Here is a 72089-nt window from a genome sequence, read left to right on the forward strand (position 1 = left end):
CTTCTGGAAAATCTACAACAGTGTAGTAAATAATGGGCAATCAACAATTCCCCCACTACCCAACAATCACGAGGTTGCTTGCTCAGCAACCGAAAAGGCTAACATGCTTGCCAGTCGGTTTGCCTCAAACTCCACACTGGTCCCTTCCAACCACCCCCTACCTCAGTTTCCTATGCGGACAGACGCCACGCTAGACGATCTGAAAATCACCCCTGCTCTGGTGCATGCTATCATAAAAAACCTTGACACTTCAAAAGCATGTGGACCCGATCTTATCCCAGCTGTGCTATTAAAAAATGCTCAGCCGAAGTAGCTTCAGTTATCTCCAAACTCTACAACAAATGCCGTAATGAATCTTGCTTTCCGGGCTGTTGGAAAACTGCTTCTGTGGTACCAGTATTCAAGAATTCTGGCGAAAGAACTGACCCATTAAATTATCGCCCTATTAGCCTCCTTCCACTTTTTGCCAAAATATTTGAGACCTTAATTAACCAAGCTCTAGTCCAGCAGCTTACAGATGCTAAACTTCTGACCGACCGACAATATGGATTTAGACAAGCCTGTTCCACAGCAGACATCCTCACTGTAATCTCTGAACGTATATATCATTCACTGGACAAAGCGGTAGAGGGCAGAGCGGTAGCTCTCGATATATCTAAGGCTTTTGACAGGGTATGGCATGAGGGTCTCCTCAGGAAAATTAAATAATACGGTATCACCTACCCTATAGCTTATGTCCCTGATAGTAGCCCCCTACACCAAAGAGGTAATGTGCCTTGTTTGGGGTGAAAATGTAATTAAAAAAAGAGTACTTTCCGAACAACGCATGTGTTACGCGTTATTTAGCTTTTGGCAAGACTGTTTGCAAGCGACTTTACCTGTGTAATTCGGTTACAGATTACCTGAAAACCTATAAATGTCAAAAAATTAATGTGAATGTTGAAGGCGATGAGAAACAACCAACTTAATTTTTTTTTAAATCTTGAACATTACCTTTATTAATGCTATATAGAGAACTAGCAGGGCCCATTAACCGGCGTTGCCCAGTGAAAGTATGCACCTCTCCTTTCATAGAAAAAATTAAAGTAGGTTGTTATTGTTGTTGTTGTTGGCCAAGACCCAACTTTTTCATGTTGAGAACGGCTTTTGGAATAGACACCCTATTTTGGTAGTGGGTGTGACTGTCAAACAATTTACCACAAATTTAACCTTGATACTCGCTGTCAAGATCCTCAGGCACAAATACTATAAACCAACAAAGAAGTTTGGGTTGGCAGCGATTTGTTCCTTGCCCGTGCATACATAACTAGCAGCCAGTCATTTAAAGTGCATAATACAGACTGTATATCGCGAAAACTACTTGTATATACTAAATATATATGCGATTTTCTTAATCAGCCAGGCGGAAAAAACGCAAAACCTATAAATGTCGTCATTTTAAAGGAAAGTGTATAGGTTTATCTAACGTAAAGATTTATTATTTAAAAAAAGAAAAACAATTGGTCTATAATCATCATGGTCAGAACGACTTTGAACTGCTTTTGGAACAGCCCCCTCCAACCTCTTCTGGTCATCCGCAACATCCCCACAATAAGAACTGCTCTTGGAATAGATACGCCATCTTGTGAGTGGAAAGAGATTCGTTCAATTATTCATCATAATTTAGGACGCGCAATAAAAGAAAGCTGGCCTCGTTTAGAAATTCGTTCATTGTTTCATCGCATAATTTATGACGCTCAAAATAATCATTAAAAAAAGAAAGCTGGTCTTGTTTACTCATCGATTCTTTCATTTTTATCTCATAATTTAACACGCTTAAACTAAAAATTACAAGAAGAAAACTAGCCGCGTTTACTTCATTTCTTCCTCATAGTTTAGGACGCTCCAACAAACTTTAAAAAAGAAATAAAAATTAAAAGTAAATTTTAAGTTTTTAAAACTATAATCTTTAACATCTGGAAAAAAACTCAGTGCGCGGCGATAATGTGTGTGTAGCTAAATGTAAGGATATAACTAAGTAATTTATGATTATGTGTTTGTTAGAATTTTTGATCGGTTTTATATGCATAAAATATTGATTCTTGTAGAGTGAGCGGCCATATTGTTTAAGGTTTAACGTCTTCGTATTTTAGTAAGAAGGTTTGTAATCCTGAATAATAGAATTTTATGCTCTTAGCCAATGAGAATAGCCGAAATGTTAATGGGGATAAATTATTATTTTTAAGAGGGAAGTGTAAATGTAGTTTTAAGTGTATGAGTGTTTGATTAAGTAAATAAGGGTGTCAGCGCAATATAGTTATAATATTTATATATTTACCCGGTCTCGACTGGGAGCGGTGGGAGGACTTTTGATTGAGAGGAAAATACGAACTACTTCGTCTGTAGATGTTAGCGATCGTGCTGATGGCGCTCGTAGGAAGTAATGTATGATTTTTATATAACGAAAAAATGTGTCTGTAACGGCGTTCAAAAGTTACGTAAGATGGTGGGTAATAGTTTAGACATATTAACTTTGTATGTGGCATCTGTTATTGAAAACCTACGGTAATTTAGTCCAGGCGGGAATTTCTGCAATCAAAATATTATATATAGGATATGGCTATATTTAAGATGTTAAATCTGGACTAAATTGAAGATGTTCTCTTAAATATTTGCTTTTTTATTATTATGCCGAAAAACATATGGAAGTTTCTCAAACGAAATAAAACGAACTTACTTTTTGCCAACAATTTTATTTCCGCAAGATATTTTTTTCATAAAATTCCGTATTTTTTCGTAATGAAAACGCAATTATTTAGAAACTAAACTCTTTAATGTATAAATATATATGAAATGCGTTGATTTAAAACATCACTAATCTACACAAGCACACAAAAACAACAATAATGACGTGTAAAATACATAAATGTTTATATATTTACGCACACACCTTTTGTTTTTCAATTTGGCCTTTTTGTTTGTGAAAATCTGGCTATGGTTATCAATTTGGCTTTATTGTTTTTTATGAAAGATTTGGCTTCAAATATTTAGAAGAGTATAGCAATCCAGTTAGAGTCAGCTACTGGACACGTTTTTAGAACCTCTAAAATAGACATAACTTTTGCAAAATAATTAAAACAGAAACTGGTGGACCTGAACAATGCTGCCCTACCATTTACCTTTTTTATTTTTCACTTGTTCGTAAAATTTTCAGGCGATTATCTACACTTACAGTCTTCAATTTTGAATTATAACTTTCTTCTAAAGTGAACACCCACTTTTTGGCTACTCCCGTTGTTAATACTGCCACTAGTATTTAGATTTTTCCTTTTCAGTTTTTCTTAAATTTCTATGATGCTTATAGATTATGTTCTTAGCTTTCACATTACTAACATACATTGGAAAAATTGTATACATCTTACTAACAGAAAAAGAAAACATTTAACGGCTAGTGGCAGCATTAAAAACTGATATGTGGGCAGAACTAACTGCTATGTAATGGACCACCCCACCCTACTTTTATTTGACACGTTAGGTGAAAGTACCGAATTATCACAGCACAATCAAATCCTCATGTTGAGAATGGGTTTATAGATACTAACATTGTTACTTCCGCACGGTACATTTATTTTGGCAACGGGCAAAATGGGCCGGCATACGTTCCCACTAACAGACGTTGTTTAATTTTTTTACAGGTGGGGTGAAATACTTCAACTGAGCAACGCCGGTACACCGGTCCTGCTATTATATGATAAAGGAATTAAAATTAGATTTATGATTGTTACACCGTAAAATAAATTTTGATTATATAATATAAGATATAACATTTAAATATATCTTAATGATTTTTATATTGAAAAAGATTTTCTTATGACATTTTATGAGACAAAAAATTAAGACATAGATTAATGATTGTCATAATGACAATTGAATTCTAATGACATTCTATATGATACAGCATTTTAAAATAGATCAATGATTGTTATATTGAAAAAGAAATCCCTTTTACATATATAAGACAAAGAAATTGAATATAGAATTATGATAGATATATTAAAAAAGTAGTTTTTGATTCATAATAAAAAATCAAAGAATTTGAATATAGATTAATGATTGAAAGAAGAAAAATAACATGAAGATATAAGGCAAGATATAAAGCAACAAATTCGAATAGAAAGGAATAATTGTTATATTTAAATAGAAATCCTTTTTACGTATACAAGACAATTAAATATACATTAATGCTTGTTATATTAAAAACTAGTTTTCATTTCATAATAAAAACAAGGAATTAAAATATAGATTAATGACCGTTATACTGAAAAAGGAAACTAATGACACAGTATGAGACAAAGAATTTAAAGTAGACAAGCAAGGCCACCCGGTGTTGCTCGGGACCGTATAAGACAATGAGAAAAATTTTGAACAAGCTTGTCATTCTTAAGATAGAGGAATATTTTATGTCTATGTATCATTTGCCATCTTGAGCAAAGGAATATTTTACCTACCCTAGGACGGGTATTACACAACATATGTATGGAATAATTGTACCTTCATTGGACAGGAAATTTACAGCACGTATGTGGAAAATCCTTAACTAGGGCGGGTTATGTACAACACATATTTAAAATTATTTAAATAAGTTTATGCTGTGCTAAATTTTCGGTATGTCACAGGTAAGAGTGTGTGTGTTTTTACATCAGAGTGCTATAGTGAAGAAGCACCGGACTTTTATATAAATGTTATACTAATCGAATATATTACATGATTTTCGATTTTGATAACTTATGTACGTCACAGAAAAGAATTTCTTTGTTTTTCATATGGGCACTTCACTGTATAAGTACCTTATTTCCTGGGTAGGATACTGTAGAAGTACCATTATTTCTAATTTAAAAATGAAAGATCTCGATACTTTTATGTAATTTGCTGTTGTGCTAACTTTTCTGTGCGTCTAGAGTAGGAATTTGTTATTCATCTATTGCTATAGTGAAGAAGCACCTTATTTCTCATTTAAAAGTCATGCTATTCGATTACATAACGTGATTTTCGGTTTTAATGACTTTTATGCACTTCACAGGTAAGATTTGATTTTTTTTATATGAGTACTATACTACACAAGTACCTTATTTCTTGGATAGGATAATGTACAAATACCTTATTTTAATATATAGATGAAACTACTCGATCATTTTACATAATTTTCTGTTGTGCGAGTTTGGTGAGAGTTTGTTTTTATAATAGAGTGCTATATTAAAGACGCACCTTATTTCTTATATAAATGTCATACTACTGGAATATATTATATAATTTTCAGTTTGGATTACTTTTATGTATGTCACGGGTAAGATTTCTTTTGTTTTTCATATGGGTACTATACTGTACAAGTACCTTATTTCTCATGTAGGATACTGTACAAGTACCTTTTTTCTAATGTAAAAATGAAAAAACTCGATACGTTCATGTAATTTTCTGTTGTGTTACATTTTATGTACGCCAGAATTTGTTTGCTTTGTTATCTGGGTGCTATAGTGAAGAAACACCTTATTTCTCATATGTATGTTATATTACTCGAATATTAAACATGATTTTCGGTTTTAATAACTTACATGTATGTATGTCACAGGTGAGCTTTCCTTTGTTTTATCATGAGTATTATACTATAAAAGTACCTTATTACTTTGATAGAATTTCTTGTACACATAAATACATTACAAACTAATCATTGTATGCGATTTTTGGAATATGACTATACAAATATACAAACATAATACATTAAATTTATAATGATCAGGTAATTAGTATAGGAGTGAATCCAATACATACAAATATATAAGTATATACGTATGCTAATCATTCATAATGATCGGTTGATTAGATTAGGAGCGAATCCAATACATAGAAATACATAAACATATACACATATTTAAAATTCATAATGATCGGTTAATTAGTTTAGGAGTGAATCCAATACATAGAAATATATAAGCATATAAACATAATTAAAATGCATAATGATCGGTTATTTAGTTTAGGAGTGAATCCAATACATACAAATATATAAACATATAAACATAATTAAAATTCATAATGATCGGTTATTTAGTTTAGGAGTCAATCCAATACATACAAATATATAAACATATACACATATTTTAAATTCATAATGATCGGTTAATTAGTTTAGGAGTGAATCCAATACATAGAAATATATAAGCATATAAACATAATTAAAATGCATAATGATCGGTTGATTAGTTTAGGAGTAGATCTAATAAAAATGACATTGCTTGATCTATTTACGTGATTTTTGGAATGCAATTAATAAGCTGATATTTCATATATATTTTGAATATGACATTTTCGTTACGTAAATCAAAAACATTCTTCTGTATTTTTTTAATAAAATTTCTTGTGTATTTATTACATAACACTTAAAAATCAAGAATATCGGAATGAAAAAAAAAATAAAAAAAGGAACTGATGGAGATCGAAACTGCGACACTTGTGGTAGTAATCAGTCACGTTACCCAACGCACCAAAGGGACAAATATCTTAATGCATATATTTCTCTTTTACTCCATGTACGCATACACAGAATGACGCCATTGTGCTACGCTCGTCAAGGTGTTATTGCTTTCAAGTTTTAACCCTTTTTTTGAAGCCATTATCGCTTAAATGCCCCTAATAAAATTCTGTACCAAAAATGCAGTCTTTTGAGCTATTGCACGTTTTCTAACGATCACCGTCTAGGAAGAGAGACAATTTGAAAAACGGAGACAGACACACACAGAGACATAGTGCGTTTTATGTATTAGATTAATGATTGTTATATAGAAAATATAATTTTTATATCATAAAATATTACAAATAGTTAAATATAGATTAATGATTGTTAGATTGAGAATTGAATTATTATGTTATACTATATGACACAGCATTTAAATATAAATTAATGATTTTTATATTGAAAAAGTAATCTCATGATGTAATATAAGAAACATGATATAAACCGATTTCTAATTGTTATATTAGAAAATAAGAATCTTATGAGATTATATTAGATAAAAAAAATGAAATATAGATTAATGTTTGTTATATTTAAGAGGAAATCCTCATGGCATAACAAACATAATTTAAATATAGATTAATGATTATTATATTGAACAAAGAAATTTTTATTAGATAACTAACAGTACCCGCTAACCGGCATTGCTCAGTGAAAGCGTGCCTCATTCCCTCGAAAAATGTTAAAGCACGATTGTTGTTGTTGTTGTTGTTGCCCAATCCCTAACATGTTACGAACGGCTTTCGGAATAGACACCCCGGAGTCCTCCTGATAAAAACGGCTATTGGAATATCAAGAGCGGGTGGAGAAATTATTGATTAACCGCCAGCTGTAAAAAAATAGCAGCGAGGGGAAAAAGAAAAAATATTGACGCAGTAGGCATGCTGGTGGAGAAAGAGTAAAAAAAAAAAAACATCCATTTAGTCGTTGAAGCTGTGGTAATGTTGACTGGTTGATTACCGGCTTCCGCGCTTTAAAATAGTTCGTCTCAAAGTTTTATTAAGAAGTTTATTTAAGAACGAAAACATATAATGCTATCCTAATTACTGCAATAAATAATTTCACTTATCACCGTATCCCCCCCCCCGAAATAAAACCAAAATAAAAAATAAAAATACACCCAAAAAACAAAGAAAAAGAAAACACCCCCAAACCAAATGAATTGAATTTCGTTTCATTTGGATAAAAAAGAAAAAAAGATAAACAAACAAAAAGCAAAAAAAAAAAAAAAAAAAAAAAACCCTCAAAAACCAAAAAGACAAAACAAACAAGAAAACAAATATAATTGTTTTAGTCAGATAATAAAATATGATGGGAAAACGCGAAATGTTCCACATAATGAAAATAAGGAAACCTGATTAAACCTTTTTCAATCTTAAAACTTCCGAAAACAAAAGGCTACGTTACATCGACCCGTCCCCTCTATCCACTGGTCCACAGTGACAGAATCTAATTAACGTCGTGTTTTTTTTTTCATTATTTAAACCAAATAAAGAAAGAACGCCAGACGCGCATGCGTAGTTAGCGAAGAAACGATTTTTGCGATCCTTCTGGAATTCTCTGTGTGGAAAACGAAAAAAGAAAAATACGCGTTATCGTACAGTTATAAATATTGAACATCACCTCCCCCCCTTCCCCCAAAAAGAAACGAAAAATGCAACATATATGGATTATATATTTTGTCTTAAGTATTTTTGAAAATTTTCTAGTTGATTAAAATGTAATTGAGGTAAATATAGGATGGTAAAACCAGATATGATGTAAAGAAAGCTGTGACGTAATTGTTTAAATCTAACAATTTATAAAATCCCCCAAAAGAAAAAACATAAAAAATAAATAAAGGTCTTTAGTTTCTATTTGATAAAAAACAAATAAAAAAACAAAAAAAATGTAACTGTATTAATCAGAAAGCAAAAGTTTTATAAACGAAAAGACAAACACGTTAGCGTAAGTAATGAACCTCACCTTCTCCCTCCCTCCAAGATCAAACAAAAAGTATATCAGGAAACGAAAAATACAAGGAAAATGTGGAGTATATTTTATGTATTGTCAATTACTTTTTTAATGTTTTTTAGTTTGTTAAAATGTAATTGAGGTAAATATAGGACGCTAAAACCTGATATGATGTATAGAGAGCTCCGAGGTAATTGTTTTAAATGCATAAAAATGAATAAAATTAAATGCATTAAATATGCAAATAACGGCAATGTAAGTAATGGGAAATGACATGTGTGACTTTAAATGGAATAAATGATGTATAGCAATGTGTGGCGATTGAACTGCTCTGCGCCGGCTGCGGTGTTCGTTTTTTGTATATTTGTGTATAATCCAGAATAATAGAATGGCATCGTTTCAGTCAATGACAATAGGCAGACTGTTATGGGGGAAATCAGTAATTCGAATGGCGAATTGTACTGGACTTGTGCAATCCAGTTAATAACGGTCTCAGGTCAATATAGTTATAATCGTTATAGAAGTATTCGATCCGGTTTGGGAGAGTGAGAGAACTTTTTAGTAAGAAAGGGAAATATGAACTACTGCACCATTAGGTCTTGGCAGTCGTGTTGATGTCGCTCGTATGAAATAAAATAATATTTTAATATATCTAATAAATCTGTCTGACACGGCGTTCATAAGTTACATAAGATGGTGGGTGTAAGTTTAGAAAAAATAAATTCGTATGTGGCATCTGTTATTGCAAACCTATCGTAAGAGATACATTTCTGCAATCAAATTATTGTATAGTAGATATAAAATAAATAATTTAAATATAAACTTATTATTGGTATATTAAAAAGAATCTTTTTACATATATAAGAGAAAAAAATTAAATATAGAATAATGATAGTTATTTTGAAAATAATTTTTTATTTCATAATTAAATGAAAAAGTATTTAAATATATATATAAATGATTGTTATATTGAAAAAAAGCAAACTAATGACATAATATAAGACAAAGAAATTAAATATAGATTAATGATAGTTATATTAAAAATGTAGTTTTATTTCATAATCAAAAGACTTTAAACATAGATTAATGATTGTTATATTACAAAAGTGAAAGTAATGATACAATAAAAGACACAAACATTAAATATAGGTTAATGATTGTTATATTTAAAAATCTTTTCTTACATATATAAGACAAAAATGAAATATAGATTAATTATAATTATATTAAAAATAGTTTTTTTTAATAATAAAAAACTAAGAATTTATATATAGATTAATAATTATACTATTGAAAGAGAATTTTTTTACATTTATAAGACAAAGACATTTAATATAGATAAAAATAGTTTTAATTTCATAATAAAAACAAAGAATTTAGATATTGTAAAATTGAAAAAGAAAACTAATGACACAATATAAAAAGAATTTAAATATAGATTAATGATTGCTATATTGAAAACAGAAAACTAATGACAAAATAAAAAGACAAAAATTAAATAAAGATTAATGATTGTTATATTGAAAATATAATTTTTATGACACAGATAGAGCATTTAAATATTGATTAATAATTTTAATATTCAAAATGTAATCTTATAACGTAATATAAGACAAATAATGTAAATAAAGAGTTACGATTGTTATATTGAAAACATTATCTTCTGCCATGATATAAGATAAAAAATAAAATATAAAATTATATTTCTTATATTGAAAATGAATTATTTTAACATAATATAAAAAAGAAATTAAATATAGATTGTTATATTAAAGAGGGAATCCTTATGGCATAAAGTACAGAATTTAAATATGGATAAATTATTGTTATATCAAGAAGGAAATTATTATCATATAATATAAAACAAAGAATTTAAATATTGATTATTGATCGCTATATACAAAAAGTAATTGTATGACGTAATATAAGAAAAATAATGTGACAAACAATTGAAATGTAGATTAATAATTTTCCCATATAAATTCAAATTGATGCAAAATCCTAAAAATGTAATTTGTTCTTATGCATACAGAGGTACTTAAACTAAAATTATTATGACTATATTGAAAAGAGGAAACTTAAATTTCACATAATTTCACACTAAAATTCGTATAATATTAAATTCGAAAAATTGACAATAGCAATTACTGAATTTTTTACGTAATTTTCCGAAGTTTTTGTAATCTATACTCTAATATTAATTTTCAATATTGAATTATGTAACGATTTAAACAATTGTTTAAGGTTTATCTTTCTCTTTTCAAATAAATTTTAGCTATAAATTATAATTTTTAATTAGTAAAGCATTTTCTATTTTTTTCTGCGATTTCTGTCATTTTTTCTAAACTCCCTACATAGTATCCCTGCAATTTATGCCTCGGTAAGTAAGATAGTAGCCCGTTACGTCAAAGTTGCACTGTGCCTTGTGTAGGGTGAAAACATAATAAAAAATAATCGAAATAAGTGAAAAACGGTAGTAACGTTATGCGATGATACTATACTTTGCTCAGCATTAGTCTCGCCGCTTATATTTCAGAAACCAGCAAAAAAAGGAAAAGTTCCGGCAATTAAAACTCGTTTTCTCGTTCCTTTTTGCGATATAGAAAAAACGAGGCCGTTCCGTTTCGCTTAATCTCTTTATTACTCGCTTAACTTGTAAGAAGACGTTGGATTGACAAGAGTCACGCGTTCAGGATAGAAAGCGTGACACATGAAAAAGAGAATATACAACAGCCCATCACATAATTAAGAGCATTCATACACTTGAGATAATAAACAGTATCCGGATCTTTTGATCATCGTCCTCATTAGTAGCTAAAATTATAAAAGATAATGATCACTTATTAGAAAAAACATTAATAATATTGCACGACTACGAATAATAATAATAATAATAATAATAATAATAAGGATAGACGAAGAGAACTACTTTGTATAGAAGATTGTTTGAATGACACGAAACAAGAATTAGGAAAATACATTATGCAGAACACAGAAAGAATAACTACCGCAGCTAGATACACTGAAAAAAGAAAAAAAAAAAAAAAAAAAAAAACAGAAACAGAAAGGTAAGATAAAGACGAGAAAGAAAAAATGGGAAGAGAAATTGTTACATCGGGCGATTCATAAGGATGACAAAATATGAGACTAAAGAACACTTAAACATGATTACAAAAAACTGCATCTCTAATCACAGCCGCACAAGATAACGCGATTAGGATTAACCACAGAAAAACAAGGATCGACAAGACATAAGAAAACGTCATAAGCTAATGCAGTAAATTAGCTCAAAAGAATATATGAATAGACATGCTTTAGTGAGAAAGGCGGTACGCTAGGAATTATGCAAGCAACTGTATCTTGAAGACTCAGACAAATGGTAGAAGCACAAACGGACAGCAGTACTTGAAAACGAACATCATAAAACTATATGAGCATAGACGTACAAACAGATTCAATTCCAAACCCTTAAAGCAAGAAGATCAATACTAACTACAGGCTACAGTAGTAGATCTTAAATAAACACCACATAGAATTAAAAAAACAACAACTGAAACTGTAAATCCACCCACATAAGAAAGCAGTTGACCGTATCAATCCAAATAAACGAGGACGGTCAAAGAGGATGGGGTGACTGAGGACAGAGAGCACTAGCCATACCTCCACTGGATGAGTGCGAAGAGGACTGGCACCCTGCGTGGCTTATTTATATGGGCAGGCAAATTCTAGTGAAGGCCAACGAAAAATCAATGGTAGACAAATGTTGCCTTAACGAAAATGAATTTGCAAAATTTATCGAAAAAGTTGAAGAATACTGGAAGTCGAGAGAGTCTTGTTGTTACTCAGACATTAGGGAACATCACCAGATGTTTTCAGAAAAAAAGTCTTTGATGATGGTTTGTTTGAAAATTCCTAGGAAGTGATAATAATAATCTGACATCATCCACACAAAAAAAGCGTTAATCATGGAAGAGCAGGGAGAGCACTAAAGTACTCATAAATCCTGCCGTTAATAACTAATTTAGTTTTGTAATTGTTTGTTAAATGGCAGAAACCGTTGTTAAAAAGAACAGGTATCCTCCCACACTCGATCGTTCACAGCGTTTGTACATGTTGTGGTCGTTCTTCAGTTATCTTGTATATGATGCCGTTGTTCGATGGCAGTGCTGGCGCTTTGCATGCAGGTTACATGCATTACAACCCCTAGCTTATTATTTATAAATGAGGGCAAAATATGAATCTAGGATTTCCACTTGATAGTTGATTGGGTGTTTGCAGGCTGTGGTGCGTGTCCGATTGTAGAATGTATATATATATATATATATATATATATATATATATATATATATATATATATATATATATAGAATGTGTAGAATGTATATATATATATATATATATATATATATATATATATATATATATATTTACTAGCAAAAGTATCCGTCGTTGACTGGGTTCAAAAACAGCCTACAGAAAATGGACTCTGATTTATGAAAGGATGATACGTTATGAAAAAGAAGGGTTGTAAAGAGATAGCTTCGAATTTGGGGATATAAACACAAAAGCAAAATATGATGAAAGTAAAAATAAAATAGATAAACCCCATAATTTATTATACCATACATGTTCACACTGAAACAGTTATCACAATATACTGTGGATCTATATTAAAAAACCTTGTTAAACTTTGTGACATATTTCCATTCTATGGAGGTCAGGCGCAAATGAACACCCCATAATTTTATTATACCATATTTCTTCAAACTGAAACATAATTATCAAAGTATACTTACGCAGAAAGATATGACAAGTCTTTATTAAAGTTTGTGTCTATTTCCATTCCATAGAGGCCAGATGCAGACCCCACAATTTTATTATACCATCCCTATTTAAGTTAAAACATACTTATCAAAGTATTATTATGTACATCTATATCAAAAACACCTGTAAACGTTTTTGTTAATTTTTAAATTGTTTATTTCCATACTTTGTGGACCAGGAGCGTACGCAGACCCCACAATTTTAATGAATCATCATTATGCCAGATCAAACATACCCATTCCTGTGTCTCGATAATCTTCTATCATTATATGTGATCAGTTTTCTATAATAGTCAACCACATAGGAGCCTATTCGTGACCAGACACACACAGACGTTCAGCCTTATATATATATATATATATATATATATATATATATATATATATATATATATATATATATATATATATATTAATGGGATTAGAACAAGATTCTTAAGAGCAGAGTTTATTTTAATATATTAGTAAATGCATTAATAGAATTAAAAGAAAACAGTGGTCGATGTAATGCAGATATATAATAAAAAACGTATATATATTTTTATTAGAAATATTAAAGATACAACCTCTTAACCTTACTGTTTAACCCGATTTTATTTTATTTTATTTTACTTTGTTTATCAACATAAAGATAAGTAATAGCTTTTCTTTATATTTTAAATATTTTCCAGATATATCTGCCTTACTTAAAAATAAATGTTAGTTTTAGTTTTGGTATCTTTAAACCCCACACACTCTTTTTGCTGATGAGGAGACTTTGTTTCATAAAATCAAATATAACATTATTGTCCAAGACGTATTGTCTGTCTCAATAAAAACATCGTTTCCGAAACGATTGTACAATTTACTAATTTTGTTTGTTCTTCCTTGTGAAACCGATTTTTAATTTTTAATTTTAATTATAAATTATCAATCATTTTACTCATTATACATTATACATATATATATCTAACTGATGAGCCCAAATGAGGGCGAAACTCGAGTCTTGGACTTCCGGTTCGTTGACTGTCATGGCTCTTGTGAGTTGCGACGGTGTTTGGCCGTGGAATTTATTATACAATCTCTCACATTCTGAAAATCCTATTATATGTTGCTCGTTGGGTTAAAGCACTGCTGGATGGCGTCGTCCCTTCGAGTTAAAACTCCTACTTGTGAGACATCGGCAAGGGTTATTGATTGGTTGGACGGCCGCGTCCCTTGTCGAAACGAAATATATATATATATATATATATATATATATATATACATTGTCGCGAAGATTTACTCTCCACCTCTCTGACTCTAGCTCCATATCAAAACATTTGAAGGGACATGGCTGCCAACATTCGGAATTTCGAAGAATTATGGTAGAAAATACAAGAGTATTGCAGAGTGAAAGAATTGTAAATAGGCTAAGAATACTCGAAGCATTGTACATTAAAACAAAGAAGCCTCAAATAAATAATATTAATTATGAGTGCGGCCGGAACATTTTGAAATGTTTGAGATAAATGTTTAATAATGTATATATGTGTTTGTATATATAAATCTGTTTAATATATGTAAAAAAAAAGGAAAAAAAAAGTCCGCTCACTGAACTTGTAACAAATTACCACGTGACTAGAAAATATATATATATAAGTAAATTAAAAAAACAATCCCTACATTTATTTCTACAATATGCCTGAGGATGATAGAAGTACTTCTGTCGAAAGCGCTCGCGATTATGGATCCATTGACTTGAAAAAAGAAAGAAAAATCAATCAATGAATAAATAAAACTAAAAGTAAACAAATAAATGAACAAATAAAAATAAACCAATAAAATAATTGTTTTTTTTTTGACGGGGGATTTGTCTTTATGCTCATTGGTCAAAAAGAATTATTAATATATTGGTATAATGTGTGCATAAAGAAACCATTTTTTTGTAAATCACATTGATTTTTTTCTTATATATAAAAAATAAACCCTTTTTACATATATATATATATAATATATATATATATATAAACATACAAATAGAATCCAATTCAAATACATATAAACATATATGCACAAAAATTCACAAATATACAGTTTTTTTTAACAATAACTGGAAACATTATGTTAGGTATTAGTTGGTTAATTTGGTTAGTAAGATAGAAATGGTCGCAGTTTAACGTCGTGCCCGGGACAATTTACATTGGGGGGTGATTTCAACTGTTCAAGCTTCTCTTTTGGGGTTTCTGAAAAGAGATTTATTCATAATTAGATCCCAAAAAGTTCGGTTATAAAACGCTTTAATTTGATTTGCACGATTAAGGTCCTTAATTGTCAGTCTCGATAGGTTTTGAGATAGCTTTGTTACAGTGTAACATATGTCAGGCCTTGTTGCGGTCATCAAATCGATGAAACTTCCAACCATTTCTCTGTATAATCGATTATCAATGGATTTTGTTTCGGTTTCTATATTTTTATTTATGTCCATTTCGACGGGAGTTGTACACGGTTTGCAATCTTGCATTCTTAACTTGAGCAGAATTTTTTCAATGTATTGTGATTGGTTCATAGTTATAGTTTCATTTTCACAGGTAAAATTTATACCGAGGAACCATAACAGGCGTCCAAGATCGGCCATTTAAAATTTTTAATTTAATTTATTTTTAACATCTTTTAAAGTGCTGCTACAGTTTGAGGCGAGTAATATATCGTCACCCCCCCCCAAAAAAAAATCAACAATTTATTACTTACATTTTTGGCATACATGCACGCGTCTACGGGACATTGCTTGAATTCCTGTTCTATGAAATAATTATGGAGTGTTAAATTCCAATTGTTTACACACACAATTTCTATTTTTCATTTTAAATCCCTCCGAAGGGTAAATATAGATTTCACAGTCAATCGGAACATTTAAATAAGCATTTTTTTACATCAATTTGAGGTATTTTTAAATTGTATTGAGCGGCAAGTTGTAATAAAATTCTAATTGTCGTTAAATTTGTCGTTGGTGAAAACGTTGCAAAATATTCCATTCCAGAAATTTGTGAGAAACCTTTTGCAACAAATCTTGCTTTTAAAGTTCCTGGTTAATATTTTTCCTCAGTAGTTCTACTGTAATTGTCGTCGTAATTAAAATTTTCATTATGATCGATTTAGAGGCTAGGTAATATTTCTTCACGTTTTTCATCCAATGGATCGCCATTTTAAAAATTTAATTTATCATTGAATTTTACACATCTAACCTTTTTAATGGCATTTTGGACTGGAAAGTAGATTAAATATGCTGGACTGTTTTTTATCGTAACCCACGAAAATACCTTTTTCGCTTTTAGTATTTAGTTTACAGGTATTTTCTATGAATGCAAAACAATCTGAACCAAATATATGCATTCCCTTCGTTTTAGGTTTTACACCACAAAACGCTTCATACGGTGTTTTGCCTTATCTTCTATTGAGCGATCTATTTCTGATATATGCTGCTGCCATTAAAGCGTACGTCCATAAACTATGCGCTAATTTCGATTCGATAAGTAGACATCTTGTCATCTCAAAAAGGGTTCGCCATGCCCTTTCAATTTTGGAAGGCGGAGTACGGCGCAGATTTCTCGTGTTTAATACGGTGGTTAATTATAATAAAATAGAAGTCCAAAGTCTACTAGTAAATTCAGTCCCATTGTCTGAGCGAATACATTTTACCGAGCCGTACGGGGCAATATCAGCTAAATATTTCTTAGTGGCGAGGATAGTGTCGGATTTGTTTTTTTTAGAAAATAAACTATAATTAAACCGGAAAAAAATCATCAATAAAGTTCAAAACGTACCTTAGATTGTTTCTCGCCATCGGGCTGATCGGACCTGCTAAGTCACAATGGACACGTGAGAGAATTTTCGTAGCTTTTTGTCTGGCGTTCGGCTTATATCTTTTGTCATTTTCCCCTGTGCACACACATCACAGTTTGGGAGATCGTCTGAAGGTATTATTTTCATGCCTTCGACTACATTTGGTAATTTTTTTAATATCAGCTGTATTACAGTGCCCGAGACTTTTTTTGCCGGTTTTCCAAGTTATGACAGGCAGTTTTTGAGGGAACCATACTTTTTAAATAATATAGTCGACCATTTTCTTTAATGTCAAATACAATTCCATTGGGGTATATCAATTTTGACTTGTTTTGGCCAAACTTTATATTCGTGCCTTGTTTAATTGCAGCCTGCACGGAAAATATGTCTTGCTTAAATGTAGGTATGAACAGAGCGATTTTTAGAATACAGTTACAAATTTCGCCATTATTATTTTTAGGGATATTTTAGCATCGCCTCTTTTCAAGACTATGTCATTTATTTGACTACCGTCGAAAAGTTCGACAAAATGACTTTGAGGATTAAAGTTTGAATCAAAATTAATAAAATCAGACTCCTTGGTGATAACGTGTGATCTAGCACCACAGTCTACAAGGAGATTTTTACCGTTTGTGTGTGTGTGTTTTTTTTTTACACAGTGATCACCACTTATCAAGGCCCGGAAGCCACTCAGGGATAAGGGTTATTGCATGTACATTACGTTAGTGTGGAGATTTGATGAAGTGTTTACTTAAGGGGGCGGTTCATTAGGAATTTGTTAACGTTGGACTTGAAGACATCCAAGTTGTTGTCCGGTGGGAAGCAGGAAGACGGAACAGAGTTCCATAGGCGTGCAGTTCTAAGAAAGAAGCTTTGTTCATGGGATCCGCATTTTGATTTAGGCACAGATATAGTGGGGGAAATTTTTCACATTGGATTCAGCTAGACGGGTGTTTTTCGTGAAAGATTGGCGAGGGAGGCTAGAGATTGGAGTTCAGACGAGCACCTGACATAGAAATAACGATAAAACAAGGATAGGCTCGCAACGTCTCTTCTGTGGGAAAGAGGTTTCAGGGTAGAGAAAAGGGCATCTCCCACTAAGCCACGAAGTCTATTTTGTACTCTGTCAAGACAGGATATGCTGTTTTTAGCAGCTCCTGCCCAGATATGGCAATAGTATTCCATCCTTGGACGTACTTGGCTTTTATATAGATAGAGAATTGCATCAGTAGTGAGATATCTTCTGGAGCGGTAGAAGGATCCCACCATCTTTCCAGCGACCTTGGCAACAGACTTGATGTACGTGTTCCATTTCAGATCAGGAGTAAAGGTCAAACCCAGAAGCTTGTCAAAACACGGGGCCTCACCCAGACGAGAGGCATCCATCACAATTGATGCCAGATGGAGATCAAAGCGTTGATGATGTAAGGATAGGAGTTTGGTTTTGGATGCATTAAAAATAACCAGCCACATTTTCCTCCACTGAACCACGCGCTCGAGATCAGAGGAGAGAGAATCAGAGAGAACTTTGTCATTTACAGCCTTTGATGTGTTGCTGTAGATGGTCGTGTCATCAGCATAGATGTTAACTAATGATTTAAATATGTGTTTATGGAGATCATTGATGTAGATCAGGAAGAGAGTTGGGCTCAGGATTGACCCCTGAGGGACTCCAGCATTTATATTGCAGGCCTCCGATTTTTGTCCATCTACCACTACTCTTATAAGCCTATCGGAGAGAAATGATTTAATGATTGAGAAAACATTTCCAGTTATACCGTAGCTGGAAATCTTGTGAAGTACACCTTTATGCCATACCTTGTCGAAGGCCTTTGATATGTCAAGAGCAATTGCCCTAGAAAGGAAGCCTTTGTCAAGAGATTCACTAATCCTGTGGGATATAACCGTTAGCACATCTGCGGTAGATCTTGCAGAGCGGAAACCACATTGTGTGTAACTAAGAAGGTTATTCCTGCTTAGGTGGTTGCCTAGTTCTCTATTTAATATTGATTCCAGCAACTTACTCATAACACACAGGAGACTTATTGGTCTGTACTGAGAGGGAGATGAGTTATCACCTGAATTCTTAAATACAGGGCAAACTGATGAGGTCTTCCAGGGTGTTGTAAAGCACTTCTCCTTAAGGCAGCGCTTAAATAGTTTCGTAAGTATGGGAGCAAGTTCTGGTTGAAGCTTTTTTAACACTATAATTGGGATGCCATCAGGGCCAGTTGCTTTACTGGAATCTAGGTTCTTGATTAGCTCGGCGACCTCATGCACGGATATTTGTATGTTACCTAGCTTGTTCTGTGTTATAGGAGGAAATATGGGGAGTTGATGGCCTTCGTCGCATAGGGTAGAATTAGCTGCAAAGATCTTTGCAAATAGATTGGCCTTGTCTGACGCTGACGAGATAACCTCTGGTCCATTGATAATGGTTGGGATAGAACACACACTTCTGTTCAGGATCCTATTTGTTATTTGCCAAAACTGGTGAGAACCAAGCCGCTGATCAGCTATATTGGATTTAACAGACTGGGCATATAGCTCTCTTGCATTTTTTATTACTCTTTTACAGTGGTTGCTGGCAGTCCTGAAAGCAGCTTTAGTCTCAGTGCATCTATTACGTTGGTAGCTATGGAAAAAGTGATTTCTGTGCGCGATAGCAGCAGCACATTCTGGGGAGAACCATGGCTGGCTGTTAGGTTTTTGTTGGAATTTTTTAGATGGTATGAATTGGTCTATACCTACAATTAACCATTCGGTCAGATCTGATACTATAGAGGACACTTCCTATTTAAACAAGGTAAATCAGATATGAATTGTGGTATTGTCAAAGTTACATGTGAATAGAACTGTATGTTTTTCCCGAAAGTTCTCAACGTTTTTTACAGAATCCATTTTAGAGCGTTTATATCGACATTGGAAACTTTTGTGGTTCGGTCGTCCACAATTATAGCAGATCATTTTATTCTTTTTTTTGTGAAAATTACTTTTAGGGAACACGTTGCTGTGAGGTGCGTAATTTGGTGGTGTCTGTTTTCGAGAAGCATTTTTGAACTTCATAGTATTACTGGAGTTATTATTGTCCACGAGCATACGATTAGTCTCTTCGTAACTGCGCAATGCCACTTTAAATTCACTGAAATTTATGGGTTTATCTTTTTGCGTTATAACAGTTGTAAATGGTTTAAAATCGGTTGGAAGTCCCTTGAGGGTCATTGATATCAATAAGCTATCGCTTATTATTTCACCTAAGATTTGTAAGACATTGGCGGTTGTTTCTGCCCTTATAATGTAATCGGTGATCGTTTCATCCTCGTTACGTTTCAGAGACTTTAGTTCTGTATATAGTGATATAATTTTCAGTTTCCCTTTTGATAAATAATGTTCTCTTATTATGTGCAATGTTTTCCGTCCGTCATCCAAGGCGTCTCTTATAATCAGAGACAGACTTCTATCGTCTAAACATTGAATCAGTTCTACAAAAACATTCGTGTTCTTTTCAAGAAATTCGGGGTCGTTAGGATTCTCTGTTGGAGATTGTATCACTTTGTGTAGTTTTCAAATCCTTAGATACCCTAGAAATTTTACCTGCCACAATTCGAATTTAGATTCCGATCCAATCAAAGAAAAGACGATGGCTGGGCGTATAACCTGTTAAGTGTTGAGACATTCTGTTGAACAAAGATGGCGGTGGAGAAGCAGTGCAGTCCCGATACTGAATGTAAAGTAATTGCTAGTAACAAAGATGGCCACCAAGAATCAAATGCGGTCCGTGACGTAGTTAACTGCGAACTGATTGACTCCTAAATTCGACAATTTTTATAGTAACTTTGGAAGATTTTCATTGGTGGGTTAGCACAGCCGGTGGTTATTAAAACGATCGTCGAAATCATTAGTTTCATACCACAACACTCCTTTCTGATGTTGAGTGCGCGTTTCGGCCTCTTAGCGAAGATCAAAATCTAGTGTCTGTACTCACAGTGCGAAACTCTGATTTTGAACCATCTGTCCATGTGACGAGCTTTTGTTCTTGACCCCGCAAGGACCAGCCCGTTCTTTGGGGGTTGGACCGGAACGGACCATTGCTTTTTGTTATTTTTGTATATTGTTTTCGTTATATCCCATCCTGGGAAAATTAACTGTTTGTTTTTGTTATTTTACAGATAATTCGGGGTCTGGCTAAGGCTTAAGCAGCCGGCGGGATCAACGGATACTCACGTGCCTTTTTAGGCGACGGTACCCTTGGTTTCCGAATCGGCGGGCCTTGGTTGGGCTCTGGGCCACCAAAACAGATGGAGCAGGCCTCTGCTCCTGCCACCTCGGGGGACGCCCAGGGTGCAGTTGTCGATAACCTGTTCGGTGCAGGGGGTGCCGCCCTGGAGGGCACCCCTATTCCTGTCGTCGGTTCGGTCGGTTTAAGTCTGGTCCCAGGAGTTACCACCCCGAAAGGCACATCTATCGGTCCACCGTCTGGTATCGTGAGTTCGGGGGTTGCCTTCCAGAAAGGCACCCTAAGTCCGGTCAGTCCTGTGTCCGGGGTTGCCACCCAGCAGATGATCTTATTGAAGACACCAGCAGCTGTGGTGGTGACCAACAGGGCTGAGCAGGAGAAGGCCCTGGAAAAGTTCGTAGAGCAGACAGAGATTGACGAAGACTATTGGAGGACGGCGAAGCTGACGCTTGTAAAGCCATAGTGGATGCTAGGAGAGGAGACGCCAACCCAGTCACAGACAGCCAGAAGCAGCCCGAAGAAGAAGAATAAACGATAGACGTAATAGTGGTGGATGGGTGCTCCCCGGGGATAGGGGGACCAGTCAGTGTAGTGCCGGCAGAGATAGAGGAGTGGCCAGCCCTCGCAGTCACGGATTCTCCGATTCCGGAAGCACAGAGACCAGTAGCGAAAGAAAAGGCCCCAGAGGAACCGCAAAAGACGACAGAAACTTGGGACCAAAGGAAAAAGAAAAGAGGACTCCCGAATACTACAGGGAGCTGTTTCAAGAAAAGTATATGAACTACGTGGAAGGGAACACTATCAAGGTGGTGCAAGGAACTCTGGAGAAGATAAAAGAGCGGTCGGTGTCCCTGGTTTCCTCCGAGGCCAAAGGAAGAGGCCTGACGGGGTCCTGATTGAGATATTAGGAGAGCTGAAGATCCCTGAGCAATACAGAGTGCGAAGGAGCTACGCCATGTGGGAGCTCCTCTTGCCGACGAAGGAGGATGCAGAAAAGTTGGCATGAGGGAATCTCACATGGAAGAACATCCGGCTGCAACCGGAATATTTATCCAACCGGAAAACAGTGAGTGGCATGCTTTATAATAGAAGACCAGTTGGACGCAATCATGTTCCAGTACGGGGATGTCGAAGAAATAGAAGCAGCAAGGGGCCTCCTCAACATAATGGTCGGAGACTACAAGATCCGAATGCGAGTGGATCGCGTAGCTAAACTGCGAGGGCTGGTCGATGGCTGTGATCGTAGAGGGCAGAAGGCCACATTGTTGGCTTTGCCAGAAATCTGGCCACGTGGCAAGATTCTGCCCTCTAAAGAAACCAGTGGAAGAGAAAAAGAGCGAAGAAGGAGAAAGAAAGAAAGAATACAGAAGAAGTCGAGACCAGGAGGGAGGAAGAGAAGGAGACCACTGCTTGGGGAAAAAAGGAAAGAAGCAGGCGGTGGCTCCACAAGAAGCACACAGAGGGGTGGCAACAGCCACAAAGAGTAAGGCAAGGGGAAACTCCTCTGAGTCAGAAGGCGAAGAGAACGAGGAGCAGACCAAGCAGAAGGAGAAAAAGGACAGGAAAGACGATAAGGACAAAGACTCTGAACTTCCGGAAACCTAGAAGACCCTACCCAAAGAGGAAGTTCAGCTAACCTCTCCCCTATTCAACACCCCTATGATTTAGATGGAGCAAACAGGAGTTCCAGTAGTAGCAGTAGCAACAGCAACAGCAGTAGGAACAGAAGAAGGCGGCCCCGAGGGAAGAAAACAACCAGGAAATACCATTTCTGGCCCGGGGAGCGCATTTGTGAAGCCGATCTAAACCAGGCGGTCAGTGACCTCAATGGGAGGCAAAGGAAGCACCTAAAAGATCTGGAGGCCCTCTCAAAGGTAGATGAGAAAGAGGTCACTGATCCACGGAATTTCCGTGACGCTTCAGTGGTCATAACCTTTGTCAGGGTGAATAGACGACGTAGAGCGAAAGCCCTGTGGCGAATGATTGAGGCCAGGAAAACGGCATTTCCAGGAATCAAGCTGTTTGACGGGGAGCACCCATCTCTTGGAACGATAGCCAATAAGTGCGAAGGGAGGCTCCCCGCCTATGTTCACCCCTCCTTCTATAGGGAACTTCGACGTCCTGACCCCCTATGACTACAGACCCATCGCAGACGAATATTACTAGTTAGGGAAACATGGCTACGAGCTTGAACGTAGCTAGTTTGAACAGGAGGGGCATGAAATCTCGAAGCCTGGCTGCTCTCGTGCTGAGAGATCTCGTGGCCTTGAAGTAGATGTAGCTACTTTGCAGGAGACCCACTTTGTTGGGGCCGGGGATTGCGATGTGCTGGTGGACAACTTTGACGCCGATTTCCGGATCGTGGCAGTTTATGCGTCTAATGTCCGCAGCGAGAGGGTTTCGTTTTTTCGGCAGGTAAAGGTGTTTCTCTCTTCGGGTCCGGAGCGGGTAGTGTTAATGGGGGACTGAAATGCCGTCCTGGACCCCAATATAGATAAGGTCGGGGAGTTAGCGGGTCGGAGTGGTGTGATAACAGCCTGTCTGACCTGATGGCCTCGTGCGATCTGGTCGACAGGTTCCGTCTGGACCACCCGGAGGGAGATGTGGACGTGGCTGGGTAATTCGGCCGTCTGTCCAAGCACATACTTGGGTAGAATGTTAATTAGAGGAGGCGATTTCTTATCATGTCCCAAGTTCCACTGGCTAGATCATTCGGCCCACAAACGTCCAGTACAGCCAAAGCCTCACGCTAATTAGAGCTCGGACCAAAAGTCACCTAGATGATAGGAGATCCCCTAGAACTAGCGTTAGTTAAGGATGACCTGAATCGCTTGGCTAGCGAGCGATACGAGGGTCAAGTAGTTAGAGCTAGGTTAAAAAGAGTCTCTAAAGAAGCCGTGAACCTTGACGTTGTTGTTACGGCAGCCTTAAGACGCGGCTCGGATGGGTACATTCGGGAGGTGAAAAACCTGGAAGGACACACTCTCGCATCGGCTCGAGAGATTTGCAACGGGTTTCGGCAACATTTGGAGGGGCGCTTCACCCAACTACCCAGACTCCGCGATCAGGAGTTTGGCAGCTATTTAGCTGGCTCGCCCTGCCTTACTGCGGCCCTAGCGGCTGGTTGCGAAGGGATGGTTACGGAGCGTGAGATCATTACTGCATTGAAGCAGTTGGCTATAACAAATGTCCGGGGCTCGATGGTCTGCCCTACGAACTCTACTTGAGGCTGTCGCCCATGTTTGTGCCTCTTCTGAAGGGTTTGTTTAACCACTTTTTTGCCCATGGATCCCTGGGCAGATTACCAAAGGAGTGCTCACACTACTAAAGAAGGGAGAACTTAGATGACTATAGGCCCATCACTCTGGTAAAAATACTTCTGTTTGTAAATAGAATTTTTTGTTTTGTTTTTATATATATCTCTTTTCAGAATCGAAAGTCGCCTGCGATCCTGTAAGCTGGTGAGTTCGTTTTTTAAGTAGACCCATGGTAAGAATGAGGCGTTAGTATGATAGATATCCTAGTGTAGGGAAAAACTTAATAAAGTTCTTGTTTTCCGAGCAAGACCAAACAAATTAGAGTAGAAAGACCCCCGCACACCCCACTTCCCCCTTACTGGCCTTGGTGCCTAAGCTTCTTCGGACCCCAAATGAGATCTTGGTAGTAGATAATGCCAAGGCCGGGGCCAAAGGGCTAAATAAACATACCCCCCATCAGGAGTTAAAAACATTTCACACACTCCGTACTATTGAACAATGTCTGCCTAAATAAAAATATGCTGCCTAAATACACAATATATATTTTTCAGAATGTGTGAGAGAATATGTAATTCTTTCCACTGCCAGACAACATTGCAGCCAGCAAGAGCCACGAAAGCAAACAAACCAGAAATCCAAGACTAGAGTTTCGCCCTCATCTGAACACAGGATTCGAAAGCCGAGCCTCTTGCATGCGAGGCAAGCACTCTACCAACTGAGCAAACGCTCCACACACAAGAAAGTCTTATTAACAATCATAGATCAAGCAAACCGCAAGGAAATCCGACAGTGGAATAATTATATATTGTCGCACATATTCTGAAAAATACTTATTGCTCGTTAGGATAGGCTTGTCGTGACGACATCCCTAGCGAGTATAAATTCCTACTAGTGAGACATCGACTTTGGTTAAAGCTTGTTCGAGACGAAAGTAAGTTACTTCCACTGTCGGATTTCCTTGCGGTTTGCTTTCGTGGCTCTTGCTGGCTGCAATGTTGTCTGGCAGTGGAAATAATCATATATATATATATATATATATATATATATATATATATATATATATATATATATATATATATATATATACTATCATGGGTGCCCGGCGTTGCCCGGGTGTTTGGAGGTGTATGCTGTGCAAAAAAAACAAAAACAAAAACAAAAAAAACAGTCAATTTTTAAAAACTTTTCCTCCTATTATGATCCTTAACTTTTATTGTTTTGGGCTCAAATCAAATTATTAAGTTAGATCCATGTCCAAGGAACCTATATCTAAAATTTCAAGTGTTTAAACCCAAAATTGTCGGAGGAGTTTGGTAGAGTTCTCAAAGGTCGAATCGTTGAACTTTGACCCCTTAACAGCCAAATTTTTGGCCGAGAACCGATCACACAGATTTAACCAAATCTCAGTAACATGTATATCAAATTTCGAGTCTGTAGACTAAAAATTGACAGAGTTATTGCGTAGGGAAATGTACACAGACAGACACACAGATATGTTTACTTCTATATATATATTCAATGCTCTATTTATTACTGTGTTTTAATTCATACGCATTTAAGGCAATAATACATCCATTTATAGCATCTAGTCAGATTACCCCGAGTTTTAATAATCTATATACATACAAGAATTTACTTCGTATGCGCTTTAGTCGTTTATTAGCACCTTCTTAAAGAAAAAAAGTTTAGTTTCACCAAATTTCAGATTTTATCCCTTAAACCGTCTACGGTTACAGTGTGGGAATGGACCTGAATAACAGCCCGCGGCGATAATTCTTAATCGTATTATAAGTAATACGATAATTCTTAATCGTATTATAAGTAATACGATATAAAAGAAATCCGACGGGTAGGTTAACTTTTCAAATTACAGTCTCTTAGTTCGTATCAGTCACGAAGCTACAGTTCCAGATAAAAAATGATGCATAAAAATGGTGGAGTACAAATCTTAGTTTTTATTATGCTTAAAATTTGTAATGACCCGCGTTAAGGGTTGCAATGGAAGGGTGCCTAACATTCATTGAAATATTAGTCTGTAAGGAAAACAAATGAGGTTAATTGACTTTTAATGATGTTTAAATTTTTTTACAACCTCGAAAAATCTATTGTATACTTACTTTTTCGTATTTCATATTATAGAATATTATGCCAATATTAAAAGTCTTGGAAAGCAAGAGCTCTTCCTTAACTATCCCTATGTTCGGGTGACAATTTTAAAAGTAAATAAAAATTAAATAAATGGTGGGAAATATGCGCGGAGTGTGGACTTCTATTTCCTCTATATCCCACCTCGATGGAATAAAGAGACAGCGACTTTCAATTTCCCGCCCAGGCTCGTAGATCGTGAGAAGCAAAAAACATCGCTTCTTGACTACACTACCTGACTTGTGTAAGGAATGTCTATAGTCGCTTATGAACACTGGTCACCTTGTTATATTGTAGAAAAATGTAGTAGGCAAAAATCAGGAACAAAGATAGGAAATAGTCAGTTTCGCCCTGCACCGCCCACCTCTAGAAGAGAGGGATTTCTTGGCTTTAATGACCGTAGAGAAGAAGAAGGAGACAGAAAAAGAAGAGAAGGAGACAGAAAAAAAGAAAAATACAGAAGAAAACTCGCTTCTCGATTCGTTGTTCGTCACAAAGAACAATCCAACCGCCAGAACCTGCACAATCTGCAAAACACTCGCTGACTGCTTTATAGCGGCCGGGAATTATATATTTGCATAATCGTGCGAAAGCACACGCGATTCTGCGAGAATTGCATGGGCTCATCGCCAATAAAAACCGATGGACGCCATCTTGGAACTCTCTTCCACTAGGCCCGCGACACAACGACACGTATCCGAGGAAAGCTCTTTATTTCCCCCCATTTCGGTTATTGCCAATTCCTCTACATATATTAATAGATATCATCTTTAATTTATGACCCCAAGCTGAAAAGCCGTTGCTCAAACCAACTAGATAGTTTATAAAGGCTGACTGGGATTGACCATGTACTGTTTTGTTCATTTCGGACGCGTATACTACATAGAGCATGACAAAATTAAGGACACGTTTTTCTAGTGATTTTCGTTCGGCTGTTAAAAAATTCCGAACTTTTAGATGCATATGTTTATAAAGTAGCAGTTTATAAAGTAGTTGCTTTGTGTTATGAGTCTATTAATCTTTCCTAATTCTGATTTCATTTTCTGGTTTCAACACCATCTTACATTATTAGGTTCGTTAGAGTTGAGTAATAATCGGCTTTAACGAAACTAAACGGTACTAACTAAGAATGATCGCCGCGTTTATAAAATTGGTTTGACATTCTAAAAAACAAGAGGCTACAATTGACTTAAACAATTTACAATTCATTTTTGAAACATAACTTTTCTTCCGTTCCAAACTTCGCCTCATTTTTTTCCAATATCATTTTATTGGAGAAGACGGAACATTTTTGAGGTCTGCAAACAGTCATCGTTTGGTTAAATATAAAGAACTGAGTGACTGCAAAATCAATTCGAAGTGCACAGTGTTTCTAAAACACTTTATTCCTTCTTTATTTGTTCTAATTCTTTATTTCCCTTCTTATTTGTGATAATTATTGAAATAATTTCCTGTAAACGCATCGATAATGCTATTATATATTTGCTACTGATGGTTTCCCCTTCGTGAACTAATTGAACAAAATATGTTAGACATCCAAAAATATGGTTGGGTGATTTTTGCGTCTTGAGTCGTTTTCAGTGGTTTTCATATGTTACTGTCAGTTTGACTTTTTCAGTGGTTTTCACATGTTACTCTCAGTTTGATTTTTCAGTGGTTTTCACATGTTACTGTCCACTCAGATGACTAGCAGTTTGACTTCGGAATGAAGTTAAAAATGTTTCACTGATCGTCATATTTTGATGCAAACTCCTTTTTGCTATGTTGAAATAATCGCAAACAACGTTGATGCGTTGTTGTTTTAATCGACTGAGATAAATCGCGAGAACTTTAACGTTAGTTTTTCATTGTTCATGCAAAATAGTAAATGCATTGCTTTTTAATGTCTTTAACCCCTCTCTTATTTCAAGCAACTTCAATTCATGATTAATCACACAAGTTTATTGGTAGTTTTTATGTTTTTCGAAACAACTGCCGAATTTGCATGACCTGAGCGTTCAACATCATGTGTATCTGCGTAATGACTTCCTAACCGTTGTATTTGACGAAGGAAACAAACTAAACAATGCTTGCTTTACTTGAATAGTATTTTCTCAACAAATAAAATTCAGAGTTTTCAATTGTTTGGAAAATTTGCAATGGTAGCTTCATTTCAATAACTATTCCCTGTTAACTAATAATTAATTCGCTCAGTTTGACAAGTGCTGTTTTGGGATTAATAAAAATCATATGGTTATTTTATTACTGGCATCATTTATATGCCAGAACCGAGACTTTATTTTATTACTGGCATCATTTATATGCCAGAACCGAGACTTATTGAGTGATGTGTTATGATTTTTACCGTTTACGATATTTTAGATCAGCAATTTGATCATATGAACCAAGATGTTTCGCTAACACTTATTATTTTACGATCAGATGTATTTTGCCTCTAGTAGAGACTTTTAGGATCGTTAGCGCTTGTTCAATTGTTTTCCTTCATTAGACTAGGGGGATTACGGCTTTTACATAGGATGATTCTCGGGAATCGAAGTGTCTTTTGAAACATGTCTCACTAACGATGACTTGAATTAATATTTACACTCTTTTTGCTGTTAAAAAGGATAATCTTTTTCTCATGATCTGGAAAAATGTTTGTGTCCAAAATTTTGCAATATGAATGTAAATTTTAGATCAACACCAAATTGAATAACATCAGTAATTTTATTTATGTTCAAATGTAGAGTACACATTATAATGTGTTATTTCACACTTTGCTCAGATAAGAATATGTTCTTATTTTGCTTACAAATATACAGACACGAAATGATCATTATAATAAGTATAAAAACATTCATGTAGAATTGTTTCTTGAATTTAACTTAAATAACATGTTTAGACGCTTAACACATTATTGCTCAAAGCAAATATCGTCTCAAATAAAATTTAGCTTGATGCGTATTTCGATCCGTTAACAAAATACTTAAAAAATTATTTTATATACTTTTTTCTCCCAATTTTTGTTTGCCTTAAGCAATTTCATCGATAACAACATTTAGAGTGGTTTATTCTGTGAATTGAAACGAATTCGAAAACCACTGCAATGATGAAGATCATATATGTTTTTTAGTTACGGAAGGTTTCAATCATTTATGCCTTGCTACGTTTCTCCAACTCCCTTGAACACGCAATAATACTAATAAGCATAAGGTTGGTCTTCTATTTCACACTGTTATACGCTTTTATTCTTCAATCTTTTCTTCGTTTTCAGTATTTTCTATTTTCGGTCAAGACCGTCTACATAAGCGGTGCCTATTCAAGGATGTATGTTGCGTTGCCTATGAAAATAGATTCACTAACTTTCGAGATCAAATGACATATTTAGACGCTGAACACATTATTTCTAAAAGCAAACATTATCTGAATATATATTCTTTGTCAAAATGATGAATAATTTAATTGTTTGTGTTTATGGTTATGAAGGCGAACACAGTCCCCTTGGTATTGATATAAAACAACAATCAGAACAGATTATAAACAAACTTATACTCGATGTCAGTTTGGGATGGAAGTTATGCATTTTATGTACAATATAAATAATTTTATGTACAATATAAATAATCTTATGTACAATATAAGTAATTTTATGTACAATATAAATAATTTTATGTACAATATAAATAATCTTATGTACAATATAAATACGTATCTCTTTATCGGAAACTGTAATTTACGATAACGTTTGAACGACATTTAACCATTAAAATATTATGCAATAAACTTTTTTTTTTTTGAGAAGAGGTCATTCCTCCTGGATGTCAGATTTTAGGTTTGTAAATAAATTTTGGTGTTGTTGTGATTGAGTCTTTCAAACCCGGACTCTTCGTAATATTTGGAATATTATCATCAGATTACCGTTCTCCTATTTAATGATAGTAGTACAAATACTCAAATAACACAAATTATCAAACCCTATTTAAAAAAAATCCGAAACATCTGTTTTTTAATGTATTAGATTTTAAATTAGTTTTGATATTATTTCAGTAACTCAACAACTGCTTATCATTAGTGCTTGTCTAATCTCCATTTATAATATAAACTGGCGAAATTCCCATCTGGACCAAAGTATCGCAGGTTTGCAGCAACAGATGCCACACACAAATTCAATACATCTCCGCTATTAGTCATTATCTTATATAACTTTCGAACACCATTTTAGACACATTCAATCGTTATAATAAAATGCTACATTACATCATAGGAGACATAAAATCACAATCGCAACATCTTTAGAGGAAGAAGTACCTATTTTCTCCCCTAAATATTTAATCCAAGCAACGCGACAAATCGACACTGAAAGGAAATTTACACATTCCGCAGATTCTACCTCGGTATCGCCCGTAGCTGGTTAATAGATATACAGCTACATAATTAACTTTCCCGTAGTAGAATAAACGCATTATAAAGTCTCCTTCAGGAAAGTACGCTGTCTCTGATTGGTTGTCCGCTAATTCTCTTATTCCGGAATTAGATCATTCAAATGAACACTACAGAGCATTAAAATATGGCGTCGCTATGACATACATGCTTTCAAATGGAATCAATTGCAGTTATTATACACTTAATTTCCAACATATAACAAAAGCAAAGGAATCTTCACCCTTGAGAATTATTAGCATGTTAACACGCATTGCTAAATCTTAACTTGCGTACACGAAATTAGCATAAAATGTAATCAAACACATATTGCTCTTTCCTTGATCGGACGGAACACTCTCAAAATGGTTCGGGAATACAAATATGCACAAAATATCAATACCCCCAACCAAAAACAGCCCTAAACATTATTTTACGTGTACCAATATTTAATTTTCGATTTTTGAGCAATTATCAAAACTATAATGATGCTATACTTGTTTTTTTCATTTTTTTCCTGTTGATGACTTGACCGATTACCTAGGAATCATAGCTATCACTTATCATTTCGACGCTATATTTTTTTAGATCTGATTAACACTTTTAAATAAATAAAAACACAAAAACTATTATGCAGGTAGGTTTCAACGTACATTTTATTGGCTACGAAAACACTTATTTGTAATATATTTCTTTTTTTAACACTTTCACTTTCTAGGGAGTATTTTCTTATTTAGAAGATGTGTTAGAGCTATTTTTAAAAAATATGTATTCACTATACCGAGAAGAAAAACAATGACCGACTTGAAAGATATTGTCATCTTTAAAAGACACGTAGAAGGCACGTTTTTCGCTCAATCAAGTTATTACATGCTTTCTTTATAATCAGCAGTAGCTGCAGATTATCGCCCCCAAACCAGCAGAAATCACCAGTAACCAATAGTGCAGATAATCACACACAGTGGCTTTCAATAACTGCCACTGGAAAACAATGTCCGACAGTAGAAGTCAGATTATTTCATTTGGGCCACAACCGCTAATGTTCACTATTTTCCAGAGACGGCAGTGGTCATCACCAACAACCGTAGTTTAATTTGTTTTCAAGGGAGGTCCTTTACCGATTCTGTTCCTGATCTGTTATGCTTCCACCGGGCAACGCCGCTTAACGGGTAAATTATAATATTGATGACTAATAACGCACAAAAACACGCACCGCATTAATCTTGTCTTAACCATACGGGTTGCAATACTAATATTATTATTACTAATAAAAATACAATAATAACAATGCTTTATCATTTAGCTTTGAATAAGAAAATCTTAGAAAAGGAAGAAAATCCTGCACTGAAAACGACGCAGTGTTTTATATGCGGCACCCAAAATGTGTCAAACTTTGAAAAGAAGAAGAAGAAGAAGAAGAAGAAGAAGAAGAAGCTTGTATCATTTTAATTATTACTAGCGGGACATGTGGAAATTTCACATGTGACTCATTAATATGTAATATTGATGTTGGCATTCTATAGATATTCAGTGTAAATAGAGACACTCTGATATTATTGTAGCTTTTTTGTAAACACTGCAAAAGTATTTATATAAGCTAGCACGAACGCCCAGCAAATCCCGGTCGTAAAGTACGCATAAATATGATATTTTAATTTTTGCAGATGTCGTATGATTATAGAGTTAATGTTCTATGGATTTTTATATATAATATAAAGTTGCGATATCAAAAATAAAAAAATATATGCATCTGACTGGGATGCATTAGCTTGAATCAAAACCGAAATAAAAACTTATGAATATATATATATATATATATATATATATATATATATATATATATATATATATATATATATATATATATAACTTAAGTTCCTTCAGCCATACTCGAAACCAAAGCCAAAACTTATAAAATATTCTTGATAAAATTATGTATAAAAAATAGATTACTTAAGTGCCATCAGCTCTAATCGAAACCGAAACCAAAACTTATGAAGAATTCTTGGGAAAATTATTTATGACAGGAAATGGAAGTACATAACAATTAAACGACCCGGATGTAAGCGTGACACAGAAAATAACACACACGCTATCATATTAATATAGAGATTATTACTATTGAGAGTAAAAATCTTGTTTGCTGCAAACGATTAGAATGAGAATTTTTCAAAAACGCTAAATAAAGGTTAGAGTATTAGTTGTACTCTTATTACACATTCTCATTCTAGCGCACGTTTCTCTTAGATATTATATGCCCTACTTAGATCAGTCGTTGTGATAGGTAATCTCGCTTTCCAGAGGCTTAATATGTTACGTGGTGGGTGGTATTTTAGAAGATACCAAATATAAGTGTATATTTGGTTGTTCTTATTTAGATATATTATTCTTTGTGAGTGTTCATATTGTTGAGAGATAGAGACATTGGTGAGATATAGAGACAGAGTAGATATAAAGAGAGAGACAGTTCTTATATATATATAATAGACAGTGTACATGTTACTTCAATAGCCAGCGGTATGTAATACACAATGAGATGAGATTTTTGAATATCTTGGTAGTTAGACCGAGAGTTTTACATTAATACTTTTGACAGTTCTGTGAACGGGAGTGTTTCTATAACATTTATATATACTTTCTACACATATACTTTCTAACACATATTTTTTAGATGATGATTTTATCAAGGTTCTTAGAATATAAATGAACAATACCTTTTCTGTTGAATAACAACACGACGACGCAGATACAAAAACATCTGATTTCGCTCGAGGAATTCAAAGATTCTTTACATGGCTTTTCTTCTCTAACCTTCGCTTCCAAGGTTTGGTGTCAGCAGCTGTCTCTGACCCCTCTCTCTCTCTCTCTCTCTCTCTCTCTCTCTCTCTCTCGGCTCTTCTCGGCTCTTCTCGGCTCTTCACTCTCTTTCTCCCAGACTGCATCTAAAACTCTACCTATATTGAGAACTCGTCACGCCATCGCATGATTAAACATGTGCTCATCCAGCACATTGCCTAACATTTCATCACATTGCATTTAATTTAACGATTGTTTAAATATATATACACACGCAGAAAGTTTGAGCAGAAAAAATAAAGAGATTTGTTTGTGTCAGGATATTTTATACGAGACGATAAAGTTTGTTTTGATAATTGTTGAATTCTGTTAATAAATTGTTTTGATGAACTCACACAGACAAAGAGAAAAATTAAGTCAGTATGTCATTCATAAAAATTGGTATAAAAAATGTTTGCTGGAAGAATGTTTACATATGTCAATGAAAAAAATTTCAAAAGTGAGTTGCACTTAAGACGTGTTTCGTTCGTAAACGAAAATATGCTATTGTCAAAAAGAAGGATGCAGAAATGTGAAATAGTTGAACTTTCCAGCTTTTAATGTGGTTGATTGTTTTGTCTTTGAAAAAAGGGACAATTTATTGTTAGTGTTACAGAAAAGAAAAAAATGTTTCTTTCTTTTCTTTCTTGAGAAAAGTTACAACTGTTTGTGAAAATCATAGTTTAAATTTTTAATGTAACGTATTTTTTAAAAATGTTTTTATATTGTAAAATGTCTTAAATGTATGTAAATGTTATGTTTTTTTGCCACAGGAATTCAAAGTCATTATTAGGTATATACATTAGAACTGAAATGATCTAGGAGAAAATAAGATTAATTAAGACAAATGGTTGGCTTAGAAATCAGTTGGAATTTTAGAGATGGGACAAGATAAATTACGTAAACGAGTATTTTTGAGAGTTTTCAGCCGAAAGAAAGAAATATTTTTTTGACAATTGTTTTTTGTTTTCTTAGAATGCCCATAACATTTTCCCCATGAAGAGTAACTTAGTAGGGAGATGATAAGCACTAGAGGTGCCCCTAATTAGAAAAATACAGATCGGAATCTGCGATATTGTGTGCTTTTAAAGCATGCCGCATGTAACGGTTTTGAGCAGAGGAATGTCTCGACACAATAAGTTAAAAATGCAGGCGTTGGACGGATACGAGAATCCTTATGAAAAAAAGGGCTATGAGAGCCCGAAGGCCAATCACATACAGCATAATGAAGTGAGAGAAAAGTAAAATATGCCGTGAGCACGTAGGAAGATATAACCTTGTATTTTTTTAGAGACACATGAATGTGGGATATCTCTGCTGAATCTTGGAAGCTCTGATGAGAGAAAAGAGAAATCACAAAAATCGGGCCATTAGATAGAATTTAGTGCACAAATAGGCATTGTGGCGCAAAAGGTGTTAGTTAGTTAAGGGTGAGATTTCTAGGTCTTCATCAAGTTCCAAGGGTCCAAGCAAGGAAATCCGAGCGAATCAGTGGATGAAAGGTATATCTTAAACTTTGGAAGCCAACCACAAAGATAAATGAGCTTTGAGAATGTCCCAAAAAGATAAGTTAGTTACAAAACGAAAACAAAGCTCTAATTAATAGAACAACCATATGAAAGAAATGGTCAAGGACACATTTGGATGAAGAGTCGTCGATTTCGTAAAGAGGTAAAAATGAGACCTCAGTTTATGGCATAAGGGTTGCTGGATGAAGCAGCTGATGGGTATTTTGCTAGTATATATATTAGCAAAATACCCGCAAGTGGATGTTTTTTATATCCACCTATCTCATACACTCTCGGGCGATACCGGATATTTTGCTAGAACATATATACACTCATTTCATAGAATCCTGTTCAATGCCGGGTATTCTGCTAGTATGTATCTTATCCAATCTTATCCGATCAAAGGCGACACTCGGTAGTCTGCTAGGAAATATTCTATTTCGGTAGTCTGCTAGGATAAATTCTATTTAATCTAATCCTGGGCCACACCGCTATTCTGCTAGTACATATATCAACCTATGTCATCCAATTCCGGGCAAGGCCGAGTATTCCGATAGTATATATATATATCCGCCTATGTCATCCAATCCCGGGTGACAGTAGGTATTCTGCTAGTATATATCCACCTATTTCATCCAATCCCGAGGAATGCTGGATATTCTGCTAGTACAAATATCGTCATCCCATCCTAGGCAATGCCGGGCATTCTGCTAGTATATATATCCATACAATGCCAGGCGACGCACGGTTTTTTATTTAGTAAAACTATCCACCTATGTTATCCAATCCCAGGCAATGTTGGTAATTCTGCTACAATACATTCCACCTGTTTCATTCTATGCTGGGCGACGTCGGGTATTTTGCTAGTACACATATCCACTCATATTATTAGATCCAAGGCGAGGCCAGGTATTCTGCTCGGAAATATTCCACCAATGTTATCCAACCCTGAGCAACGCGGGATATTCTGCTAGTACATATATTCACCTAAGTCATCCAATCCCAGGGAACGCCTGGTATTCTGCTAGGAAACGTTTCAACTATTATATCCAAACCCGGCCAATGCCAAGTATTCTGCTAGGAACCATTCAACCTACTTCATGTAATCCCAGGTGTAGCCGAGTATTCTGCTAATACATATATCAACCTATGTCATCCAATCCCGGATGACGCTGAGTATTCTGCTAGTACATACATCCACCTATGTCATTAATTCCCGAGCAACCCCAGGTATTCTGCTAGTACAAATATCAACCTATGTCATAAAATTCCGGGAGACACAGAGTATTTTGTTAGTACATATATCAACCTTTCTCATACAATCCAGGGTGACATTGGGCATTCTGCTAGTAGCGATGAAAAAGGTAGATATATGTACTAGCAGAAGAGCCGGTACAGTTTGGGACTGATTAAATAGGTGTATATGTACTAGTAGTTTACCCAGCGTGGCCCGGGATTGGATGAAGTAAGTGGAATGTTTGGTAGCAGAACACCTATTCATATCAATTCCACCTATTTTACCCAATCCCAGGCAGCGCAGAGTGTTCTGTTAAGAAATATTAAACGTATTTCATCCAATCCTGGGCGACGCTGAGTATTTTGCTAATACATATATCCACCTATCTTATCCAATCCCAAGCATCGCCAGATATTCTGCTAGGAAGCATTCCACCAATCTTATTAAATCCCGGGAAACGCCGGGTGTTCTGCTACCAAACATTCCACTTACTTCATCCAATCCCGGGCCACGCTGGGTAAACTACTAGTACATATACACCTATTTAATCAGTCCCAAACTGTACCGGCTCTTCTGCTAGTACATATATCTACCTTTTTCATCCAATCCCAGGCAACGCGGGTATTCTGAAAGTACATACACACATATTTAATCAATCCCGAGCTGTGCTAGCTATTCTGCTAGTACATATATCCACCTATGTAATCCAATCCTGGGAGACGCCGGGTATTTTACTAGTACATATATCCACCTATCTTATCTGATCCCAGGCGATGCCAGGTATTCTGCTAGGAAACATTCCGCCTATCTTATCAAATCCCGTGCAGTGCCGGGTATTTTGCTAGCTGGAACAAATATCCAACTATGTTAGCCTATCCCAGGTATTCTGCTTGGAAACATTACACCTATTACATCTCATCCCGGGCGATGCCGGGTATTCTGCTAGTACATATAAACTGATTTCAACACATCCCATGCTACATCGACGATTCTGCTAGTACATATATCCACGTATGTAATCCAATCCTGGGCGACACCACATATTTTGCCAGTACATACATCAACCTATCTTATCTGATCCCAGGCAATGCCGGGTATTCTGCTAGGAAATATTTCACCTCTCTTATCCAATCCCGGGTAATGCTGAGTATTCTGTTAGGAAACATTCCACCTACTTTATCCAATCCCAGGCATAGCCGAGTATTCTGCTAATACATATATCCACCTATATCATCCAATCCTAGCCAAGCCCAAGTATTCTGCTTGTACATATTTCCACCTAGGTCATCCAATTCCAGGCGACGCTAGGTATTTTGCTAGTACATATATCTTCCTATGTTATCCGATCCCAGGCAATGCCGGGTATTCTTCTAGGAAACATTCCACCTATTTTATACAATCCCAAGCAATGCCGGGTATTCTGCTCAGAAACACTCCACCTATTTCATCCAATCTTGGGCCATGCAGGGTACACTGCTAGTACATATAATCACCTATGCCATCCAATTCTGGGCAATGGCGGGTATTCTGCTAGTACATATATCAACCGATATCATCCGGGCATAGGCGGATATTCTGTTAGCACATCTATCCACCTATGTCATCCAATCCCGGGTGACGCCAGGCATTCTGCTAGTATACATATCCACCTATTTCATCCAATCTCAAGCAATACTGGGTATTCTACTAGTACAAATATTGACCTATATCATCCAATGCCAGACGACGCCAGGTATTGCTAGTACATATATCAACTTATCTCATACAATCCTGGGCAACACCAGGCATTCTGCTGGTCCAAATGTCCGCCTATGTTATCCAATCCAGGCGATGGCACTAGGAAACATTTAACGTACTTCATCCAATTTCGGGCAATGCTGTGTATTCTGCTAGTATATATATATATCCACTTATGTCATCCAATCCCGGGTGACGACAGAGGTATTCTGGTAGTACATATATCCACCTATGTCTTCCAATCCTGGGCAATGCCGGATATTTTGCTAGTACATACATGCAGCTATCTTTTCCAATCCCAGGCTATACCGGGTAATCTTCTAGGAAACATTCCACTTATCATCCAATCCTGGGCAATGCCGGGTATTCTGCATTTCACCTACTTTATCGAATCCCAGGCGTAGCTGGGCATTCTGCTAATACATATATCCACCTATATCATCCAATCCCTGGTGACGTCGGGTATTCTGCTAATACATACATCCACCTATATCATCCAATCCTGGCCGACCCCGGGTATTCTGCTTGTACATATATCAACCTATGTCATCCAATCCTAGACGACACTGGTTATTCTGCAAGTACATATATCCGCCTATGTTATCCGATCCCAGGCAATACCAGGTATTCTTCTAGGAAACATTCCATCTATCTTATAAAATCCCAATCCATTTGATTCTGGGCAATGCTATGTATTTTACTAGTTAATATATCCACCTATTTCATCCAATCCCAGTACATATATCCACCTATGTCATTCAATCCTGGGCAACGCTGGATATTTTGCTAGTACATATATCCAGCTATATTTTCTGATCCCAGGCAATGCCGGGTAATCTTCTAGGAAACATTCCACCTATCTTATCTCATCCCAAGCAGCCCCAGGTATTCTGCTAGGAAACTTTCCACCTATTTCATCTAATCCTGTGTCACACCAGGTAATCTACTAGTACATATATCCACCTGTATCATCCAATCCGACCTGTGTCGTCTGCTAGTACATATCAACGTATTTCATCAGATCCCAGGCTACGCCAAGTATTCTGCAAGTACATATATCAACTTATATATATCAACTTATGTCATGCAATTCCAGGCGAGACCAGATATTCTGCTAGTACATATATCAACCTATGTCATACAATCCCGGGTGACGCCGGATATTCTGCTAGTACATATATACACCTTTGCAATCCAATTCCAGGCTACGCCGGGTATTCTGTTAATACATATATCTACCTACATCATCAAATCCCAGGAGATGCCAGGTATTCTTCTAGTACATATATCCACCTATGTCATCCAATCCTGAGCAATGCTGGGTATTCTGCTAGTATATATATCCACCTATTTCATCCAATCCCGAGCAATGCCGGGTATTCTGCTAGTACAAATAATGACCTATGTCATCCAATCCCAGGCGATGCCAGGTATTTTGCTCATACATATATCCACCTATCTCATACTATCCTGGGCGACGCCAGGCATTCTGCTAGCACAAATATCCACCTATGTTATCCAATCCCAAGTGACGCTGGATATTCTGCTAGGAAAGATTCCACCTATTTCATCCAATCTCAGGCAACGCCGTATATTCTGCTAGTACATTCTGCTATATCCACCTATATCATCCAATCCCGGGCGACGCCGGGTAATCTGCTATTACATATATCCACCCATATCATCCAATCCCGAGCGATGCCAGGTATTTTGCTAGTACATATATCCACATGTCTTATCTGATCCAAGGCGACGCCGAGTATTCTGCAAGGAAGCATTTGTCCTATCTTATCCAATCCCTGGCAGCGCCGCGTATTCTGCTAGGTAACATTCCACTTATTTCATCCAATCATGGGCCACGCCGGGTATTCTGCTAGTACATATATCCACCTATGTTGTCCAATCCCGGGCAACACCCTGTATTTTGCTAGTACATATACACGTATTTACTTTAATCTCGGGCTACGCCGGTTATTCTGCAAGTACATATATCCACCTATGTCATCCAATCCCGGGCAACGTTGGGTAATATGCTAGTATATATTACTTTAACATGAATTCCTTAGTGTAATATCAGTCTCAGCATTCAATTGACTTTAATCCCCCTCTTCCTTTACTCAGGATTATATAAAAAACACATCCCCTCCCAATACTAAGAATGGCTTTCGAAATAATAATAATAATGTGTTTATTTCAGAATTTAGAATCAACAGTTTAGCGATGTGATGTTTGGAATATGACATCTTGTCTCAATTTAGTACATGATAAATATATTATATGTATCTTTTTTTAATAAAAGATAATGTTCGGTAGGGAATTACGCTACGTAATATGGTTACTTGGTCTTTTGGCTTAGATCAAAGTGTAGTATTAGTTCTTAGAATTCAAGCAGTCCCAGCTTTCTCTCCTCTCTCCCGGTAAACAGAGTTAGGATATTATATTGTTACTAATAACTTAAAAGAAAATGGCCGTTTTTTTTTTTTTTGTTTTGTTAACATGCCGACTTGTTCTTTAGTGACTTTTGAAATTTTACAACTAATCACCCAGCATGCACTGATTCATTGATTGGATTTTTGGAATCAGCAATTCAGTGATGTGATTTTTGTAATATGACATCTTGTCTCAATTTAGTACACGATAAAAATATATTATGCACCTTTTTTAATAGAAGATACTGTTCGGTAGGAAATTACGCTGTATAGTACGGTTACTTGGTCTTTTGGCCAAGATCAAAGTGTGGTGTCTGTCCTTAGAATTCACCCCTCTCTCTCTCTCTCTCTCTCTCTCTCTCTCTCTCTCTCTCTCTCTCTCTCTCTCTCTAAACAGAATTGGGAGATCATATTGTTACTAATACTAAAAAGAAAATGGCCGTTTGTCTTTGTTTTGTAAACATAGCGCGTTCTTTACGTGATTTTTGAAATGTTACAAATAAGCACTCAGCATGCAGATTCATTCACTTGATTTTTGGAATCAGCAGTTCAGCGATGTGATTTTTGGAATATGACACCTTATCTCAATTTAGTACACAATAAATATAAAAATATGCATCTTTTTTTAATAGAAGATAATCTTCGGTAGGAAATTATGCTGTATAATATGGTTACTTGGTATTTGGGCTAAGATAAAAGTGTAGTATCAGTTCTTAGAATACAAGCGAGCACATCTTTCGCCCCCCTCTCTCTAAACAGAGTTAGTAGATCATATTGTTACTAATACTAAAAAGAAAATGGCCGTTTGTTTTTGTTTTTTGTAAACATAGCGATTGTTCCCCTCATCGCTTAATATTTTTAAGTGTAATTTTTTTTTGTACTGATCATTTTTGCTTGTCATTTTTCGTTTAACTCTCGTATGTTACTATTTCTAATAATGTTGGTGTAGCAAGCTGCTACTACTACGAGACTAGGCTGTATTCTCACCTTAGTTCTCTCTTTCTCCCTACTCTTTTCTCTTTTCCTTCCTTTCTTCTTATACGTCATCAGAGGTTCCAGCCAATGAAAAGCGAGAACGGTTTACGTGGGACATTCGAGTGAAGGAAACGTCCTTACTTCCACGGCGACTAGAGACAGAACACTCCTCAGCTCCCGTTAGGTAGTCAAGAGGAGCATTGAACATTAATACAGACTTTACAAAATGCACAGTCTTTCTTTGTAACCCGAGTTTCGGGAAAACACACATATATATTGGATATATAAAACCTCATGAATTCATAACAAAGTCGCGTTACACATCCTCATTTTTATAAGAAGACAATGTCTTCTTTTACCAGTATTTCTCTCTATTTCAGCGCTCCAGTTCTCCCTGTTATCAGAGGCGCCCCGAAGTGGGAGCCTACCGAAATGGTGACCTCTAATTAGTACCCCTGTTAATGTATGGTAATAATACCATATTGGTAACGTTTTCATAACGTCTAAGTTTGTATGATACTCACATTTTATTGATAAGAATCTCTTATTCTTTACATTGTATTGTATACAGACATCGCCATTACAGCGTCCTGATGTCACATCACGTGACATGACTAAGCGTCTTTTTAATTACGTATAAATATTAGATTATTACTTTATTACTACTTAAATACATAGGAAAAACAAAAAAATGTCGCTTTTTTACCTCCTCCCCTGCAAAAAACGGCCAGCTGAACCAACTTAGAATTTAGCGTTTGGGCCAAAATTTCAGTATTTGTCGGCCGGAGGGTCGAGCTTTAATATGCCAAATTTGTCAATTTTGGCTGTGGGTGTCGAAAGTTTTTGGTGGACATACAAACACACACGCATCACACAAACACACACACATGTTTGCTTTTATATGTTAGACTAGCGGGGCTACCCGGCGTTGCTCGGGACCATATAAACAATGAGAAAATTGAATTTTGTAATATATTTGTTATTCTTATGAGAGAGGAATTTCTAATGTTTATGTATCATTTGCTGTTTCGAGCAAAAGAATATTTTACCTACCTCAGACGGGTATTATACGTGTGAAATCATTATATCTTACCTATGGTAGGTAATTTACAGCATGTATATGAAATAATTTTATCTTTGCAAGGACGGGTAATACACAACACATTTATCTCATCAAATACCAAGCGACGCCAGGTATTTTGCTAATATATATTCTCACCTATTTCATTCAATCCCAGGCAATGCTGGATGTTCTACTAGTATATATCTCAATCAATCTCATGAAACCCTGGGCGACGCAAGGTATTCTGTTAGTATATATTTCAATCAATCTAATTCAATCCAAGGCAACGCCAAGTATTCTGCTAGTATATATTTGCATCCATCTCATTACATCCCAGGAGACCGTGTATTCTGCTTGCATACATTTGCATGTATCTCATTGAATCTCGGGTGACTCCCGGTAAATCTGTAAGTATATATATGGACGTATCTCATTGGATCCCATAATTCTTGGATTGTTACAAATTTCGACAATTACTTTCCATAATTCAACCCAAATTATCTTCCCTCGCTTACTAAAATAATAGCTTTAATACATTGCGCATTTCATCATTTTTCATAATTCTTGGATATGTTACTAATTTCGACAATTATTTTCACGATTTAACCCACATTATCGCCCCCCTTTTACTAAAGTAATAACTTTGATAGATTGTCTGGGCTGGTTATTTTATTACAAACACACCAATCAAATAACACACATTTCATCATTTTTCATAATTCTTGGATATGTTACTAATTTCGACAATCATTTTTTTTTCGATTCAACGACACAATCACTCTCCCCCCCATCACTCGAATAATAACTTTGATACATTATTAGGGGTGTTTATTTCATTACAAACACCAATCAAGTAACTCACATTGCATCATTTTTCAAAAGTTTTGGATATGTTACTAATTTCAACTACCATGTGTCATGATTTAACTTATATTATCGCCCCCACTCTTACTAAAATAAAAACTTGACACATCAGCTAGGATATGTTACTAATTTCGACAACCATTTTTCGTGAGTAAATCCATATTATCGCCCCCTTCTATCACTAAAATAATAACTTTTAGACATTGTATGGCTGGTTATTTCATTACAAACACACCAAACAAGTAACTCACATTTGATCATTTTTCATCATTCTTGGATATGTTACTAATTTCGACAGTTATTTTAATGAAGTAACCCAAATAATCGTCCCCTCTTACTAAAATAATAACTTTGAGACATTCTCTGTGCTGGTTAATTCATTATAAACACGGAAATAGAAGAAACTGTTTTAATAATAATAACTAACATTTCATCCTTTTAATTATTTTTTGATATGTTACTAATTTCAACCATCATTTTTTATTAGTTAACCCACATAACCCCTCTCCTCTTACTAAAATAATACTTGAGACATTTCTGAGCTGTTTATTTCATTACAAACACATCAATAAAATACCACACATTTAATAATTTTTCATAATTCTTGGATATGTTACTAATTTCGACAATAATATTTAATGAGTTCGCACTCATAATAGCGCACTTCTATATACTTGATATATTGTCTGGGCTGTTTATTTCATTATAAACACACCAATGAAATAATTAACATTTAATTTTTCATAATTCTTGGATATGCTACTAATTTCGACCATCATTTTTAATAAGTTAATCCACATTATCGCCCCCTCATATCACTAAAATAATAGTTTTTAGACATTGTATGGCTGGTTATTTCATTATGAACATACCAATCAAATAACTCACATTTCATCATTTTTCATAATTCTTGAATATGTTATTACTTTGGACAATAATTTTTCATGATTTAAACGACATAATCGCCCCATCGTCCTACATAGGGTATGTTATTAGCACAAATATCCACCTATCTTATCCGATACCAGGTATTCTGCTATGAAACATCAAATCTATCTCATCCAATCCCAGGCAACGTCGGGTATTTTGCTAGTACATATATCCACCTTTCTTATAAATCCCAGCCGACACTGGGTATTCTGCTAGTACAAATATCCACCTATGTTATCCGATCCCAGGCGGCACATTATTCGAATGGTATTCGACAATGAAGCTACATCAAAGGGAGGTAACTTGCATATTATAACAATGATTGTCTTTAATCTAATGGTATTCGGCAATTAAGCTTTGTCCACATTAGGTCACTCGCATATTATTACAACGATTGTACATTATTCTAATGGTATTCAACATTGAAGCTACATACATAAAAACATAACCTCCCAATAATAAGAATGGCTGTCTAAATAATAATGTTTTTTATTTCAGAATTTGGAATCAGCAGTTTAGCGATGTGTGATGTTTGGAATATGCCATCTTGTCTCAATTTAGTATTTGATAAATATAAATTATCGGTCGTCTCATGCTAAATATTTTTAAGCATAATTTTTTTTCATTATCATTTTTGCTCATTATTTTTCGTTTCAGTCTTGGATTATACTATTTTTAACCGGTTAATCACATCGGTGATATTTTCATAACGTGTAAGTTAATATTTTACTGTGTACAATACTGACAGTAAATCTTTTAATTTGTAAGATACTGACTATAAAGAGTTTCTTTTTTAAACCATACAAACATCGCCATTAAAGCATGCTGACGTCAAGATCACGTGACGTGACTCAGTGTTTTTTGCCACCCAGAGTTATGCATTTCTCCCATCGTTTGATGTAGTTCTGGAGACTGTTTTTGTAGAACACCCCAGGTCTGTCCTCCAACCATGACGTGACTTCAGAAATCAAGGCTGCATCATCTGGGAAACGCTTTCCTTTCAAAAACAACTTCATGGCTGGGAAGAGGTGAAAGTCAGAGCGTGCATGGTCAGGAGAGTAGGGAGGGTGGGGAAGGATTTCATAACCACACACCCGTGCTTCTGATCTGGCGACATGTGAGTTGTGGACCGGAGCGTTAGTCCTGCAGGAGGAGAGTACCTTTGCTGATCTTGCCTCGCCTCTTGATTTTGATAGCTTCCCTTAATTTCCTTAAAAGTGAAGCATAATAGGCTCCTATAATTGTGGTACCCTTTACCAGGAAATCTGTCATCACTACTCCGTCCTGGTCTTAGAAGACTGTGAGTATGACCTTGCCAGCGGAGGGCTGCACCCTTGCCTTCTTTGGAGGTGGTGAGTCCAAGTGTTTCCACTGCATTGACTGGGCTTTGATCTCTGGATCATAGTGATGGACTCAGGTTTCATCTTGTGTAATCAGTCTTTTGAAAAACTTTGACTCATCTTCTTGGCACATCTCCAAATTCATCCCCGAGCACTCGACACGTTCTCACTTCTGGAATGGTGTGAGTAACCTGGGAATCCATCTGGCGGACACCTTATGCATATGCAAATGGTCATGAATGATAGTTTCCACAGACCCTGTATTAATCTTGACATCTTGGGCTATTTGGCAAATAGTAATGCACCGATCTTCCAAAATGGCAGCCTCAACTTGACGGACAGATGCCTCATCAATGGCAGAAGGGGGGCGACCAGGTCTGGGAGCTGTTTCCACAAACTTCCGGCCATGTTTGAATTCACGATGCCAGCGTTTTACAAGGTCATATGATGGGCCATTATTACACCAGAGTTTCTTTCATTTCATCAAAAGTCTCCTGTGGTGTGCGTCCTTTCAAATACAAAAACAGGATCACTGCACGACATTCAACAGACAACTGGAAGTGAGTCAGGGGCATTAATTATTGCACGCCCCTCGTATATGGCGATTAAGCTACACTGAATATTCCACATTTCATCCACTCTCGGATTCTTCAGGCTATATATAGATAGATAGTACTGTTTTTCAAAAGTAAAAAAAAAATATTTGAGTGCTATCAGCTGGAATCGAAAGTGTTCGCTACCGGTTCATCCATCGACAGAAAGACGAGAAAGATTTAAAATTAAACCACAATTAACATTTTCTATTTAATGATCAACATCGAACAGTATATTTAGCACTTACCAACAAACAACGAATATAACTATTTTTAGGGTATAGGTGGTGGGTAAACGCCAAATCTAGTATTAGAGACTTCTCTGTCAAATATGGCCAAGGCCTCGCCCTAGATAGGGCTAATACAGAGAAGAGTCTAGAGGATAGGCTGTCCCGGGCGGTGGCTAGGGGGGATTCCCTAGAAATGGGGTTAGCTAAAGCGAACCTGAGTCATTTGGCTAGCAAGTGATATCAGGGCCAGGTAATTAGGGCTAGAATTAAAAGATGCTTAATGAAGCTTTGAATTTTGACAAATCCGAACAAGTCTTTTCGCTTGGGTGCAAATCGGACAGGTATATTCGTAAGATTCAGAGCCCGGAAAGAGACTCCTTAGTGTTGGCTCAGAAGATTTGTGAGTGGTTTTGAGTGCACTTTGAAGATCGTTTCGCGCAGCTGTCAAGACTCCACGTCCAGGAGTTTGGCAACTATTTGGCTGGCTCACCCTGCCTAGAGGCAGCCCGAGAGGCTAGTTATGATGGTCGGGTTGCAGAATGTGAGATTGTAGCCGCTATGAAGCAGGTCGCCTATAATAGATCACCAAGACTCGATGGACTTCCCTACGAGCTGCTCTTGAGGTTGTCACACATGTTTGTTCCGATTCTAACGGGTGTGTTTAACCACTGGTTTGACACAGGATCCATCCCGAGTAAGGTTACCAAAGGCTTGGTCACACTTCTGAAGAAGAAGGACACACATGTTGGGGGGTTGGATGATTTTAGGCCCATCACATTGTTGAACACGGATTTGAAAATCCTGGCCTGAGTTCTTGCAAATCGTTTGCAAGTTGTTATCACTGACTTGGTCGAACCGGATCAGAACTATGCTGTGAAGAGGAGATCAATTCAAAACAATTTGCATTTGATTCATACAGTCCTAGAAAACGTAGAAGACGACACCAAAGCCAAGCTGATCAACTTAAATCAGTCCAAGGCGTTCGATCAGGTGGATCATCATTTCCTGATGGCTGTTTTAGAGACCTCCGGCTTTAGGTCCAGCTTCTGCAGATGGATCTCCATTTTGTATGCTCGGCCGACGGCAGTTGTGCAGGCCAACGGGGTGCGGTCAGTGTCGTTTGTGATTTCTCAGTCGGTGCGACAGGATGTCCATTGTTGCCCATTCTATATGTCCTGGCGTTGGAACCATTCCTTAAAACGTAACGTCCAGGGTGGCTGGACCGGCCCTGCACAGTATTGCTCTTCCTGGTGGTGCACCAGCCACGGTTTCTGCTTTTGCCGATGATGTCACTGTGTTTGTTTTGAGCGTCGTGGATATTATCATGGTGATTAAGATCTCAAGCGTTATGAAAAAGTTACAGGGGCTGTTGCCAATCTCAGCAAAGTTACAGGGGCTGTTGCCAATCTCAGCAAAGTTACAGGGGCTGTTGCCAATCTCAGCAAAGTTACAGGGGCTGTTGCCAATCTCAGCAAAGTTAGAGGGGCTGTTGCCAATCTCAGCAAATCCGTTTGCCTGAGGTTGGCTGCTTGGCAGGGATCGAATGCACTGCCTGGCGCATTCTGCTGGTCAGATGGCCCGGTCTGGATCCTTGGTGTGTGGTTTGGACTCGGCCTTCAGTTCAATAAGAATTGGTTGGAGGTACGTCTGTGAGGGTTTGGCTTTGAAGGAGATTGTCCATTAAAGGTAGAGCGGAGCGGTGTGCTACTTATGTGTTTCTGCTGATCCTTTACCGACTGGCTGTACTTCCTCTGCCTGTGGTTGCATGGCGGCCTTAACGTGTGTGCTCTTTTCACAGTGGTGGAATGAGCGACGGCCGCTTGTCTGTAGACAGGTCTGTACTCAACGCCTTGAAGATGGGGGCCTGGGGATGCCTGATCTGGCTAGTCATAAAAATGCTGAAAGGTTGGCATTCCTGGGTAGAACTCTGATAGAGGAATCTGCTTGGGGTTCCACGGTTGGTGTAGCCTTTCCCAACCTTATACCCAATCACTTAATTAAATGCAAAAGAAGACCGAGGGTGCAATCACAATTCGTCTATGAATGCCAAGATGTGCTTCGAGTGATGTCAGGGTCCCTTGACCTTGCATGGCCTAGAAGGGCATTGTATCGGGGTTTAGTGGTGGAGACCACTTCGGACCCACTTGGGGAGTGGCTACAGCTGTTGGAGAGGGAGATTCATTCTCTATGGAATTTGGCGCCAGGCCGGGGATAATATCTTAACAATTCCGAATTTTCCCTGACCTGGTGATTGGTTAGAAATACTCTACCTCTCAATAACATATTGTTCAGAATTTGTAGGGCATTAAGTCCTTTTTGTCGAGAGTTTGAAGAAGTTATTTTAGAAACTGTAGATCATGCATTTTTTACTTGTTCCAAGCTCCACAAATTCTGGGGGTATGTCAGTGAGGTCATGGCTTGCATCGTCCCTAATCAGGTGACGATCCTGGATTTAGCATCCGTAGTCTATAATGCAGATCCCTTGTGGTCTAGGGAGAAACGAATGGTGTTCCTAGTGACCTTGGCCGTAGCTAAACTAGTAGTGTGGGTTTCACGCATAGAGATAGGTCGTGGAGGGGACCGCCTTCTCAACGGAATCTGATTTTGTATTTTAAACACCAACTTAAAATCAAAATCAGATGCGATAGATGAGGTTATCTCGCTCACAGTTTAGTAGGAGGTGGATTCACAACACTAGTTTATGTGCATTCGTGCAAAACAGGCTTGAGTACGTGTTCCCTGCCTAGGCATGGCACACACCGACCGGAAAAGCAATCTCCAGTCCAGATTAGACAATCTCGTAGTGGATCAGTCTCTTAGCTGGTTAGTATAAATGAATCCATGTCCCCAACTTTTATTTTCGGTGTTAGAATACCCCCAAAGAAGCCCTATCCTGATCAATTTATTTTAGTCCAAACCCATCCCAATGGTATATTTCTTGGAGGTCACCTAACATTCCCATGCCCCCTCCCCTTATTTTGTCCATAGTTGTGCCCATTCCCTGTTAGGAGGTGCTCCCTTGGTTTCGGCTGGTACCGGAAAACAGGAAGCATTTCAAAATTAAATAGGTAAGGGTGGGTCCTTGCTAACACATTCATCGCTTAACGTTTTATTTGGCTCATTTATTTTTTATTATTGTTATTTTTCTTTAATCTGGGGTGTTTTAAGGCTCTCATTGCCCCCGTCCATCACCTGCATATATCATACGCATCACCATTTCATCTTTCATATATCATATGCATCACCCTCCTACCTGTAAATAAAATCATTATATAAAAAAAAAGCTTATAAATATTATTCATGTCATCTGGGGCTTTTAAGTAGATCCAATCCCTAGAGTGAATGTGGTATTGTGGTGATGCAACTAGTTATAGAGAATAGACCAAGTGGACGACCTCTGACCGCCGTTCCCCCCTTTTTAGCCTCATACCATATTTGAAAAGAATACGTTACATATTTTATATAATTTTTATTTTTAAAATTTTGTAAAGTCTGTGATTTTTTCTTCTTGAATGAATAGTTAAATAAACAGAAAAGACCGTTCTCCTGTCTTTTCTGTTTGAACCTTCGGCTGTCCCCAACAACCAAAGACCCCTTGGGTTTGGTTTAAAGCTTTTGTATTGTTTTTTGTTTTCCCCTCCTGTTGAGGTCACTAACTGTTTTGCATTTCTATTTTTTGCAGGTTGTGTCTCTTCCCAGGCTCGAATTAAGCAGCTGGCTGGTTTGCATCTGAGGTGGTTGAGTAAAATCCAATAGAATCCTTAGCCAGGCCAAATCGGCGGGTCTCAGCCAGGGAGAAGACTCAGAAGGGGAGGGTAGCTGGTCCGGGTTCCAGTACAGAAATGCCTAGCCCGGGGTCCAATGTGGGTGGGGGCGGGATCAGGCCATGATAAAGTCCCACCACCACCATCACCACACGGTCTGGGCTCCGCTCATTTGCCTAGCCAGGGTTCCGGTGTCCGTGTCCCATGACACAGCCACCAGTTCAGGCCCATTCCAAAGACCATTAGGTACGGTCAGTGCTGACCCCTTCCCCCCACTAGACCCGGTGCTGGGCCCCGCACTGTATCTGTAGAGGAGTTCGTCACATTAGGCAGTGGCTCCTGGACTATTGAAGACACTGCTGCTCCCCGCAGTGATAGGAGTAGGCCAACTGGGAGAGGTGATCCGGCTCGGTGGGATCGACAGAGGAAGAGGACTTTATCTGTCAGCCCTCCCGCCCATAGGAGGACAGAACTCCTAGGGACGGGAATGAAACCATCTACTTTTACCGATTTCTTCACTTTGAGAACCACCGGCCTGGACCAGGCGTGTAAGAACGCAGAGCCGGACGACCAGGAGCAAGTCATAGAAATTCTTTCTATCATGGACTCCGACCTCAACCGTGCACTGAAAAAGGACCTGACATGCAGCAGTGATAGCAGCAACAGTGACAATAAGGGTCGACAGCAGCCAGATATGAAGGAGGTCAGAGAAAGGATGTCACGTTCCAGAAGGAAGGGGGCTGCTCGGACATACAAGAGGAGTGGGGCAGTTGATGCACACCCAAGCAAGCAATAGCATCCCCGAAGGAAAGGCTGGAAGATTGACCAGTACTAGCAGGCGTCTCCCAGATGCTAGAATCTTCAGGTTCCACAATTCCGCCAGGGCAAAGAACGCCTCCATCACTAGCAGCAGTAGCAACACCGACGCCTTGACAGCAGAGAAGAAGTGGGGTCCCCAATCACAACTCGCGCCGGAAGATTACCATCAGTTGTTTTACTCGACCTATAAAGTAATTGACGGTAATATTATTAAGGCTCTGCCGGGAGCCATGTATAGTCTAGCAAAGAGAATAGTGTCGCTAGTCACCACAGACACCAAGAAAAAGCCTTATGGACGTTTCAAAAGATTTAATGGTAGAGATTATGGGAGACTTGAAAATCCCAGCGACGTATATTTGTCATTGCAGTTTTGCAATGTGGGATCTCCTGCTTCCAACTGACGATGACACTGTTAAGTTGTCCAAGTCCGACTTGAAGTGGAAACATTTATGCTTCAAGCCGGAATAACTGAGAAGGAGACGTACTAAAGTGTCCATATTAGGTGTCCCCTGTTATATTGATTCCAAATAACTGGGGGCTTTTATGAATCAATATGGGGACCTAGAAGCCGTTCTCCTGGTCCGTGGCCCATGTAATCTCATGATAGGGAACTACTCCATTCAAATGCATCTGGATCAGAAAATCCCTGCCCTGTTCAGGTGCGATACTTGGACCATGAGTGTCATTGTTGAGGGACGTAAACCCCATTGTTGACATTTTCTACAAATAGGGCAAATGGCAAGAGCTTGCCCTAAGAGGAACCCTCAGCCTGCAACAACTACAACCTTTAGCGGTGTGGCACCAGTAGCCCCTGAGAAGCCAGCCGGGGGGGGGGGCAACACAACAACTGCAGATGACTAGAGCAAGATGGGTAAGAAGTCAGCCAAGGCCGCAAAGACACAGGGGAGCAACCCTCTCAAGTACAGGGTCGGCAAGCTCCCTCAGGGTCCCCATGTAAGGACTCCTCCATAGTAAAACATCAAAAGAAGGACCAAGCGGCCAGAAGAGGAAAAATCCGATCTCCTCATCGTAATCAGAAGGGGAGCAGGAACAAGAACAGCTGGAAAACAGTGGACTGGCTTCTGTGGCAGAGGGCCAAAGCCGAACAGAGTCCAAGAAGAAGGCAAAAAAGACTAAGGAGGCTGGGTCCCGTTCCCCGTGCTCATGTATCTATGGTTCAGTCACCCAAAACCCCAACTCAAACCCCTTCGGCGTAACCAAAATCCCCACTTCTATTTGATTCCCCCCCAGCCAGTGCTCGATAATTGTCCCGGGAAAGGCTGGTGACCTCATGCAGCTGCAGAGCTGCTTCAGCATCTCTAATTAGGAGAGAAAAGACAAAAAAGCACCCCTACTTACCAGGAGATTGGATATGTGACGTAGACCCCTTTCACACTGACAATTACATCCCGCAGCATCATAGAGGTCTACTGAAGCCGCTAAGAAATCTGGAGAAAGTAGAAGGGAAAAAATCAGCAACCTTAAGAACTTAAGGTTGCTGATTTTTTCCCTTCCCAAACGCCATCTTGGTGATGACCTTTATGCGCTACACAAAAGTTGGTCACACAAAGGCCATATGGAATATGATTGAGGAGGCGAAGGGGGCGTTCCCTAAGATAAAACTGATGGAAGAGGGGCACAACTCCCTCAATCAGCTGGCACCTAGGTGTGAAGGGAGAGTCCCTATACACGTCCACCCTTGTTTCTATAGGACCCTTAAGCTAACTTTCCCATTGGATGTCAGGTATTGCGTCGGATGGACGAGTAACGTCTGAGTTGCTTTTAGGCAACCTCGCCCAATCTTGTGGTATCCTTGTAGCAAAAGACTTTAGACCAGTGGTTGTCGATGAATAGGTATAATGGCCACGTCCTTGAGCCTGGGTAGTTTGAAGGTTAGGGGCATGAGGTGCCAAAGCAAAACCGCTAGAGTACTGAGGGACCTCATGTCCATAAACATAGATATGGCTACATTACAGGAGACTCACTACGATTCCATTGATGATCATCGGGTGCTGGAGGGGCATTATCATTTCAGCATACGGTGATAGTCAAAGTAGGGGTGTTTCTTTGTTAGTTAGGCGCACCCTTTCTGCAATGGTTAGCGTTGTTCACACGGATACTGATGGTAGACTGATCGTGCCCGATGTTGTCGTAGCAAATAGAGCGTTTCGAGTTGTTGCGGTGTATGCACCCAATTGTGTACGGGAGTGGGTTTCCTTTTTCCGGCAGTTGGAGGTGTTTCTTGTGGGTTCGGAATGGTTAATCTTAGTGGGTGATTGGAATGCCATCCTTGATCCAAGGGTAGATAAGATGGGCGGGACTAGAGGGAGGGATGGGTGTGAAACCAATCTGTGGGACCTGATGGCTAGATGCGATCTGGTAGACAGGTATCAGGTGGATCATCCAAGGCGGGTAATGTGGACATGGCTCTCTAGCAGGACTTCTGTATCAAGTACTTTCTTGGATCGGTTGTTAGTTAGAAGAGGCAATATAGAATACATATCTTGTCTCACGTTTCACTGGTTAGGCCACTCTGACCACAAACTACTTGTGGCCAGGTTAGATTTAGATAGGAACCCCAGGTTAGCCGGGTACTGGAAGTTAAATACCTCCTTACTGGAGATAGATGACGGGAAAAGCTAACTGAACACATCAAAAAGGGATTAGTGGGGGCGGTTACCGGGAGTAGGTGGTGGGTAAACGCCAAATCTAGGTTGTCTTCTCTGTCAAATATGGCCAATGCCTCGTCCTAGATAAGGCCAAGAAAGAGAAGCGTCTAGAGAATAGGCAGTCCCAGGCGGTAGCTGGGGGATTCCCTAGAGATAGGTCTAGCTACAGAGGACCTGAGTCGTTTGGCTAGCAAGCGATATCAAGGCCAGGTAGTTAGGGCTAGGATTAAAAAGATGGCGAACAAAGCTGTGAATGTTGACAAATCCGATCGAGTCTATACACTCGGGAGAAAATCGGACAGGTATATTCGTAAGATTCAGAGCCCAAAAGGATACTCCTTAGTGTCGGCTCAAGAGATTTGCAAGCGGTTTCGAGTTCACTTTGAAGATCGTTATGCACAGCTATCCAGACTCTGCGTCCAGGAGTTTGGCAACTATTTGGCTGGCTCACCCCGCCTGGAGAAGACGCAGAGGGGGAGGGTAGCTGGTCCGGGCTCCAGTGCAGAAATGTCTAACCCGGGGTTCAATTTCCAGAGGGGGCTTCGGCCCAATCTGGGGGGGGGGATAAAGTCCCACTACCACTACCACCACCACTATGCAGTCCAGGCTCCGCTCCTTTGCCTAGCCTGGGTTCTGGTGCCCGTGTCCCTAACATGGCCATCAGTTCAGGCCCATTCCAAAGACCATTAAGGATGTTCGGTGCTGGCTCCCGCACAGTATTTGTAGATGAGTTCATCACATTAGGAGGCGGCTCCTAGATAATTAACGACACTGCTGTCTCCAGCAGTGGTAGGTTTAGGCTAGCTGGGAGAGGTGATTCGGCTCAGTGGGATCGACAGAGGAAGAGGGCTTTAACTGTCAGCCCATAGGAGGACAGAACTCCTAGGGATGGGAATGAAACCTTCCATCTCTGCCGATTTCTCCACTTTGAGGACACCGGACTGGATCAGGTGCTGTTGAACGCAATGCCAGACAACCGGGAAGAAGCCATTAATATCCTTTCGTTTCTGGACTCACAGCTGAACATGACGTTGGGCCAGGATCTGCGATGCAGCAGTGATGAAAACGGCCAAGAAGAGAGTCAGAAGACTAGAAAGCCAGACAATGCAAGAGCCATCCTGTTCCAGGAAGAAAAAAGGGGCTGCTCGCACAGACCAAAAGAGTGGGTCAGTTGGTTCCACACCAGTCCAGAAACCATCGTCCCCGATGGAGAGCCCAACAAATTGGCCTACACTGCCAGGACCAGCATGTAGGCAATTGAGTCAACCTGCTTAATGATCCCATCAGGGAGAGAACGCCGCCCTCACAAAAATCGCTGATGCCAACAACACCGACGCCCTTGGCAGCAGAGAAGCAGTGGGGTCCCCAGTCCCAACTGACACCGGATGATTACTGTCAGTTATTAAACTCCAAATACAAGGAATATACTGATGGTAATATTATCAAACCCCTGCCAGGAGTTGTGGAAAACTATCAAAAATGATAGTATCTTTAGTAACCACGCACTGGAAGAGAAAAAGTTTGATAGGGGTTTCGAAAGATATCATGACGGAGGTGCTGGGGGATCTCCAAATACTTGCAACATACATTTATTGTTGCAGTTATGCCATGTGGGACCTGCTGCTGCCGACTGCCAATGACACGGTTAAATTGCCCAAGTCCGACTTGAAGTGCAAAAATCTGCACTTCAAGCGGGAATATCTGAGCAAACAAATATTTACATTCTAGGAGTCCCCTGGTTCCTTGACTTTATGCAAATAGGAGCCATAATGGGTCAATATGGGGATATCGAAGCTGTCCTCCAGGCCCGTGGCCCTCGTAGCCTTATGGTAGGGACTATTTGGTTAGAATGCGTTTAGACCGGGAGGGGTTTCAGAAAATCCCTGCCCTGCTCAGAAGGGCCACTTGGACGATGAGTGTAATCGTCAAAGGGCGGAAACCGCACTGTTAGTCCTAGTGGGTGATTGGAATGCTATCCTTGATCTCAGGGTAGATAAGGTGGGCGGGACTAGAGGGACGGATGGGTGTGAAACCAGTCTGTCGGACTTGATAGCAAGATGCGATCTGGTAGACAGGTATCGGGTTGATTATCCAGGGCGGGAGATGTGGACATGGCTCACTAGCAGGTTTTCCGTTTCAAGTACTTACTTAGTTCAGTTGTCAAATATTGCCAACGCCTCGCCCTAGATAGGGCCAAGGACGAGAAGCGTCTAGAGCAGGGGTTCTCAACCAGGGTCCACATTGACCCTAGGGGTCCATGGAATATTTCTGGGGGTTTACAGGCAAAACATAACAAAACTTATCATTATTATTATAGTTGTTGTAGAATACTTTATTTGCATTAAATTTGTTTTCATTTAAAAATAAAGCTTAATTATATAATATTTCTTTGATTATTAAAACCTCAAAATTTATATGAGTGAAAAATAGGGGTCCACAAAGATAAAAAGAAGGGAAAAGGTGTCCATGAGTAAAAAAAGGTTGAGAACCACCAGTCTAGAGGATAGGCTGCCCCGGGCGTTGGCAAGGCAGGGATTCCCTAGAAATAGGGCTAGCTAAAGCGAACCTGAGTCGTTTGGCTAGTGAACGATATAAGGGTAAGATAGTTAGGGCTAGAATTAAAAAGATGCTTATCAAAGCTGTGAATGTTGACAAATCCGAATGTGTCTATTCGCTCGGGCACAAATCGGACAGGTATATTCGTAAGGTTCAGAGCCCGGAAGGACACGCCTTAATGTCAGCTTGGGAGATTTGTGAGTGGTTTCGAGTGCACTTTGAAGATCGTTTCACGCAGCTGTCCAGACTCAACATTCAGGAGTTTGGCAACTATTTGGCTGGCTTGCCCCGCCTGGAAGTGGCCCGAGCGGCTAGTTGTGATGGTCGAGTTGCAGAGTGTGAGGTCGTTGCTGCTATGAAGAAGGTCGCCTACAATAGATCACCAGGACTCGATGAGCTGTTCTTGAGGTTGTCGCACATGATTGTTCCGATTCTGACGGGTGTGTTTGACCACTGGTTTGACATGAGATCCATGCCGAGTCAGGTTACCAAAGGCGTGGTCACACTTCTGAAGAAGAAGGACACACATATTGGAGGGGGGGGGGGTTGGATGATTTTAGGCCCATCACGTTGTTGAACATGGATTTGAAAATCCTGGCCTGAGTGCAAATCGTTTGCAGGTTGTTATCACTGACTTGGTCGAACTACACTGTCAAGGGGAGAGCGATTTAAAATAATTTGCATTTGATTCATACAGTCCTAGAAAACCTAGAAGACGACACCAAAGCCGTGCTGATCAATTCAGATCAGTCCAAGGCGTTTGATAGGATTGATCATCGTTTCCTGATGGCTGTTTTAGAGACTGCCGGCTTTGGGTCCGGCTTCTGCAGATGGATCTCTATTTTGTATGCTCGGCCGACAGCAGTTGTGCAGGTCAACGGGGTGCAGTTGGCGCCGTTTGCAGTTTCTCGGTGTTAGTTGTCGCCCATTCTATATGTCCTTACGTTAGAACCATTCCTTAGGAACGTGAGGTCCAGGGTGGAAGGACTTGTCCTGCGCGGGATTACTCTTTCTTGCGGAGCGCGAGCCAGGGTTTCTGCATTTGCCGATGATGTCACCGTATTTGTTTCGAGCGTTGTGGATATTATTAGTGATTAAGGCTCTTAAGCGTTATGAAAAAGTTACAGGGGCCGTTGTCAATCTCAGCAAATCAATCTCAGCCTGAGGTTGGCCACTTGGCAGGGGTCTAATGCACTGCCTTGTTCATTTTGCTGGTCGAATGGCCCGGTCCGGATTCTTGGTGCGTTGTTTGGACCTGGCCTTCAGCTCAATAAGAATTGGTCGGAAGTACAGACAAAGGTCGAAGTGTCTGTGAAGGTTTGGCTTCGAAGGGGATTGTCCTTTAAGCATAGAGTGAAAGTGTGTGCCACTTATGTGTTTCTGCTGATCCTTTACTGGCTGGCTGTACTTCCTCTGCCTGTGGTCCGCATGGTGGCCTTAACGCTTGCGCTCCTTTCATTGTTGTGGAATGAGCTTGTCCGTAGACAGGTCTGTACTCAACGTCTTTTAGATGGGGGCCTCGGAATGCCTGACATGGCTAGCCATAAAAATGCCGAAAGGCTGCCATACCTGGGTAGAACTCTGATGGAGCTTTCCTAACCTTATCCCTAATCACTTAGTTGAATACCAAAGAAGACCGAAAGGGCAATCCAATTCCTCAATGAATGTCGAGAGGCTCTTAGAGTGATGCCAGGGTCCTTTGACCTTGCACAGCCTAGAAGGGCATTGTAACAGGGTTTAGTGGTGGGGACCGCTTCAGACCTGCTTGGGGAGCGGCTGCAGCTGCAGAGAGATATGTCCGTTCTCTATGAAATTGGGCGCTAGGCCGGGGATATCTTAATAATTCCGAATTTTCCCTAACCTGGTGATTGATTAGAAACGCTCTACTCCTCAATGACATACTGTTCAGACTTGGTAGGGCATTTAGTCGTTTTTGTGTGAGGAAAATATTTTAGAAACTGTAGATCATGCATTTTTTACTTGTTCCAAGCTCCGTGAATTCTGAGGGTATATCAGGAAGCATTTTAACATTAAATAGGTAAAGATGGGTCCTCGTTAATATATTCATCCCTTAACGTTTTATTTGATTTATTTATCTTTCATTACTGTTATTTTTCTTTATTACGGGGGGGGGGGGTTAGGCTCTCATTATCCCCGCCCGTCACCCGCATATATCATACGCATCACGCTTCATTCCTCATTCATTGTAAATAAAATCATTAAAAAAAAGTCATTGTGGAAAAAATGCCTTTAAATATTGTTAATGTCATCTAGGGTTTTAAGTAGATCCAATCCCTAGAGCGAATGCGATATTGTGGTGACTGCAGCTAGTTAGAGGGAATAGACCAAGTGGACGACTCCCGACCACTACTTTCCCCCTACATCCTTTTTGGCCTCATGCCACATTTGAAAAGTTGCATATTTTATATAATTTAAAAATTTGATAAAGTCTGTAATTTTTCTCTTTTTGAATAAATAGTTAAATAAATAAATAGAAGGTCGCCTTTTTTTGTTGTTCTTGGCCTTCGGACCCGAGATTAAAGTGTAGTATCTGCTCCAGCAGATACTACAAGTAAAGACCATATGTGGGGACAACCCTACATATAAAATCTTGGTTAATGTAGGGGCAACCCTTCATACCAATTGTCACTATCCAGCTCCCCTACTCACCGGGGAGTTGGTCCCCATTTCCTCTTCACTCCTCACTTTAAAAATCGGCCTTGTGCCTAATTTGCTCGGTGGGAGAGCAAATAAATACCTTGGCCTTCGGGCCGGGATCAAAGTGTAGTATCTGTTCTGCAGATGCTGCACTCAAGGTAATTTTCCCAGTCAATGGAGGGGAAACCCTCTATACTGGGGCAATTACTATTTTTGGACCCAACCAGAGTGCACTTTTGCCTTTTTTTCAGGGAGCTCGTTAAACCCCATATAAAAACGACCTCGTGTCACATTTTGCTTTGGTGGGAAAGCAAATAAATACTAATAAGTAGAAAAAAAGTTGTTCTTGGCCTTCAGGCAAAGATCAACGTTTGCTTTGTGCCTAAGTTACTCATGTGAATTTTTAGCCTTATTAAAGGATCTAATATCTCAAAGTTCTGATGCTACACTTGAGATAATTTGTCTCGGTCAATAGAGGGAAACCCCCCTATACTGAGACAATTACTCTTTTTGGTTCCTACCAGAGTGCCCTTTTTCCTTTCTTTTGAGGAGCTGGTTTTCCCCTTGTGTCACATTTTGCTTTCGTAGGGAAGCAAATAAATACCAACAAATAGAAGAAAGGCAAGCCTTTTTTCTGTTTTTCTTGGCCTTCAGGTCAAGATCAAAGAGAGGTAATGGCTCCCATCGGTGCCGAGCACCCGCTTTTCCTTGACGCTACATACATTATAGACAACGTAGATCCGCTGCTGTCCAAGGAGAAAAGAATATTTTTCTGGTCATCCTAGCAGGAGCGAGAATTGTGATTTGCATCACCCTCCTCAAAAAGGTCTACGAGGGGACATCTGTTCCAGATCGGGATCTGATCGTTTACTTTAAACATTTGCTTAAAGTACAGATCAAATGTGATTAGAGGAGGTTGCTTCGAGTGGATTTCAATATGAGGTGCATTACTCTAGTTTACGTATCCATCAACGCTTGAATTACGCTCCCACCGTAAAGCATGACCCACGTGGTCCTGGGTTCTTTGAAACACATCTCGTTAGAATAGCCTAAATTTAAATAGCATCAATTTAAAAAGACTTTTGACTGCTGTTACAAATGAGATCTCGTTCCTGTTTTTTTTTTTTTTTAGAGAACCCTCGAGTTTTCTCAATCTATGCACCCTTTTTCTTTTCTGTCACCCCCCGTTCTTCTCTCACTCGGAGATTGCCTTCCACCCTCCATTTCCCCCACCCAAATATTTTATCCCCACAACCCCCATTAAACCACCCCAATCCCAACTAGATACCGTCCTGCTTGTTTTCTGTTCCCGGAAAACAGTAGGCGAACTAATACTTGGTTAGGGTCGAGAGGACCATACTAACATACCCCAATTAGGCATTTTATTTTGTTCAAATCTTTTTCATTTTTGGGGGTTTTCTTAGCTTTTCCCCATCTCCACACAACAAACTTTTTTACACCAACAAATTCAAAGACTTTTTTAATCTAATGAACTCTTCAGACGGAACTTTTTTCTGTTTATATATATATATATATATATATATATATATATATATATATATATATATAAAGTGTGTGTATATATACACACACGTGTACATAATCTTTACAAAAAAACGCTTGGGAATCCATTTATTAAGTAGGTTTTGCTCCACGGACTGAATGTGGTATATGGTGCAAGTCAAGAGTCATTTCACAACTTGTATAGACAATAGAAAGACCCTGCACCAGCTCCCCCCCAATCCCGTATAGTGTTGTCATACCTAATTTCCTTGTTTGTGATTTTTCTTTTTATTGTTTTTTTTTTTACTTTAAATTGTAAATTTTACCGGCAATAAACTATATATACAAGATTAAAGTGTAGTATTTTTTCTGAAGGTTCACTTAAGTTAATATGTTCTTAGTCAATAGAGCGGAAACCCTTTATATAGAGGCAATTATTGTTTTTGGTCTCTACCAGAGTGCCCCCTTTGCCCTTCTTTTGAGGAGCTGGTTTTACCCCACATAAAACAACCTTGTGTCACATTTTACTTTCGTGAGGAAGAAATAAATACCAATGAATAGAAGACACACACACTCCCTCAAAAACAAACTTATAGATAATAAGTAACGGTAAATACAGAAGAAAATATAAAAATAGAAACCAGTCGGAAATTGATGAGAGTCAACTACTTTGGTGTACACTTTTACTTACGTTTAGTAAATATGTTCCCATACCTTAGGCCGGTCTTCTCTTTTTGGCTGATGTTCGGAAGACATTAAGATCTATTACAGTCTGTCCCGGTGTACGATACAAGAAAGATTTACTGTCCTCAAATTAGAACGTCTTCACGACTGATTACGATCATAATAGAGAGACTTTCGTAGCAAAATAACTCGCTTTTATTTGTGAAAGTATTTCCACATTTCGGCATCGTATGTGTGAGGAAAACGAAAGTTTTAAAAAAGATTAAAAACTGCGTTCAGCGCTAGGATCAATTACAAGTACGAGACAGGCAGAATCACTGGAAATGTCTGGGACATTCAATCTTAGGTCTAAAATCTGATCTCGTCAATCAATAGGGTCCCTTCCCATCAAAATTGAATATAGGATTGCTAATATTAGTTCATATCTGTTAAATGGTGATTCAGCTGTCAGAGAAGAACACTGCAAGAAACGAAATTTGCCTTACACACACACACACACACACACACACACACACACACACACACACACACACACACACACACACACACACACACACACATATGTATATAGTGTTGTGACGATTAATCGGAATCGGATCGGGAATAGGAAAAATCGAAACTTTTGGTGGTATCAGAATCGGGAAAAATTTGAGCCTCACTTTCGATTTAATTTTTTTTTCCAGGAAATTATAAAGAAACAAACACATATGCATTTATTTATAAGAATAATATTTATTTTTAACATGAGAAAAGGGACACTGAACCAGAATTCTTAGGTCCAATTTAATTATTTTATTGTTAAATTATGACATACAAAGTAAATAAAGCGTTCACTTACTTTTATTGCCTTAAGGAACCCTTTGGAATTCTCACACTTATTTTAGCCCCTGGGTAATAAAAGTCGGTACGTTACCCCTAAAAATTCACAGTTAAATGAAAAGGGTTAAGCCGCTCCTAAAAGCCTTATTTTTAATTTTTCTAGCACCGACCTTGCCTCGTGTTGTGTGGAGTGGTTATCTTTGAAATAATCCTACGTTTTATTGAATTTATTTATTTATTATTTTTATTTTTGTTTGACCACAAGTAAAAAAAAAAAAACACAAAAATCTCATAATGAGTTAATTAATACTGGCTCATATTGTGGACTTATGAAACGTTCATGTAATACACGGACTCATAATAAAAACATAACGATAGTGATGATAGGGGAGAGAAGACATTTATATATATTGGGCTACTTCTTGGAGGTTTCATATTAATACAGTCTGTGAGATATATGCAACAACAGTTCTTGTACACGTATAGAGAGGAGGAGATACTTCACTTATGATGATGGTGGGGAGGACTCATATTACTTATAAGTACAAGGTTCGTTATAGATGATGATAAAACATATTTACCTTTTTTGTGTAAGGAATGACGACACGAACACTAACAAAACATAAATGGTGATTTCTTTATTCATCTGATCGGCTGGTCGATGACGTCAGCAATTCAAACTTGGATCTACATGGGCTAATATTCTACCCTTTGCTTCTAAAGGGGTCTCCTCACCAACTGACTATCTCTCATCAACTGTCGACTTTCAACTCTGTCTGATCAACTCTTCTGATCAACTCTTCTAACTCCGAACACTCAAATCCTATATTGAAAAATCTGCTTTGTTTATGACGTCAGAAGTGTGTTTTCAAACATGACTAATTTTTACGTAGCTTTACATATGTTTGTCCAAACACACTTTTGGCAAACAAAAGAATCCTCAATTCTTTCTAACCTATTTTAAAGTAATATAATTTTACTCGCATTTATTTAACTGACATATTTAATATTTATTTAGATTTCTAAAAGGATGGACAATCGATTCTTTTTCCGATATAAACAATATTTAACTATTTTTAATAGAATTAACAATAGACTGAATTTCTAACATTCCATTTTTCAATTATCCTTAACCCACAGGGTTCGAATCTAGCCTTATCCTAATATCATTTTCACTTCTCTAGTATGTCTTCTTACTTACATGATAAGGGACAACCTTTCATGTAACAAAGATACGTAAAAGGATGAATGTTTAGAAATTTACCAAATTAAAAAAAAAAGATATTTAAAGTCACATCCTCAATGAGACTTTTTTAGACGATTATGTATGAATACACCGGAAAAGAAAACAAATAATTATTGTAGAATTTACAATGGCTTGAGTTGTACATATAAATTAAACATAAAATTATCCCCTGATACGGATCATTCTAATTTTAGGGCAGATAAACAAATCTTTTACCACTAATCTTAAGTCTGACCGACTATGTCATAAAACCACTAGTAATCGCTTTATTTCTCGCATTACTGCCTAGACTTAGGGTTAGTATTACCAAAGAATGCGTATTTTGTATGACTATTCACAATGATATATTTTTACTAAATTTTGATCAGAAACATTAACGTGACTAAAATTTTAAAACAAACAAAGTTGACTATATCCTTAAAACGTTGTCTGGTCCGAAATGACGTTCATTTTACATTAACTTTATATGCAAAACCGACTTTATATTGTTTAGTCTATTTATTTTCTTTTTTTTTTCAAGCCGTTTATACATAATCGCTTGAAAAATAAAGAATGACGTTTTTATTTTCGGGTGGATTATCATAAGTTGCAGAATTCTAATGATAACTTTATTTCCTTCGCAACAAAAAGTTTTAATTGCGAACTGGTGAAAAAAGAAAACAAGTTGCGATAGTTTGTTCACAGTTTCCAAAGTAATCACATAAAAATAATTTCACTGTAATCGCCTGAAAAAGTAGTATCTTATTTTTTGGGGTAAGCTAATGGTAACTAAAGATCTTAATCTACACATTTGCTGTTGCTACTATTATTATTACTATTATGATTATTATTATTATTATTATTATTATTATTATTACTATTATTATTATTACTATTATTATTATTATTATTATTACTATTATTATTATTATTATTATTATTACTATTATTATTACTATTATTATTATTATTATTATTATTGCTGTTGTTGTTGTTATTGTTAGTAGTAGTAGAAGTAGTTCTGCATTATGTTTTTCTTTTTACCGTAAAACAAATGAATCTAACAACCGATTAAATTTAATAATTAGGATAAGGAATATGAACCTTTTTTGAAAGAGGGAAGACACAGAATAGCCCCCCACCCTCTCCACGAAATTCCTATGTTAAGAATGTTTTTTTAGGAAATTATTTTAGGAAATTATTTTAGGAAAGAAAAATCTTGTAAACTATTCTCTTTTTACATTGTCCTCTAATTGTGCAAACAAATCGTCGACTATTTTCAATTATGAAAAAATTCAAATCACATTGAAATAAAACCTTGTAAGCCAGCTTTGTTTTAAAAGAAATATAAATTTTTGTGTCTCGTAACTTTCAATCAATTACAAGGAAAACATTTGAGAAAAAATATATTTTCCCGGGAATTATCCGGAGGTTTATGTAATAATTTGAAAATTTACAAAAAAAAAAAAAAAAAAAAAAGAAACAACAGATCTCTAATTAAATATTTATAAATATTAAAAGACTCAGAATCGGAATCGGGAATCGAATCGGAATCGGAAATTTAGAACAGAATCGGTAATTGGATCGGAATCGGGAAAAAATTTTGGAATCGTCCCATCACTTATATATATATATATATATATATATATATATATATATATATATATATATATATATATATATAATTTCGGTCAATTTAGCTCTTATGCGTAGATCATCGTATAACGATTTGATCACTGTCTGTCTGACGTAATGAACATTTAAATTAAAATGTTTAAAATTCAACGCTATTTCACACGGTTAATGGTAGCCGAATGGATACGGCCTCCGCTAATCGAGCCAGAGATGTCTCGTATCGCGGGGTTCGAATCGTTCGACTGGTAGTAATCGTGACACCCTGCACTGAAGAATCCCGAAAGGATGAAACACTAGTGTCTGTAGGTATTTAATTATTATAGTAAAAAAATAATTATGACAGCCCCTTTAAGAAATTCGTTTCTTATCGTTGAGCACTTTCAGTTGAATTAAAAGTCGGTCAATTTAGCTCTTATGCGTAGATCATCGTATAACGATTTGATCACTGTCTGTCTGACGTAATGAACATTTAAATTAAAATGTTTAAAATTCAACGCTATTTCACACGGTTAATGGTAGCCGAATGGATACGGCCTCCATTTCACACGGTTAATGGTAGCCGAATGGATACGGCCTCCGCTAATCGAGCCAGAGATGTCTCGTGTCGCGGGGTTCGAACGGTTCGACTGGTAGTAATCGTGACACCCTGCACTGAAGAATCCCGAAAGGATGAAACACTAGTGTCTGTAGGTATTTAATTATTATAGTAAAAAAATAATTATGTATATATATATATATATATATATATATATATATATATATATATATATATAAGCCTGATGAATCCTAGCGTGGATGAAACGCGGAATATTCTGTGTAGCTTTATTGCCATATATATTTTATAAATTACTACCTAGCTCTACCTACGTATTGAGCACTGTTGAAGTAAATACTTAAAGCTTATATATTATATTAAAGTTTATATATTATATTATATAACTTCCATAATCCGTTGGGTCAATGAAATATTTAGAAACGAACACAGTTGTATAATTTGTTTCTTAATTAATAAATTAACGGCTTAAACGTAATACTATGTTTCCGGTTTGTGAAACAATCGAAAGATTATTTGGAAGGTCCTTTTGAAAGGCGGCAGCTATGTTAACTCCTCTGTACTTTCACTCAACAATTTAACAAACAAAAAGAAATTACTACTTTGCTTTTTTTATATATTTTCACGCAAACAAATGTTATCCGTTTTTACAAGTAATTTTAACGTTTTTTAAACTGTCAATTACAGTATATATAAATGACTTTAAACTAGTTTAAATCATAAACATATTTAAAGTGTAATACATTTGTTTCGGTCATCTCCAAATTTAGAAATCTATGATCACTCCAGTTAAGGGAGAAAAAAGTCAAATAGCCTTTATTCATGCGTTTGAAAGAACTAGCAATGCATATCCTAAAGAGGAATCAATTAAAATGTATCTTGTTTTCAATATTATCGGTTTTAATAAAACAAAAGGAATCAATGATACATATAATAAAAATTAGATTCAAATGTATATTCTTTCATAATTAATTAGGTTACAATAGATTATAGATAGTGTCGGGATTATTTCACCAACAAGAAGAGGGGGGTAAAAAAGAGAAGCATCTAATGAGAAACATCACCAACGATGTAATCGGTTATTCGGGGTTCAAATCCCACGGACTTCATTATCTTCAGTTATTAATACATCGGCAAAAATATGCAGGGCGAGGCAAGTTCTGTAATTTAAGAAGGGCGGCTAGTCACCCAAATTTTCAAAAAGCTCAAAATGTCGTTATCAGTGAAAAATTGAATGTAAAAGCTTTTTTGCGATAACGGAATTTGTCACAGAAAGAAGCTGAGAAGCTTTAGAAGCGAGTTTAATTAACATTTTATCTCTGCTAAAAGGGTGACGAGTTCATGCCTTCTTCAAGGCTATTAGAAAGTAGCTGAAAATGACAATTTCTAGATTTAGTGCACCTGATAGCTCAAAACGGGCACTGTTCCAAAGCAGCGTTGAGGTTACTCTACTCATAAACTCTTTCAGGATGGCAGATGAAAAAAAAATTAGAATGACTAGTCATACCGATCAGCATTCCAATAAGCAAATTGGTAATCTAACCGTTATTTTAATTTAATTTATCCAGAAACATTGTTTACATTGAAAGTAAACAAGCTCTCTCATCCCATAATAAAATAAAAGGAACTCTACTTGAAAAAACACCACAACAAACACCGCCAAATTTACTGTTCTCTGTTCAAAATTCAAATATTTTTTATAAGTGCCAGTATATTAATAAAATGTGACACGAGGCCAAAATGGGGACGTAAAAACAAACCATTGCTAACTATTCTAACGTAACAAGTTCCACTATCGCTTATGAATCATCAAAATACCACATTCATACAATATCGCTTATGAATCATCAAAATACCACATACTTCTCCATTCACCAAAAGAATCCATACCATGCAAAACCTACTTAAAACCCATAGTACAACGGGGAGTTTGGACAGTTCTTATATACAATAATCTCTAAACTGCTGTAGATCGACAATTGCCAGTGGAAAAGAAAGATGATTCCGTCTTCATTTTCGAAGGCTGACACACATCTCTGGTAAATCATGCAATCTGTCACGCAATTGAGAACGAGTTGGTCGGGACAAGAATATAAAAGTGAAATTAATAAATTGCTCCGTACGATGTGAACTAACATTAACCAATCACTCGTTACCTAGGCTTGTCCTATACGGGCCATGTCTAATATTCATTTATATAACCCTAACTCCTGTAACTAAGGCATGTCCAAACACCGCTCAAATCTAGCTTCTGTCACTCGGCATCTGCGTGCAACATTCATTAACATTTTAACAAAATCTGCCGGAAAGTATCTCACCCTTTTGACCCAAATACCGATTTTCAGATAATATTTGGAAAATCGAATAAGATCGGAATGGGAGAAGGTCACACTTCCATATACTATTTTCATGCAAGTCGTCTATATCACACCTCTCATGGCGCCTAGCAAGCTTAGAAAAATAAAACTTTTTTGTCTATCCATTGTCGGAGCCCAATTGCTAGGTTCTACGTCGAAAGACGACACGTTTACTATACGAACCATTAGATTTGTAACAAAAATAAATTTGACGTTTCTGACGTTTCTGGCTTTCTTTTCTGAATTTTGGAACTGAGAATTGGTTATTTGTATTATTTGGATCCATCGGATTACTGTTCTCATTTTGAGTGTCATTTTAACAAGGTTTCGGTCGATGTAACCTCCACATATGGAAAAAGAGAATGCTACTCCCGAATTCAAAGTCTGTGTGCGTTGGAAAAGTAAAATCAAGGGTCCTACTGGAAATTATGCCCGAATTCCAGAGTTCAACAGAAACATTCCCGAGTTCGACAAGATACACTTGAAGAAGTTCGGAGGTTACATCGACCGAAACTTTATGAAAATCACATTTAAAATGAGAACTTTAAGTTCCGATGAATCTAAATAACACGAATAAACATATTCATGATGCGACAATGAAAACGACGTGACTCAAAGTTTCTTCTCGTCATCACATCGCGGACAAATGGGCAGACTTACCAACCCAGTTGAATGAAACTTATTTTTATCATCGTCATCGTAATCGAAACGTCTAAGACTATATTTAGTTTATCTTCCGCTCAACAAAGCGAAGCCCTCAATTCAATTATTTCGAATAAAATTCACTATCAAAACGCGATAATTACTTCCAGGTACCGATACGAAAACTATTCGAGACAACCAGAATGTCAGAGAGACTGTGCTTCTCCCATAAAAAGAAACTGCAACATTCGCAATTAAAGGTCACTAGCTTTTATTTAACCTGTGTGTAGCCACCTTTACACTACACACATTTTTAAAGCCGCAAAGGCTTTCTAAGTGTCTTCCTTCCAGAATCAACCCTTTCTTTCACCATGTGTACATATTATATCCAGGTAGCATAGGCGAATGGTATGCTGACGTTTGGCATATTCAGACTGACTTCGGAAAGATAACAGATCTCGCGAGACCACACCAAGCCAAAGGAACGTGAAAAGAGCCCGTTTTCTATTAAGCAGTGTATCCGATTAGGATAGAAATACTAAAAGACAACATTGTATGAAGCACATACCTCCTCCCTTCTCTGTAGCGAAAAATTAACAGACTAGGTGTGACCTGCATCCCTTTCAAAACCTCCGACCAATTTTGCCCTAAGACTAAACCAAACGTCGAGTAGATACACCTTTCCAGTCATCAATGTGCAAGTCCACGAAATTGTCGGGGTTAATGTTAACATTTGTTCTCGTGTCATTCTGATTTCTTTACTGATAACACTAATCTCAGCATTGCTTGTTACATCCTAAGCAAAGACGGAGTACTTTAACGTTGTATAAGCACCTGTTAAAGTAATACTTTAGCATATGGCTCCAACAAAAGCACATAAAGCATCGGCGATAGCGAATATCCCTGACGAATATATCTAAATAAAGTGAAAGGCTGATACCTTAAACAATTTACTTCTACAAGCATATCGGGCTTCGCATACAAAACGCGGATCCAGGAACGAAAGTGCGAACCAAAACGAGCTGCGGATAAACCAGCATCTAATAAGGACATGCACCCTATCGAAAGCTTTGGATTGATCTGTGTCGACTTTATGATCAATCATATCAAGTGAAAATTATCTTCAATCGTCCTCCCCCTTTGCAGCACATATCTGTTCAGACTAGTAAACAACCTATATGGATTCGGCAAAATCCTTCATTCAACATTAAGAACCGGAAATTATCTAACCTATCCTCATCATTTTTTGCTTTTGCATGGCAGCATAACAAAACCTTGTGGTAAAATACTGAGAAATAGACCCGTTCCTAAACCACAAGTTGAATAAAACAGTCAATAAGGGAAAAAGGGCAACATTCTCACATACAATTCGTATGGCGTCCATCAATGGCAGAGGACTTATTAAGGTCGACTCCTTTTAAAGCTTCTGTAACTCTGTCATAGTTAATTTCTCGCTTCAACCGAGATGAGCCTGCTAAATAGGGGTCGAAATGCGCTAAAGACAGACAGGATTCCCTGCTGAAATATATTCCTGAAGTAAGAAGGAAACGCATACAGAAACACATTCGTTAGTGGCAATGCGACGTGTGCGACATGTTGCTCGGGAGCATATCGACGTTCCTCTACTTTCAATTCAACGAAACTGTCTGTTTTGAGACATTCTCTCTAACGTAGCTCTTATTACGAAAGTCTGGTTCACCGTTCTAACTAATGAGGCTCGAAATATAGTAATATTAGCACGACGCCCCACTTCCACCGCCTGATATAATCTAGATCCTAGTGCTTTAGTTGCTAGATAGATATGTCGACAATCAGTAGCAAAGGATATAACATTCTTATTAATATTCAACCCCATTCCTATTCTTAACTTCAGTGTAAGGTTATCTGCTCACGGTAACTCGATCAACAACTTTGAAGCCAGCGTTGGCCATCACCAAAATAGCTTGAAAATACTATCTTAAAAAAAAGGGTGGGACACGGTCCTAAAACTGCAGTGTGCCTCCCGAGGGGGCGGGGAACCACCTCAAACACACAAAAGTGAATAAATCCGAGAAAGTAGAATCTCCACTCCCGTTGCACCTAGTCTCCTGCCAGATCTGGAATCTCTCCAGCACCGAAAAATGAAGCTCGTTTTGTAGTTTCCAGCTTCATGCGCACACGAGATTTTGCGAGAACGCACGTAATAAAATGCTGGCCGCCATCTTTGTTTTTTCTTTTCTCGGCCTGAACTCACTTGCTCCACGCCAACACTAAGACTTCTGTTTTTCTTAGCTTCTGACCACACGCCCCCCTGATCTCAAGATCATATTTCGTAGTCTCTCATCCACTGTGGCAGTCGCCTCTCTCTACTTGGCCTCTGAGGTGTCTCGTTCTCCTCCTGTTGCTACACATTCCCCTCCATTGCTTCGCATTCCACTGGTCTGATGTCGAGAATATGCCTCGGTACTCCGTCCACCACAATGTTGTGACTTGTGTTCCTCCCAATCACGCGACCTCTACTCCATTGTGTTGTGCAGCGCGCCCCTGTGGCTTCACCCATACCTCATCCCCGAGTTAAATGGTCCCTGTGGCCTCTGCCTCTCTGCTTGCTGGCTCAACCCTGGGATGTCTCCAGGAATATGCGAACGTTGACAATTGCGGAACCGTCTATGGCACTTGTCCCAATCTAGGCAACATATTATACCAGTAGACAACTTACTCAGGTGAGGTGCCTCCTCTTTCAACAACTGCCTTTATGGTACGGTGGTTTATCTCAACGATCCCGTTGCCACTGGCTCTGTAGGCAGCTCTGAAAAATTGTTGGATATTCCATTTCTTCATTAATTCCGTCACTGCTACTGACTTGAATGCAGTCCTGTTGTCGGTTAACAGCTCTTCCATGGGACCTCGCTCCAAAAACACCTCATTGAGGATTGCCGCAATTTCATTGCCTGTTCCTCCACATAGCTTCTTCTATAGTGCAAATCGCCCGAACCGGCAGTCAATCATGGTCAGGTAAAGTCCACACCTGTAATGGGTGACATCGCATGCCAGTCTCTCCCAGGTCCCACTCATCCCCAACTGACCAGCTTCATGCATGCTTGGAGCAGGATCAATCGACTTACATCAGTCGAATGTCCTGACCACTTGCCTGACTTGTTCCTTGTTGACACTCGGGTCGACTTTCTTCACCAAGTACCACGTCCTCTCTACCCCCATATGGTGCAGATTGTGCAGCTCTTGCACGCCAACATCATCTAGATCCGATGCAGTAACAGCAGCTTTCTTTGGCACAAGCCAGCTCTTCTTCACTTTCGTGAGAGC

This window comes from Euprymna scolopes, chromosome 28 (genome assembly GCF_053919585.1).
Source record: "Euprymna scolopes isolate OS-2025 chromosome 28, ASM5391958v1, whole genome shotgun sequence".
NCBI lineage: Eukaryota > Metazoa > Mollusca > Cephalopoda > Sepiida > Sepiolidae > Euprymna > Euprymna scolopes.